Source organism: Pinus tabuliformis, chromosome 4_1, assembly GCF_031772625.1.
Source record: "Pinus tabuliformis cultivar Carrire ecotype Pingquan chromosome 4_1, CPIR1, whole genome shotgun sequence".
Classification (NCBI taxonomy): Eukaryota; Viridiplantae; Streptophyta; class Pinopsida; order Pinales; family Pinaceae; genus Pinus; species Pinus tabuliformis.
In genome coordinates this window covers 535,895,915-535,968,003 of record NC_142303.1, presented here as the reverse complement: position 1 = coordinate 535,968,003, position 72,089 = coordinate 535,895,915, and the positions used below count along the sequence as shown (strand labels likewise).

General features: G+C 36.4%; 5 protein-coding genes and 1 long non-coding RNA gene across 9 annotated transcripts; 2 read left to right on the top strand and 4 right to left on the bottom strand.

Moving 5' to 3' along the window:
- Nucleotides 1-13,122: 13,122 nt before the first annotated feature.
- Nucleotides 13,123-22,556, bottom strand: LOC149176947 (uncharacterized). 2 transcript variants are annotated; one of them, XM_089420024.1, is made up of 5 exons: nt 22,439-22,556; nt 14,839-15,010; nt 14,133-14,676; nt 13,813-14,019; nt 13,123-13,676 (listed from the first exon to the last, which is right to left on the bottom strand). In XM_089420024.1, exons 2-5 carry the CDS (start codon nt 14,919-14,921, stop codon nt 13,308-13,310), a joined length of 1,203 nt encoding a protein of 400 aa, XP_089276150.1. In that variant the 5' UTR covers nt 14,922-15,010; nt 22,439-22,556; the 3' UTR covers nt 13,123-13,307. The 2 variants fall into 2 exon arrangements, with proteins under 2 accessions (XP_089276150.1, XP_089276151.1); XM_089420025.1 differs by having other exon boundaries at nt 14,839-14,949; nt 22,439-22,533.
- LOC149176948 (ATP-dependent DNA helicase PIF1-like) lies at nt 16,540-17,439 on the bottom strand. The gene has a single exon (XM_089421615.1). It carries the CDS (start codon nt 17,437-17,439, stop codon nt 16,540-16,542), a length of 900 nt encoding a protein of 299 aa, XP_089277741.1.
- A 5,312-nt stretch (nt 22,557-27,868) lies between the features above and the next one.
- On the bottom strand, nt 27,869-28,697 carry LOC149176946 (uncharacterized). The gene is made up of 2 exons (XM_089423243.1): nt 28,187-28,697; nt 27,869-28,061 (listed from the first exon to the last, which is right to left on the bottom strand). Exon 1 carries the CDS (start codon nt 28,653-28,655, stop codon nt 28,221-28,223), a length of 435 nt encoding a protein of 144 aa, XP_089279369.1. The 5' UTR covers nt 28,656-28,697; the 3' UTR covers nt 27,869-28,061; nt 28,187-28,220.
- Nucleotides 28,698-31,713: 3,016 nt separating this feature from the next.
- LOC149176945 (uncharacterized) lies at nt 31,714-38,221 on the top strand. Of its 3 annotated transcripts, XM_089420022.1 has the most exons (5): nt 31,714-31,925; nt 32,059-32,122; nt 32,213-32,288; nt 37,428-37,695; nt 37,829-38,221. In XM_089420022.1, exons 4-5 carry the CDS (start codon nt 37,563-37,565, stop codon nt 38,020-38,022), a joined length of 327 nt encoding a protein of 108 aa, XP_089276148.1. In that variant the 5' UTR covers nt 31,714-31,925; nt 32,059-32,122; nt 32,213-32,288; nt 37,428-37,562; the 3' UTR covers nt 38,023-38,221. The 3 variants fall into 3 exon arrangements, with proteins under 3 accessions (XP_089276148.1, XP_089276147.1, XP_089276149.1); XM_089420021.1 differs by having other exon boundaries at nt 32,059-32,288; XM_089420023.1 differs by lacking the exons at nt 31,714-31,925; nt 32,059-32,122; nt 32,213-32,288 and having other exon boundaries at nt 37,561-37,695; nt 37,835-38,221.
- A 2,353-nt stretch (nt 38,222-40,574) lies between these two features.
- On the bottom strand, nt 40,575-42,570 carry LOC149176944 (uncharacterized). Its single transcript, XM_089420020.1, has 4 exons — nt 42,277-42,570; nt 41,835-42,173; nt 40,942-41,423; nt 40,575-40,806 (listed from the first exon to the last, which is right to left on the bottom strand). Exons 3-4 carry the CDS (start codon nt 41,130-41,132, stop codon nt 40,575-40,577), a joined length of 423 nt encoding a protein of 140 aa, XP_089276146.1. The 5' UTR covers nt 41,133-41,423; nt 41,835-42,173; nt 42,277-42,570.
- On the top strand, nt 40,638-45,379 carry LOC149176943 (uncharacterized). The gene is made up of 3 exons (XR_016258083.1): nt 40,638-40,764; nt 43,871-44,334; nt 44,485-45,379. It is a non-coding gene; the product is annotated as an uncharacterized LOC149176943 (long non-coding RNA).
- The last annotated feature ends 26,710 nt before the right edge of the window (nt 45,380-72,089 follow it).

The following is a 72,089-nucleotide window of genomic DNA, read 5'->3' as shown; positions in this document are numbered from 1 at the left end:
ACAACCTACAAGGTTGACACCACAACAATTGGAAGAAAAAAGAGCAAAAGGGCTTTGTTACAATTGTGATAGCAAATACACAAAAGGTCATAAGTGTGCTGAGAAGAAATTATTCTACATAGATTGTGAAGAGGAAGAAGAAAAGGAGCAAGAAAGGTCAAAAGAAGAGGATATATTCCAGGAACAAAGCCTAGATGAAGAACAAATAAATCCGACCATATCTTGTAATGCATTGGCGGGAATTACCACTCCTCAAACCATCAAGATAGAAGGACAAATCAAGAAGAAAAAGGTAATAGTGTTGATTGATTCAGGAAGCACCCACAATTTTATTCATTGTAGGGTAGCAAAAGAATTGAATTGCTTCCTATATCCAGCACCAGAGTGTCAAGTGATGATTGCAAATGGAGGAACAATAAATTGTTCTGGAAAGTGCCATAATATCAAGCTATCCATGGGAGAATATGTATTGACTAGCCCAATGCTTTCCATTCCAATGGGAGGTGCTGATGTTGTACTAGGAGTCCAATGGCTACAATCCTTGGGTACAATAGCTTTTAATTTTCAAGAACTTTTCATGAAATTTTCTGTGGAAGGAAAGGAAGTTGAATTAAGGGGTATTGCAGGGAAACCAGGAAAGATAATCAGCTCTAATGGCATGACAAAGCTTCTAAAAAAAGAACAAAGAGGTGTAATTGCACAATTATGTTCGCTAGATGTTTCCACATTGGAATCATCTATTTCTCCAGATCTCCAAAAAGTCCTGGACAATCATTCCAAGGTATTTGAGACTCCAAAAGGTCTCCCACCTATGCGTGATCATGATCATGCTATTCATCTGATTCCAGGAAGTGTTCCTCCAAACATCAGGCCGTACAGATATCCATATGTCCAAAAAAGTGAAATTGAACGTATGGTTGCAGAAATGCTAGAGGCTGGTATAATTCAACCGAGTCAAAGTTCTTTCTCAGCTCCAGTAGTATTGGTGCACAAGAAGGATGGATCATGGCGCATGTGTCCAGATTATAGGGAGCTCAACAAGCTCACTATTAAAGATAAGTTCCCCATTCCTGTCATTGATGAATTACTGGATGAATTGCATGGATCAATTTACTTCACCAAGTTGGATCTTCGTTCGGGATATCATCAAATCAGAATGAAGATTGAAGACATTCCGAAAACGGCATTTAGAACTCATGAGGGTCATTATGAATTTTTGGTCATGCCTTTTGGCCTTACCAATGCACCTTCAACATTTCAAGGTTTGATGAATTCAATTTTCAAACCATTCCTTAGAAAATTTGTGTTAGTATTTTTTGATGATATACTAATCTACAGCAAGTCTTGGAAGGATCATGTTGAACATGTTGACAAGGTGCTACAACTATTGGAGGAGAAACAATTATATGCAAAAAGATCCAAATGTTTCTTTGGAGTCCAGGAGGTGGAATATTTGGGTCATATTGTATCTCATGAAGGAGTTAAGGTAGACCCTAGCAAAATTAAAGCCATTAAGGAATGGAAAATCCCCACATCCATAAAGCATCTGCGAGGATTTCTTGGGTTGACAGGGTATTATCGCAAGTTTGTTAAGAATTATGGGAGAATAGCAGCACCTCTAACAACATTATTGAAGAAAGATTCATTTTCATGGACTCCGGAAGCAACAAAGGCCTTTAACATCTTAAAGAGGCAATGTGCCAAGCACCGGTCTTAGCTACACCGGACTTCACAAAAACCTTTATTGTGGAATGTGATGCTTCAGGAAATGGAATTGGTGCTGTTTTAATGCAAGATGAAAGACCCATTGCTTTTGAAAGTCGTCCAATCAAGGGAAAGTTTTTAAGCAAAGCTATTTATGAGAAGGAAATGTTGGCAATACTCCATGCACTTAAGAAATGGCGACCCTACCTAATGGGAAGACACTTCAAGGTAAAAACGGATCATGATAGCCTTAAATACTTTTTAGAACAAAGATTATCCTCTGAAGAGCAACAAAAGTGGGTCACAAAGATGTTGGGTTATGACTTTGAAATCATCTACAAAAAAGGGAAGCAAAATGTGGTGGCAGATGCACTCTCAAGAAAGGATGAGGATGTGGAAGCATTGTTGTGTGCCATTTCTATTATCCAACCAGATTGGATAAACGAAGCAAAGGAGGAATGGAAGAATGACGAAGAAGTGTGGGCACTTATTCGAAAGCTACAACAAGATTCCAGTACTTCTGATACATTTAGCTGGCAAAATGATTCGTTATGGTACAAAGATCGCTTATACCTCTGTAAGAATTCCCAGCTAAAACAAAAGATTCTTATGGAATTGCACACTTCTCCCTTAGGAGGGCACTCAGGATTTTTAAAAACTTACCACAGGGTTAAGAAGGAATTTTTTTGGGATGGCCTTAAATCAGATATTCAAAAGTTTGTGGCGGAATGTTTGGTTTGCCAACAAAATAAAGTTGAAACAATTAAGACACCAGGTCTATTACAACCTTTATCCATTCCAAGCCAACGTTGGGAGGAGGTTTCAATGGATTTTATCACAGGTTTACCCAAGTCTGAGGGAAAGAGTGTCATCATGGTGGTAGTTGACAGACTTACCAAGTATGCACACTTTTGTGCATTATCACATCCATTTAAAGCCAGTACAGTTTCTACTGCATTTATGGAAACAGTTCAAAAGCTACATGGAAACCCAAAGATTATTGTAAGTGACAGAGATCCCATTTTCACTGGAAATTTTTGGACAGAATTATTTTCTTGTCTTGGTACTCAGTTAGCTCATAGCTCATCTTATCATCCTCAATCTGATGGGCAAACTGAGATAGTAAACAAATGTTTGGAAGGATATCTTCGTTGCTTTGTATCTGATAAACAGACACAATGGGTCAAATGGTTGCCTCTAGCTGAATGGTGGTATAACACTTCCTTCCATACAGCAACAAAAATGACCCCATTTATGGCACTTTATGGGTACCAACCACCATCAATCACATCATATTTAAGAGAAAATTCTAAGGTTCAGGCAGTGGAACATCACATCGAACATCAACAACAAGTCCTCCAACTCTTAAAGGATAACCTCGTGTTGGCACAAAATAGAATGAAACAACAGGCAGATCAACATCGCAGTGAAAGAAGTTTTGATGTAGGTGATTGGGTATTCCTACGGCTACAACCATATAAGCAAATGTCCCTAAAGCAAGCTAAGAAGGATAATAAATTATCACCAAAGTATTATGGTCCGTACAAGGTGTTGGAAAAGATTGGTACTATGGCATACAAATTGGAGCTTCCTGCAGCTTCTCGATTGCACCCAGTTTTCCATGTTTCATGTTTAAAGAAGGTTATAGGCAACAAGCTCCCAGTTCAAACAATATTTCCAGAACTTGACGAGGAAGGAAAAATTATATTGGAACCGGAAGCAGTCACAGAAACAAGAACTCGACAGCTACGAAATCGATCAATTTCAGAGTATCTTATCAAGTGGAAGAACTTATCCGATGAAGATTCCACATGGGAGGATGAGAATTTTATGCAGAAGTATCCAGAACTGCTCAAGCGTTGAGGACAACACTTTTTTGAAGGAGAGGGGCATGTTGGGTCCCTATAATACTAGTGATTACCCCATTATTATTGTAGTTATACCCCTTATTTATATTGTTGTGCCCCTATTACCCCCATATTGTTATTTTTGTGCCCCATAGAATCCCTCTATTGTTATTTTTGTGGCTTTATATTATTATTGTTAGGTCGACTGGATTATATTGTGACTCCTTAGACTCCTATATATAGAAAGGAGGTTTTGTCATTTGTATCATCCAAGAATTGTTCATTTATGTAATGTAAAGGAGGTTGCCCCCTCGAAGAGGCTGAATTCTAAGGCGTTGTTCTATCTTTTCTTGAGCTGGTTTCATAACAACCAGCTTAGTCAAGCCATGGTTAAACGAACAAAACTATATTGGAAAGTAGTAAATCATGTGTTGAGATACCTTAGAGGCATTACTCAGGTTGGTCTTTGGTACAGGCGAACAGAGGGAGTGAAGCTACAAGGCTTCACATATGCCGATTCGATGGGGATTCCATCAGACATGAAAAGCACTTTAGGAGGAATTTTCAGTGTTGGGTCAACAACAGATCTGTGGCACTTAACTCACTGGAAGCAAAGTACATGATTCAAGTCAAGCATCATGTGAGGCTATCTGGATGAGAAAGATTCGTGTTGGTTTATTTAGTCAGAAGATGGATCCTACAGTGATTTATTGTGACAATAAGTAGAATTTAGTATTTCATGATCGACCCAAGCATATCAACATCTGGTATCACCATCTACGAGATTGTGTGAAAAGGTGACTTATGTTGTTGCAGTATATTCCGATAGAGAAATAATAGGCATATATTTTGACAAAAGCTTTGTCAAGAGGCAAATTCAAATTCCATAAAAGAAGGATTGGGGTATCTGATAATCCCTTTCTTACTAAGAGGGAGTGTTGAAAATGCAGCAAGAAATTCCTAATTTAATTTTTCCTTGATTAAATTAGGAGAAATTCGAATTTCAATTTCAGCCTAATAATGGGAAGTAGTTAATTGAGGTGACATAACTCTTGTCACTCAGTTTACTTAGTAAATTCGAGTCGGATACACTTGAGTTCATTTCTACATTATTGATTGCTAATTTGTAGCAATCTATTTCAGTTAATTTTAGTTATTGTCAGTGTAACTAGTTCTCACTATTAGTAGAACTAGTAGAGGTTCATTCAAGGGTGTGTTATTTTTTTTCACATTGAGTGATCATCTAGTTAAACTGGCCAATCAGCCTAAATTAACTCATGCATGCAGAGAATTCGAGTTACCCAGTTGATGTTGGAGTTCAAGGGCAGTGTGTTATCAATTGTAGTATTTTCCAAGTTGTACAGGTGGTGCATGCAATCAAAGAAGGGCCTATAGGAATTGCACAATTGTCAATGAGTAATTTCCCTAATTAATAGGGAGTTAATTCCTCATCAAACAATGCAAGGAAATAGGAGCTTGGCAGGATGAGAAATTGGCTAAGTATTCGCTTGAGTCAGTCTATGAGGTAGTGAGATAGATTATACTAGTGCAGGGGTTGCTTAGGCTTGAGAAAGCATTATATTTCTTCTCTATTATTTGATTAATGCAAAACAGATAGTAAGGGGTTTTGATCAATTGCTTTATGTAGATATATCTCTGTGTATGTGTGTTGAATCTCAATGCATGTTAATAATTTGTGTTCTTGGACATGATTTGCTTTCGGCATATGAGTAGAGTAGCTTCAAGTCTTACGATCTAGTAAATTTCGTGAGCAGTTTTGAATCTACACATTAAATTTATACACTATCAATAATGGGCTAGTGCATTCATAAGGAACTAAATAAATGAGATAGCTAGTGCGTCACACACAACTACTTTGAGGTAGAGCATATGATAGAAGAACCTTGGTTACTATCTTCAACCAATTAGTAAATGAAGAAAATATTTGATACAATCATCTTTATGGTATATCCTTAAGGTAGAAAGGTCCTAATTTAATGCATTCAAACCTTGAGTATTTTTTGGAATGTGTTGCAAGAAACTCTTCTTGGAGGGAAAAGAATAACACTCATCAATCAAATTATAAATGTGTTGTTTTATGGTTGTAATGTGCTTTCAAATTGACTACTTAATCGATAGAATAAAAGAGAACAAGTGTAGAAATAAAACAACAAATAAATAAAAAAGGAAAACCTCCTCAAATTACTCTATTCCTAGATGAATAAAGTAATGGCTAAGCCTTTATAAAACAATGAAAATAAAAAGAATTCACAAACATCAAAGTGGATCAATACCTCAATATTCCATTAATATTCAATAATATTATTAAAAAGAAGCTCCATCAAGCTTTAATTTCTAAGCTTGATATTTCATCATTTCTTTAATTGCTAAATCTCCAAATTGCAAATCCCTCTTGAAATGGATAGAAGAACCTCTTTATATGGAGACAAATTAATTTATTTTGCAATAAAATACAATATTTGCAAACCATCTTCATGGCAAGTCAAAAATAATAAAATAATGTAGTAGTTAAACAACATCCTCTAAAAATAATATAAGAAGGTGAGGTGCTTCCTCTAAAGTGAGTGGTTGACCATGTCAAGTGCATCATCAAATGGTAAAATTATGCTTCATTAAGACACCTCGAAAAATACATACATGAAAATACAATAAAATATTCTTGAGATGGAAGAGTGTCTCATAATCATCATTCCAAATAATAGGTGTTTCACAAGATGCATGATCAAGTGTGTAAGATTCCAACTAGATGGAGTTCTTCCTAAGAAAGGTATAAGATGTCCTCCAACAACTTTCTCAAAAAATAAATATTCTTCATGGGATATTTCTCCAATGTTCAATTACATAAAAAAATAAATAAATAATCTCCAAGACAGTTACAACTTCTTAATAGTTGTGCAAAGAAAGAATCAACAATCAATGAGAATAAATTAACTAATCTCCAACCCACTACACATGAACATGAGTACATATTCCAAATGATGTAGGGTGCTTAAGATATTAAACTTAATTTAAACAAACAAGATTAATTTAACCATTAAACAATTTAATCAACCTCAACATGTATTCATAAAGGTTGATGCTCAAATATAACCATAGTCCCCCTCCAATTTGTCACGAACAAATTAAATATCCATGAATATAGGTGACAAATAGGGGTGCAATTTAATAAAGTGTTGTACCATCTAAATAAATTATTTTCTCCCTAGCAAGACCCCACCATGATAACATAAAAACATAAATTCCAACCTAAGGTGCAATAGTGTACATGGCCTATTCTCTCTTATTTTCATTTTTATATATTATTTAATTCTTGGTTTTCTCCTATTTTGTTTTATTTAACTTTACATTTTCATGGTCTTTAATAGTTTATTTAACATTCATTAATTACTAAATTACATTTGACCTTATAACCACTCATATTTGGATCCATTTCAAATTACTAAGCTCATCTCAAAGGTTTTATAATAATAAGTATTTATATTTTTTTTTCCCATTGAAAAAAATACACTTTATTTTAATTTAAATTAAATTACATTCTTTAAGTGCATAATGCAATACAAAACCTTTTCAAGTTACCATAATAGTTTAACAAGGAAAGCTGCGACGCAGCGAGTCCCTGCGTGAAGTTGAGCCTGTCTGACAGTAGCTGCACTGGATCTGTTGCTGGTTCTCTAGTAACTGTTTGATCCAGACCCATAACCATATCTAGGAGATTGGCCCCCCTCGCCAGGGCTTCACGAAATAATTCATGCTAATGCTGTCGTTAATGCCTCACCAGAGCTATGCGTCACCAGAGCTACTTGTGGAGGGATCAGCAATCGGAGAGCTAATAGCAGGTGGCCTAGAGGCTCCCCCATTAGTACATGAATCCAACTGCCTGGAAGAAACGCTGCCAGAAGTGGCTGGGACTGAGAAACTAACAAAAACTGTAATCTGATTTCAGTGTTTTTCTACGCTTTAGTCAGCTTATGCTGTAATCATTAGGACGTTGACAGCCGTTCGGTTTTTTTTCTTTTCCTGCAGGTTCAAATTACTGTGCATCCGAAAGTGAAGTGCTTGAAAATTTTAATGAATAAAACAAATTTCTAAGCAATGAGAATGACGTTGTTAATTATGTGAATAATTAAGAAAATTAACTATAACTTAATATTAATATAAACTTTTACAGTATTGGAAGGAACTGAGTTTTTAAGAAGCAAAATGCAGCTTCTGTATACCAGAAGTGTCACCCATTAACATTGATTTTTGTTGCATCGAGTTGCTTTCCTAAGAGCAAAAGGTAGGCAAAAGCCTTAATGACAAAACTATTACACACTGCAGTCGATCTGATTCAAGTTCTTATCTAACTTATGAAGTTATTAGGACACCCTGCGTGAAGTTGAGCCTGTCTGACAGTAGCTGCACTGGATCTGTTGCTGGTTCTCTAGTAACTGTTTGATCCAGACCCATAACCATATCTAGGAGATTGGCCCCCCTCGCCAGGGCTTCACGAAATAATTCATGCTAATGCTGCCGTTAATGCCTCACCAGAGCTATGCGTCACCAGAGCTACTTGTGGAGGGATCAGCAATCGGAGAGCTAATAGCAGGTGGCCTAGAGGCTCCCCCATTGATTTCAGTGTTTTTCTACGCTTTAGTCAGCTTATGCTGTAATCATTAGGACGTTGACAGCCGTTCGGTTTTTTTTCTTTTCCTGCAGGTTCAAATTACTGTGCATCCGAAAGTGAAGTGCTTGAAAATTTTAATGAATAAAACAAATTTCTAAGCAATGAGAATGACGTTGTTAATTATGTGAATAATTAAGAAAATTAACTATAACTTAATATTAATATAAACTTTTACGGTATTGGAAGGAACTGAGTTTTTAAGAAGCAAAATGCAGCTTCTGTATACCAGAAGTGTCACCCATTAACAAAAGCATCGTTGAAATCAGAGATAGCAAATTGACATTGATTTTTGTTGCATCGAGTTGCTTTCCTAAGAGCAAAAGGTAGGCAAAAGCCTTAATGACAAAACTATTACACACTGCAGTCGATCTGATTCAAGTTCTTATCTAACTTATGAAGTTATTAGGACACGGACATTCACTGTAGGCCGAGAGATACATGATGTCTGCAGTTGAGCAGAGACGGTGATGGCGGATCCAAATGCATATTTGAAGCATCCGTTGTACACCTGTAATAGAGAAAGAAGCGGGGAAATAAGACAATGCGTAAGATAATCCAAAAGAGATGTTAGTTTTTTTTTGGTTTCTTTTTCCTTTGTCTTTCGACTTTTACGATGTCAATGATCAGAAGAGTCGTGAGAATAAGTGCTAAGAGAAACAATGCTGTGAGTTCAGTAAGTTGGCTTATGCTAATGGATTCCATGTTATGTGAAGCGGGGAGGTGTATGTGAATATCCAGGTGCAGAGGAGGCCAATTTATACAAAAGTTCAACGTGTTTGTAAGGTGGTTTTAAGTGTGAATGGTGCTAAAATACTTGAGGTGCAATTAAGTGGTCGATAAGACATGGGGAGCGAATGGGATATGGAATGATGTATTTGGCGGTAGAAGTGATGTATCTGACATCGGGCAATCTATCTAGGTGCAGAAATAATCTTGAAGATCAGATTGGATCAGGGCAGTATTTAATGATGGGCATATCGATCTGACATGGGGTTGAGATGGCATATGGAATGATGGATGTGGCGGCAGTAGTAAATGCGAAATTAGGTGCCCCTTTGAGTCTGTGGCGGTAGATTAAATATGATCAGTATTTAATGATGGGCATATCGATCTGACATGGGGTGCAAATGGCATATGGAAGCGGCAGGGCATATCGATCTGACATGGGGAGCAAATGGTACTACTAAGATGAAACCGGACCCTGAAACCGGACCCTATGATGAGCAAGAAGCTGTTTGCACTACTACTGGATTAGGGTTTGTTGAAGAGATCAAAATAGATGCACTGTCCTTTTATGATCTCAACAAGATTAAACCCCGAATATGGAATAAATACAAAAATTTTAACAGCAAACCTTGTGACTGACCTTTGGAATTTTACCATTCAGCCGGTACAGAATGCTCTGATGCTGAACATCATTTATGAAGCCCATACGAACATGCATAAGAATAGATGGTCTTTACGATGGCATACAGAAGTAATCCACTTACTATTTGCCTAGGTCTGCCAAATAATAGCATTCTTTTTGCTTGTAATGTGTCAAGAATGAAGATTTTCAAGTAGTATAAGAAATCCTCCATTTGATTGCCGCATGATACTTGTACCTAATCAACTCAGGAACACACAAGATGATCTAGTGCCTGATGTTCAGCATGCACCATTCTGTATCATCTAGATTGGCATTCATGCTAGAAGCAATTGGAGAGCACTAACTGCATTATGGTAACAGATTCGTAGATCTAGCAGATCAGTATTTCCTGTTGACCTGAAGCTATTTTTATATCACGTTTAAAGCAAAGTAGTCAGCTCTGGATCTAAGCATCAGAAGAAAAGAATCATAACAACTTTATTATCATTTTAAATTCAGGACTTAAAACAAAGAAGCCCATGCCTACCTGTTGTTGCATGAACAGTGGTCATGAGGGCCTCAGCAATAGCAAATTCTTCATTCACCACCTGTAGCCAGTCCATGAGTATTCGTTTCAGTTTTTACGCTGAGCTAATTTTGACACAATATAGTTAATTTGCCTAGGTCTGCCAACTCAGGAACACACAAGATGATCTAGTGCCTGATGTTCAGCATGCACCATTCTGTATCATCTAGATTGGCATTCATGCTAGAAGCAATTGGAGAGCACTAACTGCATTATGGTAACAGATTCGTAGATCTAGCAGATCAGTATTTCCTCGATCTAGATGCCTTCCCTTTATAAATCAGACAGAATAAGACTGAAGCAATCATGAATTAGGATGTGTGACTAAGGACCAAAGCCTCTTCATCCCACACACTTTTTGGTTTCTCTTTAGCAGCAACTGGAACAGCCGGTACAAAATCCTCTGATTCTGAACATCATTTGTAAGCAATCATGAATTAGGATGTGTCTGACTAAGGACACAAAACAAGTTTAAAAAAGTATGATAGAAAACATACATCGAAAGAAAACAAAAACAAAATAAAATCAGTGAATAGGAAATAGCATTAATAATGAGAAAGGGATCCTCTCAGAAGTTTCAACAAGAAGAACTGTTAAACTAAACTCTATATGAAGCCCATACGAACATGCATAAGAATAGATGGTCTTTACGATGGCATACAGAAGTGATCCACTTACTATTTGCCTAGGTCTGCCAAATAATAGCATTCTTTTTGCTTGTAATGTGTCAAGAATGAAGATTTTCAAGTAGTATAAGAAATCCTCCATTTGATTGCCGCATGATACTTGTACCTAATCAACTCAGGAACACACAAGATGATCTAGTGCCTGATGTTCAGCATGCACCATTCTGTATCATCTAGATTGGCATTCATGCTAGAAGCAATTGGAGAGCACTAACTGCATTATGGTAAACATCAGTTATTATATGGCATTTGCCTTTATTGCATATCTGAAAACACCAACATATTTCTGCTTAGATGATTTACAAGAAATAAATCAATAAAGTTCTTTACTCCTGTTGACCTGAAGCTATTTTTATATCACGTTTAAAGCAAAGTAGTCAGCTCTGGATCTAAGCATCAGAAGAAAAGAATCATAACAACTTTATTATCATTTTAAATTCAGGACTTAAAACAAAGAGGCCCATGCCTACCTGTTGTTGCATGAACAGTGGTCATGAGGGCCTCAGCAATAGCAAATTCTTCATTCACCACCTGTAGCCAGTCCATGAGTATTCGTTTCAGTTTTTACGGTGAGCTAATTTTGACACAATATAGTTAATTTGCCTAGGTCTGCCAAATAATAGCATTCTTTTTGCTTGTAATGTGTCAAGAATGAAGATTTTCAAGTAGTATAAGAAATCCTCCATTTGATTGCCGCATGATACTTGTACCTAATCAACTCAGGAACACACAAGATGATCTAGTGCCTGATGTTCAGCATGCACCATTCTGTATCATCTAGATTGGCATTCATGCTAGAAGCAATTGGAGAGCACTAACTGCATTATGGTAACAGATTCGTAGATCTAGCAGATCAGTATTTCCTCGATCTAGATGCCTTTCCCTTTATAAATCAGACAGAATAAGACTGAAATATAGTTAGATTTGTCTTAAGTAAAAATCAGTAAATGCTTGACCAATGCGGCCCTGAGGCCATTGGTCAATTTAGAAGCCAACATCAGTTATTATATGGCATTTGCCTTTATTGCATATCTGAAAACACCAACATATTTCTGCTTAGATGATTTACAAGAAATAAATCAATAAAGTTCTTTACTCCTGTTGACCTGAAGCTATTTTTATATCACGTTTAAAGCAAAGTAGTCAGCTCTGGATCTAAGCATCAGAAGAAAAGAATCATAACAACTTTATTATCATTTTAAATTCAGGACTTAAAACAAAGAGGCCCATGCCTACCTGTTGTTGCATGAACAGTGGTCATGAGGGCCTCAGCAATAGCAAATTCTTCATTCACCACCTGTAGCCAGTCCATGAGTATTCGTTTCAGTTTTTACGGTGAGCTAATTTTGACACAATATAGTTAGATTTGTCTTAAGTAAAAATCAGTAAATGCTTGACCAATGCGGCCCTGAGGCCATTGGTCAATTTAGAAGCCAACATCAGTTATTATATGGCATTTGCCTTTATTGCATATCTGAAAACACCAACATATTTCTGCTTAGATGATTTACAAAAAATAAATCAATAAAGTTCTTTACTCCTGTTGACCTGAAGCTATTTTTATATCACGTTTAAAGCAAAGTAGTCAGCTCTGGATCTAAGTAGTCATTCAGACAGAATGAGACTGAAATATAGTTAGATTTGTCTTAAGTAAAAATCAGTAAATGCTTGACCAATGCGGCCCTGAGGCCATTGGTCAATTTAGAAGCCAACATCAGTTATTATATGGCATTTGCCTCTATTGCATATCTGAAAACAGCAACATATTTCTGCTTAGATGATTTACAAAAAATAAATCAATAAAGTTCTTTACTCCTGTTGACCTGAAGCTATTTTTATATCACGTTTAAAGCAAAGTAGTCAGCTCTGGATCTAAGCATCAGAAGAAAAGAATCATAACAACTTTATTATCATTTTAAATTCAGGACACATAGTTATGACTCAATGACAATGTAATTCTTCATTCACCACCTGTAGCCAGTCCATGAGTTTTGCAGGAAGAATCAGGCTTCTCCAAAATATTTGTTAGAAAGCAGTCAGCATAGTCATTCAGATCAAAGAGTAGTACAAAAAATGTTTCAAGTGGATATTAAGTGAATTCAACTGATACAAGAGTTCAAAACATTGAGTTGCCAATGGCATGACAAACTTCTGCCGTTAAACAATAAGGAGCTTTCTTTCTTTTCATTCCAGTAGAAAGTAAATGCCCAAAGGAAGAGTAACTACAGGTATAACAGTAGCAAGAAGATGGTAATCCGAAGCATCAAAACATTCATCAGAGTTGTTTATTTTCAGCCCAACAGAAACTAAAATGCCCAGAGGAAGAGTTCTTATGTTCAAATAATAATAAAGACAGATATAACAATTCTATGAAGATGGTATTCCAAGCTTCCAGCAAATATGAACTCGTAGACCAGAGAAAGTGACACCCTACAGAGGATAAAATGTGTCAATCTGTCCGGACAATGACATCCGAACTATCCAACAGGAAGTTGCTGTGTACATGGAAATCTCGCAAACTGTATGTAACGTCACCAACGTCTTCGAGATATTTTTCATACGTCAGTCCTGTTAAGGATGGACACAGTTCGAGCAGTAAACTGTCCTTTAGGATGCATTTGTATTGAACATTTCCCTCTGTTTGGATTGTGCAATTTAATTGCAAACTGCGTCGATATGTAGTTAGCTGTTTGCATGTAGAACAGTTAAGTTGGTCCATGATAACTGTTCCAAATGTATCGGCGGGCAGAGAGCAATTGTTACAGATTATAACAAAGGGTTCTGCGTGTATGTCTGCTATAGTCAGCATACCTTTAACCTGGTCCATGTTTCAGTACAAGCCTAGCATTAGATATTGTAATAAAAATGCTAAAAGGATGTTAAATGAACGTGCGTGATTTAGGAGAAGAGGAAATAAAGATTTATAATATATATTTTGTGGAGTATGAGAGGACCTTTGTTGTTGAGGCAAGTAGTTTTCTCAGGTCTCCAAGTACCCTGTCTGAAGTAACGGGTGTAATGAATGTAGATTTGCATGTCCGTAATGAGCCACGTTCTTTGCCTCGGGCAACATTTCGAAACAGGACCATTGGTGCTTCTTGTTTCGAAATTTGTTGTTGGATGGATTTGAAAATTGGCTTAAATGTATTGAAAAGATAGACCTGCGTTGCAAAATGTACTAGTGTTAAATGTAATTGCTTTTAAGTGAACGGTTACTTAAAATGTATAGATGATTTAAATGTTAAAAAGAATAAATGGTTGAATTCGTATATACCGTGGCTTTGTCTTTTTCAGCTGGGCCGTCCTTGATAGTTAGGACATATTGACCAGCTATTTCTTTCGCTGTTGTTACAAGACCGGCAACTGTGCCGATTGCAAACTCAGCTGTTGTGCGGGTGAGCTGGTTAATAGTTGTCGTGGGAACAAATCTGTATTCCATACAGATAGGTGGAATTGGTTCCAATATGCTCTTCCCATGCAAAACAAGTATACACGGACAGTCTCCATGGTCGTAGACTGTCTTAGCAGAGACCTTGAAATCTGTAACACAGATTCCCTGGCCAACTAGAAGCTTCGCTTCAGTAGCAGCAATGAGGCTGTGTGGCACATTTAGCGTAATTGTCATATGCCCTTTGCTGTCCACCAGGTCAGCACGTAACAATTCAATTCCGTGGGCTTTGTCGACCAGTGTTTTGTATATCACTAGAACCTGGCCGTGAAAAGTTGTTCCCATTTTCAGCCCTTTTAACTCCTGTATTGTGATTGTTCTACAAAGTTGATGCTTGGCTGCTATCTCAGAAGTACTTTCCTGTTTCTGCCTGTAGAACAATATTAAAGAATCTGAATTAACATTATGTTTGTACTACAAAACTTGATGTACTTTCCTGTTTCTGCTTGTAGAACAATATTGAAGAATCTGAATTAACATTGTGTTTGTACTACAAAACTTGTAAGAATAGATTTGAAGGTTTTTTAGTTACTTTTTAGCAGTTTCTGAGACGTCACAAGTCTCAGAGAGGGAGCATGTCTCTGGAGCAGGTATTTCTTCGTGCTGTCTTTTCATATTAATTATCTGTTTACCAATCTCTGATCTGAAAAGCAGCAAGGCTCTGGAGGAGTTACTTCTTCGTGCTGTGTTTTCTTATTAGTTATCTGTACAACACGAGTACAAGCTATGAGGTCTACAAGCAAAACTTGTTCCATGTAATAATAAATATGTATTCTATTAGGTCTACAAGCAAAATGTGTTCCATGTAATAATAAATCTGTGCATAACGTTATTCTATGTGTTACATACCTAGATCAGTTAACGCAGAGTGTTGCAAGGGAGCTACAAGAAATAGACTTTCAGTATGGCCATTGGAGATTGATATTGCTCGGGTAACACAGCGTTTGTTTGAACAGGGAAATATGAAGTTTCCTTGAATAAGAAGTTTAGCAAATTGTAGAGAAACTTGTGTATCAATGCTACTTTGATTTTGCTACAGGCTAAAATTGATTTGTTCCAAGGGTCACTAGAGCTGTAATAGCGCATAGAATATGCTGTGATCAGACCAATAAGCCCATGTTACATTTATCTCACACTGTTTCATAGGCAAAGTTGTCCAGATATGGTCTATTACTGTGTTTCGGTGCGGAGATAGTTTGCTTGTTATTTCATGTAAGTTTTCCATTTCCATAAATTGTACAAAGAGTTTGCTACGAGCTGTTTCTTGTTGTATGTCAATGTTCAAATCACCAATAACTAAAAAAACACAGTCAGTATATGTAGTTTGCGACTTTGCTTCCTGAATTATTTGCATTATTGTGGATACTTGTTCAAATGGTGCTGCATAAATGTTCATTAAACAAATTGGTCGTTGGAAGTACATGTCAATTAGGGTAAGCTCTGTTTTGTTTTTGCAAAATGTCTTTCTTGCTCTAATAGGTATTTTTTTGTTTATGCAAGTAAGAATTCCATGTGTACAATGTGCAGCCGCAAAATTGAATGATAAGAATTCTTTGACTACTGGTGGAGTGTACAAATGAGTTTCTTGAAAACATAGAATCATGTTGTCCATTAAGTCACTGTGATGAATCACGTCACTAAGATGTGCACGTAGACTACGTGTGTTCAGGCTTGCAATCGATAAAACATCCTTGTTAACAGATTTCTTCTTTGCGAATTCTAGTTTCCATGCACCAGTTGTTTCTAGCCGTGCCATCTCATTGATTATTTTGTTTTTGACATGGAAGTTTTGTTGTGTCAATTTGTTAATCAAGTATAGTGAGTCAATAGTTCGAACACGTGATAATGCAGTGTAGACTAGACCATGTTTTGTCACACCAGTTGGGTCAAATGCAAGCTGATCCAATGTCAACCCTTGTGTCCGGTGTATTGTCCGGGCACAGGCTAATTGGATGGGAAATTGTTTTCGAATTGTAATTTGTAATTTGTTCCGAGACATTGCTAGCGATTTTGCTATTCGAAAGATTGGTGTCCAATTTGGCATTATATTTATGTCGTATAGTTGTTTGAAGTTGCTTCTTTGTTGTTTCCCAATTTCTGGGTCTGAAAATTCTATCCAGACAATGTCAGGCCTGTTGTTATTAGATGAATAGGATTTGAAAATCCCTTCAGCACCATTTACTAATCCATCATTTGTATTGTAATTTCCTGCATATAGTTCAACTAGCATGTTCTATTTAACTGTAATTGTTGATGGCAGTGAGATTGTTTTATCAAAAGCAAAATAACTCGACCCAGGAAGCTCGTAGTTGTCAATTGCAATGAGCATTATTTGTTCCCCCTTTGTTAGGGAAAGCATTTTCACATTGTGAATATGGACATCTTTGTTGCGATAGAAAATGTGTGGGAAGACTGGGCTTGAAGGTGGGACCCTATAGCAGTTGTTGTTTACATAAGCGATATCTTCATCTGTTTGCATGTTTAATCTCATCCTATTTAGTACATCAATGAACAATGGGTCTTTTTGGCGCATGGCTGTGTGCAGTTGATAAGATTTTATTTTCTCTGGCCAGAAGGCATATGGAATTGTGTTTTTGTTGATTTTTGGGTTTTCAAAGATCAGGGAGTCTCTGACTCGGTTTGCCTGGTAAAGATCGCCGGAGAATATCGTGTCAACATTGCCAAAGTATGAAGTTGGTGTGTGTAAGATTTGTCGCAGGCGCTTATCAATTTGATATAGTGTTGTTGCACCAACGAGCGATGCCTCATTTATGAGGAGGACACACAATTGTTGGAAATGCTTTGATAATGTGTCCAATTTTTCATTGTTTAGTGAGGGGCAATCTGCTTTGTTAAAGGGCAAATAGAATGCAGAATGCAATGTGACACCACCAGCATTGAAGGCAGCTTTGCCCGTGTATGCAGCGATTATTCCTATTAGTTGTGATGGGTTATAAGGCAATGCCACATTGTGTATGCGTACTAAGGATTGGAAGATTGCCTTGGCTGTGTGTGTCTTGCCTGTTCCTGCACCTCCTGTTAATAATAGGTAGATTAGCTCGTCTGGTCTGTACAATTTCCTTGTTATAACATCAGTAACTATGCTTGCTTGTTCAGTGTTTAATTGTCGCATTAATTCATAGTACTCTACGTCTTCAAGTATACGTGGTTGTTTCACGATTTCATATGGCCTTGTAGATGGTAAAGCAAACTTTTTGCTATCTTGCAAATGTCCCAAGTCATTTTGGAAGTCGTAGTTTTCATATTTGTCATCTATCGATTTGTTAAATGTTATAGTTTCTATTTCATTTGATTTCAAACTATCTATGTCAAATCAGTTTCACTTCCTCGATAAGGATAGTATAACATCAATTGCTCTCTACAGTGATTTTCAATGTCCTTGTATTTGTTATATCTAACAGATCGAATGACACATGGTCTACTTGGTTTTCTGCGTTCTTGTCCTTTCTTTGTATAGCTAGATGCAAATTCTGCTAAGCAGACATGTTCAATAGCAGTAGGTCGGAGAGCATAGTAGTCAGTAATTGATGGGCACATTATGTCTTCTGAGTCATCTGCTTCCTTCTGCAGATCTTTTTGTCTTTTAAGAACAAATGCACGATCATCGACAGGAGATGTGTTAATAAATACACATTTCCGTGAACTAGAGTTTAGTGGGAGCGATAACACAATATGCACTGCTTGTTGTGCAGACATTTGTTGCAAGTTGACCAAAGCTTTCCCCAAAGAACTAATGGTATCTAGGATATCAGATTTTGTTTTCACATGATTGTCGCGTATGTTTTTAAATGTTCTTGTCAGTGTTTTATCTTCTTTGGTCATATAAGAACTGCAATACATTGCAGCTGCATATGAATCAAGTACAAATTGGGAATCAGTGTTTGCAATCCAAATTCCTGGAATATGTTTAGCGAAGTTGTTTGTCCAGGTGTCAACTGGGTTCCTTTGCAATAAGAGTGTTGTTCGCTTTAGTGTACATTGGATAGCATGTATGTATTCATTGTGTACTAGTCCAAGGTTGGCTAAAAAGCTATCAAATGTATCATTTTCACTGTATCTTGTGTTGTTTATTGCTTCAAAGATTAGCTTTGCATGTGCTTTTGTTTTATCACTATCGAATTCAAGAGGCTCAAGTATTTTTGTTACTTTCATTGGTGGTACTAGGAAATTAAATTTGCAATTAGAATTTGCACGCTTACTACAACTTTTTGTGTGACAATGGTGTTGTAGAACTCTAAGTTCACTTGCAAGTAATAGTGAATTAGTTGACAAGTAATTGTCAACGAATTCTTCGACTTCAATATTTGTATTTTGACCATAGATTGGTGCAGATTTTATCCATAGTAAGCCATGTTCATGTTCACTGCCCCGGTTTTGGAATTCAGTTACATAGAAGTGGTCAGTGAGCTCTCCATAATACTTGTGATCATGAGATATCAATTGATGTAATGCATCCCTCCTAGATCTATAGTAACGTACACAAGTAACAGGGTCATTTCTTATTAATGAGCTAGGTTCATTTTCATCAAGTTCGCCTGTGTTTGGTCTTCTAGTGTTTTGTTTTATGTGTCTCAATGCATGCATTAAAGGATCCCAAAGATGCTCCGCACTACTAAACGAAACAAAGAAAGTGGGCGGCCCTAGTTGTCGTATCATTGCATAGAGTTTGTTCCGTATTTGCTGGTGGTAGTCAGGTGAGGTACGAATTGTTTTTAGGTCCATGTACCCAATGTCAGAATTTAAAATACGATCTAGGTTTGGTTTTGACTTAACGTCTTTTGCAACTAGTTTTCTACCTTTCAACTGCCCCTTTCTAATTCTAATCCACATTGTATTCAACACCTGATTTATGATAATGCAAATTGCTTTATAGAACAGGTTTGTAGTATGATAAGCAAAATCGTGGCTTTTATGCAGCACTTCCCAGTGGCAAATCTTTTGATATGTAAAGTTTTTGGAGATGTCAGCTGGGCGTTTGTTGCCATAGAAAAGCGATGGGAAACTCATTTCTTCTGAGTACTTATCTTTGAAGATTCCTAATGGCATGTATCCAGCAGCAGGTGCAATGTTAATTTGTTTATTTACAAGGTCATGGACGGTGTGTGCATCAATGAATCCATGGACCAATGTTTTTGTCGTTGGTTCATCGTTGTCCTGGTTATCGTGTTCGCTATCTTCAGTGTCACTTGAACTTTCATAAGCTTCTTGGTTCTGTAGGAATGTCTCTTTCCAATTGTCATTTATGGTAGCGTTCTCGAGCTTGTAAAGCATCCTTTTGCATAATTGTTTTAGTGCTTTCATCACTTTGTGAACTCGAACTCGACCAAATGCATAAGCACTTTTGAATCTTAAACTCTTTTTGAGAACAACGGCAACCGTGTCAGTGTCTTTTATAGTTCGAGGCAATGCAGATTGGATTCTGGAAATGTTAGTAGGGACATTGATGACTCCTCCAGTTAAGCCCAGTTGCGACTTCTTATGTCGATGGCCCATTTCTTTTATTTGCAAGAAGGGCAATCTTAATGCGACTAGTCTTTCCTCTAGTTCAGTGAGATCTCTCAGTGTTCTAGTGCCATTGTTTCTTCTTATGTGTTCAGGGACTGCATATTTAGCAATTGTTTCATGTTCAATTGCTTTTTTGCAATGTTTACAAATGTAGCAATTTTCAACACGAGATTTAACATTCTCGAAACTAGTTGATAGTTTCCTAATCTTATTTTGTTTTGCTTGACATTCTTGTTTCACAAAGCAGATGTCTCTTTTGAAAAAAGTTGTTTCACATGATGAACAATTGAAAATAGGTGTGTCACTTACTTGCCTTTGATATACTTGATCAAATTCTGATAATTCTGGTAATTTGTTCATTGATCTTGATTGAATCGAGAGGTTGGATTCTCCTGGTTTCTTTGATTGTGCTGAACGATCCTTTGATGTTGTTGCAAATCGATTGTAGTCCATGTTTTCTATGACTATTTCTTGTTTCATTGTTGCTGTGTTGAACGCAAGTCTTATTTTCTCCGTTTTCGATTTTGTCCGGATAATGCCTTTAAGCAAATGCAAAGATAAGCTTTTTGTCTCTTTGCCTAATGAACAAGCGATTACAATTCCCGTTTGTGCGTTGTTTCTAATCTGTTTTTCCAAGTTTCTAAGTGATCGAATTCTCAGTGTCTCGAATTTTACTTGGTTCGTTGATCGCGCTGATAGATCCGTTGATCTTCCTGAACATGGGCTGTAGTCCATGTTTTCTATGACTATTTCTTGTTTCATTATTGTTGTGTTGAAGGCAAGTCTTATTTTCTGTGTTTTCAATTTTCCCCGAATGATGCCTTTAAGCAAACGCAAAGATAGACTTTTTGATTGTTTGTCTGATCGACAATTGCTTAAAGATAGACTTTTTGATTGTTTGTCTGATCGACAAGAAGTTACAACTTCTGTTCGTCTGTTGGTTCTAATATGTTCTTTCAAGTTTCTAAGTGACCGGAACCCCCGTGTGTCACTAACATCTTTTGTGTGCAGTGTGTCACAAATATCTTCTGTGTTGTTTAGAATTACTTGTTGTTCCATTGTACTTCTGTTATATTGAATGCCTATGTTTTGCCTTTTCGGATTTTCATGAGCAATCCCCTTAAGCACATGCTTGTTTAAGTGACAAGGTTTCTTTGAGGTATCGGCTTGTTGTTGGGAGGTACAACCAATTGTAGGCTGCCTATGAACCAAAGGCTCGAAGTGCCCATTCAAAGGATCTTCGTCATGGAACAGTATGTCACAAGTATTTGTTGTAATACCTGAATTGAAGTGCAAATACAGTCTCATCTTTGTTTTGGACCAAACCCTAATTGGAATTTTCAACCAGTTTGACAGCCAATGGATGCAGAAAATATCTCCCCATAGACCTCTAGATGCTGGGGGTATATTGTTTGAGGCAGATTTAGCCATTTTGTCTAAATAGATTTCACGGTTTCTAATGTTATGCATTTCTTTGAGTGAGGCTTCATGCAGTTCATGTTCATAAGACCAAATTGCCTCACTATCTTGTTTTTTGAGACAGTTTCTAAAATATTCTATTGTTCCTTTCCTTAGCTCCACTGATGTGTATCGGAAATCTAGCAAAAGTTCTAAACTATCGAATAAACAGTCTCCAATTAGATATGAGAAATTGTCCACACGAAATAAGTCATGCTTTTGCAATACCAATTGCAACTTGTGTTTATCAGACATAGGTGTGTCACAAACATCTTCTATGTTGTATAGAACTACTTGTTGTTCCATTGTACTTCTGTTGTATTGAATGCCTACGTTTTGCCTTTCCTGATTCTTCTGAGCAATGTCCTTAAGCACATGCTTGTTTAAGTGACAAGGTGCGTGTAATTTAGCTTTGATTGATTGACATTTTGTCTCAGGCTGTGGTTCGATATTGTTCTTTGAGGTATCGGCTTGTTGTTGGAAGGTAGAACGAATTGTAGGCTGCTTATGAACCAAAGGCTCGAAGTGCCCATTCAAAGGGTCCTCGTCATGGAACAGTATGTCACAAGTATTCGTTGTAATACTTGAATTGAAGTGCAAATACACTCGCATCTTTGTTTTGGACCAAAGCCTAATTGGAATTTTCAACCAGTTTGACAGCCAATGGACGCAGAAAATATCTCCCCACAGACCTCTAGATGCTAGGGGTATATTGTTTGAGGCAGATTTAGCCATTTTGTCTAAATAGACTTCACGGTTGCTAATGTTATGCATTTCTCTAAGTGAAGCTTCATGCAGTTCATGTTCATAAGACAAAATTGCCTCACTATCTTGTTTTTTGAGACAGGCTCTAAAATATTCTATTGTTCCTTTCCTTAGCTCCACTGATGTGTATCGGAAATCTAGCAAAAGTTCTAAACTATCGAATAGGCAGTCTCCAATTAGATATGAGAAATTGTCCACACGAAATAAGTGATGCTTTTGCAATACTAATTGCAACTTGTGTTTATCAGACATAGAAGACATGATGACGACTAAGTGTTCGATGCAATATTATGTTTACTGATGCAATGCAGTTACAACCAGAGAACCATAATAACAAGTTGAACAATGAAAATGATTATAGAACACGAAGTGATTGTGCGCACCTTTGGAACCGCAAATGTCTGCTAAGCTACGGAGACTCCTTATGTCCGGTAGCATCCACTGCGCAGCTCTGATACTGAAGTTCGAAATATGACTGCCAAGATAAAGAACAACGTAAACCCCTCTATACCAACACTTCATCAAAACATTACCTATTGATAACAACATTGAAACCCTAAACCAAAGCTCAAAAACAAAGTGTTGAAAGAGTGAGTCACCTCAGAGCATATGAAAGAATATTATTATAACTTCTGATCAGTGTTCACACAAAGAAGTATATAATGCTTCCCATAAAGATTTACCACACGGACAACCATCCGATTTCCAGAATTAAATATGAAACAAATTTAGTTGAGTTCTGTAAATCTTAGAGACAAAGCATAAAAATTATACACACAGGATCCTTAAATCAGAAGTCAAACCACAACAGTTATCACACTAGAATATGACATAACACACACCACTCAGCAGATTAGCAAACCACTCAAATAGATAAAGAAACAAGAGGGGTGACGTGCTGGATTGGTTGGCAGCTATATTACACTTAGGGAACATTGAATTTGCTCCAGGCAGACAACATGATTCCTCAACACTGAAGGACCAGACATCTGCTTTTCATCCAAAAAGCAGCAGAGCTTTTCATGTAAGTATTGTGTAAATTGAAAGCATCATAAAGTTAACGATTGATTGTGTATACCTTGCAAACAAATGTTTGAAGAAGCTACAGGGATATGGCATTAGAGATACCAATCAATACTCTGTAAACAACTAGTCAGAAAGGCTACAAATGTATGGTTTTAGAGATTAACTTTCCTTCATGCAATAGTCAATGTTTACCAAAAGTCACAAGTATCAATTAAGATCACTGTCTCAAAAGAGTGAGTGAATGTACAAGCTCTGTGAATCAAACAACAGAAGTTGAATATGCAAGTTTTGTAAATTAGGCAACCACAAAAATTAAATATGCATACTCTGTTTCACATCAATACAACAGGAATCAAATAATATTATCACAGTGTTTGCATTAAAGTTACATCCAACTAATGGTTCCAAATCTCTATTAGTTTGATGCAACTCGGGTCACTAGACATAAAGAAGCTTAAGGTCCAATAAGAGACATTCTAATATATGTGCTGACTCAGAGAAGGCATCCCTGGTGACTAAATGCGGAAGAAAGCACCACTATGGTACTCAATGCAATATATAGATGATTGAAGGCATTCCGCAATGGTACTTGCGGTACAATATAAATTAGAAGCAGATATGCAACCCAGAAGTGATGAGATGGGTGACGAAGAGCAATATCCATTGCTTAGAAGCATGTAATCAACCCAGATTGTGACACGCCCACTTGCAAGAAGTAACACGCTCGCTTGAAACAGCGACAAAACGAAGCAGTTATCTTGCCCAGGAAACTATCTTGAAGATGCAACCATACCATGCAGCCAAGAGCCGATGTAGAAATTGATGACCATGTCCATGTTCAATCCAGAAGTGAAAAGAATGCTTCGAAGTGCAACCGTACCATGTAATAAGTGCCAATCATATGTTCAATGAACATCGGAAGCAAGACGTGAGCAGAATACAGTACAGTGGAATACAGTACAGTGGACGCCAATGCAACAAATGAGAAAATATTAATAACATTTGTTGCAGCCTTGGGACTTAAAAAAAAGCTTCCCATAAAGATTTACCACACGGACAACCATCCGATTTCCAGATTTAAATATGAAACAAATTTAGTTGAGTTCTGTAAATCTTAGAGACAAAGCATAAAAATTATACACACAGGATCCTTAAATCAGAAGTCAAACCACAGCAGTTATCACACTAGAATATGACATAACACACACCACTCAGCAGATTAGCAAACCACTCAAATAGATAAAGAAACAAGAGGGGTGACGTGCTGGATTGGTTGGCAGCTATATTACACTTAGGGAACATTGAATTTGCTCCAGGCAAAGAACATGATTCCTCAACACTGAAGGACCAGACATCTGCTTTTCATCCAAAAAGCAGCAGAGCTTTTCATGTAAGTATTGTGTAAATTGAAAGCATCATAAAGTTAACGATTGATTGTGTATACCTTGCAAACAAATGTTTGAAGAAGCTACAGGGATATGGCATTAGAGATACCAATCAATACTCTGTAAACAACTAGTCAGAAAGGCTACAAATGTATGGTTTTAGAGATTAACTTTCCTTCATGCAATAGTCAATGTTTACCAAAAGTCACAAGTATGAATTAAGATCACTGTCTCAAAAGAGTGAGTGAATGTACAAGCTCTGTGAATCAAACAACAGAAGTTGAATATGCAAGTTTTGTAAATTAGGCAACCACAAAAATTAAATATGCATACTCTGTTTCACATCAATACAACAGGAATCAAATAATATTATCACAGTGTTTGCATTAAAGTTACATCCAACTAATGGTTCCAAATCTCTATTAGTTTGATGCAACTCGGGTCACTAGACATAAAGAAGCTTAAGGTCCAATAAGTGTAGGTTAAACCACAATACTCAACAGGCTTGTTAACTTATTCAACAAGAACTGAAGATCTCATTATGTGATTTACTAACCCCCAAGTTACAATTGAAGGGTCTCGAATATCCAAGGCTCTGTTATACATATAATGTGACAGAGGACACTGAGTTTTGAGAGATCTCCAGCTCTTGTGTCACTATTGACTCAAGAGCTGTAGATCTAGCTCTCGTTTTATGATATCTCTATACCAACACTTCATCAAAACATTACCTATTGATAACAACATTGAAACCCTAAACCAAAGCTCAGAAACAAAGTGTTGAAAGAGTGAGACACCTCAGAGCATATGAAAGAATATTATTATAACTTCTGATCAGTGTTCACACAAAGAAGTATATAATGCTTCCCATAAAGATTTACCACACGGACAACCATCGGATTTCCAGATTTAAATATGAAACAAATTTAGCTGAGTTCTGTAAATCTTAGAGACAAAGCATAAAAATTATACACACAGGATCCTTAAATCAGAAGTCAAACCACAGCAGTTATCACACTAGAATATGACATAACACACACCACTCAGCAGATTAGCAAACCACTCAAATAGATAAAGAAAGAAGAGGGGTGACGTGCTGGATTGGTTGGCAGCTATATTGCACTTAGGGAACATTGAATTTGCTCCAGGCAGAGAACATGATTCCTCAACACTGAAGGACCAGACATCTGCATTTCATCCAAAAAGCAGCAGAGCTTTTCATGTAAGTATTGTGTAAATTGAAAGCATCATAAAGCTAACGATTGATTGTGTATACCTTGCAAACAAATGTTTGAAGAAGCTACAGGGATATGGCATTAGAGATACCAATCAATACTCTGTAAACAACTAGTCAGAAAGGCTACAAATGTATGGTTTTAGAGATTAACTTTCCTTCATGCAATAGTCAATGTTTACCAAAAGTCACAAGTATCAATTAAGATCACTGTCTCAAAAGAGTGAGTGAATGTACAAGCTCTGTGAATCAAACAACAGAAGTTGAATATGCAAGTTTTGTAAATTTGGCAACCACAAAAATTAAATATGCATACTCTGTTTCACATCAATACAACAGGAATCAAATAATATTATCACAGTGTTTGCATTAAAGTTACATCCAACTAATGGTTCCAAATCTCTATTAGTTTGAGTGTCACTATTGACTCAAGAGCTGTAGATCTAGCTCTCGTTTTATGATATCTCTATACCAACACTTCATCAAAACATTACCTATTGATAACAACATTGAAACCCTAAACCAAAGCTCAGAAACAAAGTGTTGAAAGAGTGAGACACCTCAGAGCATATGAAAGAATATTATTATAACTTCTGATCAGTGTTCACACAAAGAAGTATATAATGCTTCCCATAAAGATTTACCACACGGACAACCATCGGATTTGCAGATTTAAATATGAAACAAATTTAGCTGAGTTCTGTAAACCTTAGAGACAAAGCATAAAAATTATACACACAGGATCCTTAAATCAGAAGTCAAACCACAGCAGTTATCACACTAGAATATGACATAACACACACCACTCAGCAGATTAGCAAACCACTCAAATAGATAAAGAAACAAGAGAGGTGACGTGCTGGACTGGTTGGCAGCTATATTACACTTAGGGAACATTGAATTTGCTCCAGGCAGAGAACATGATTCCTCAACACTGAAGGACCAGACATCTGCTTTTCATCCAAAAAGCAGCAGAGCTTTTCATGTAAGTATTGTGTAAATTGAAAGCATCCAAAAAGGATATGGCATTAGAGATACCAATCAATCTATTCATCAATTCAATTAATGGGTTACTTAGCATGTATAATCACCACTCAACCCTCTGTAAAATCAAGAAAATAAAAGAATGGACTCAGATCTGCTTAACGTGCTATTAATTCAACCAAATGCATTAATTTTCTGAAGAGGCACTGCACGCATAAATGAAAATATCCTCTCTCTGATCTAATATCGTGACAAACTCATATGCACACTCCAAAAAATATCCTAGTTCTTGAACCTAATATCAAGACTGGAAATACTATGCTATCAATAGCAATGCAAGAAGGAAACCAAAGGCAAAGCACTCTATGACCCTAGGAATACAATCAATACCTTGCAAACAAATGTTTGACGAAGCTACAGGGATACCAAGCCAATATTTCCTTCGAAATTTAGAGATGACAGAACAAACAAAGACGAAGAGAAGCCCCATATAGCAAACCCAATTCAGAGCACTAGTCCATTGTCTGTCTTGGACACTAGCTCTAGCTCATGGAAAACCCCATTGAATTTGCTCCAGGCAGAGAACATGATTCCTCAACACTCAAGGACCAGACATCTGCTTTTCATCCAAAAAGCAGCAGAGCTTTTCATGTAAGTATTGTGTAAATTGAAAGCATCCAAAAAGGATATGGCATTAGAGATACCAATCAATCTATTCATCAATTCAATTAATGGGTTACTTAGCATGTATAATCACCACTCAACCCTCTGTAAAATCAAGAAAATAAAAGAATGGACTCAGATCTGCTTAACGTGCTATTAATTCAACCAAATGCATTAATTTTCTGAAGAGGCACTGCACGCATAAATGAAAATATCCTCTCTCTGATCTAATATCCTCACAAACTCATATGCACACTCCAAAAAATATCCTAGTTCTTGAACCTAATATCAAGACTGGAAATACTATGCTATCAATAGCAATGCAAGAAGGAAACCAAAGGCAAAGCACTCTATGACCCTAGGAATACAATCAATACCTTGCAAACAAATGTTTAACGAAGCTACAGGGATATGGCATTAGAGATACCAATCAATCTATTCATCAATTCAATTAATGGGTTACTTAGCATGTATATGTGATATGTGCGAGAGCAAAGTAAAGAAATACAAGCATGCAATTGTAAAAGAATTCAGAACTTACAGGCCAAAAAACTGTAAATAAAGCAATGTTCAGTAGCATATCCTAGAACCCTGGAGCGGAAGCGCGAAATAACAAGCCGTAACGACGAAATCATGTATAAGCTTCTTATATAAGAAGAAAATTACGTTACACGTAGCCCCACGCTGCATGCACAATGTCACCTGGAATGAAATCTGTACACAAGACATGTAACCCCCATCAAATCAGTCTATGTGAGGGCGCAACAGATGTTAAGCATATCCCCTGAATCACCCTAACCCACGTCAAATCAGCTAAGCTGATGGTCCAATGAAAATACCTTCCGAATTTCTTATAACGCTAGGTCTTCCTTCTCAACCGCATTTGCCAACCTCATCCTTCGACTCCAACCATCTGCTTCTCAACGCGCACTCCCATTTCTCGTTCTGCGCCACACCGATCCTGTTCCCGTCTCTTACACGTGAAATACGAAATTCCCAATCCTCTGTAGCATACGTTTCAATCTCTGTATACCCGATGTACACAACCAGAAACCTGCCTGGCCCCGGAAAAAAAAGTAACTGATCAGGCGTTCGATCCCTCCATGCTTGCTCGACCCATTCAACTATTTCCGGGGGAATGTTATTGAAGTCCGCTTCGTGACTCACAACTCCCAGCCTGAAATCCATCGTTGTCTGCCCTTCTCTACAGAAGGTCACGAACCCATGTCTCTTTGCTCGACTTCGAATTCTCGTAATTACTGGCCTTTCTTCGGAACTGGTTAGGGGTTCTGGTTCGCTCGTCCCCATGCCTTTCTGTAGGTATCGATCTCGTCTTGCAAACCTCAAGTCCTGGGTGGTCTTTTTTTCCAGAAAGGAAATCAGTGCCTTGCAATTCGTTTTCGATTTGCTATCCACCCTCGTGCTGGATTTTCCCCCGGCATCTGTAGCTCGCTCGCTTGATGGGCATCGTCATACGATGCAAACTGTCGATAGTTTCCAAAATTGTCATCGAAGTCCCAGACTTCGCTAATAGATTTAAAATCAGCCTTCTCCTCAGGAGACTGGCGTGCTTCGTCCATCACATTCGTAAGAGGGCTCAAAGGAATGCCGAGCTCGTCATCTGAAGCCCCCAACAGATAAAACAGATCATCCCCCAAGTCCGAAGCTAGGGTTCCACCTTCTTGGCCGCTAGGAATATCGGACGACGCCAAATTATGCCCAGAATTTGATGGACAAGAAGTGAAAGGAGGCGTGCCCATCTCTTCCTCCAGGCTTTTCATGACCTCATTTATGACCTCCTCACTGGCAGCCCATTCGTCTTCTTCTTGTGACAGGGTTTTGTCTAATTGACAAAACCGCTCTGTTTCTTCGCCGTGGAAGCGTTTCGCCTCCTGCACGTCAGTGGAGACCGGCAGAGCTTCCGGCTCTCGGTCGCGTTTTCTGAGCGTCTGAGTCATCATCATAGAAAGATGATATTTGAACCCTGAACGCAGAAGTGGCGCAGGAACTATAAGGGGATGATAGCTCGGCTTTAGCGAATAATTGTTTATACTGCTATAGAAGCCGATATGGATAACTGAGCGGATACGAATATAGGAGCGGATTAAAGGATTACCGATATAAATCTATGCATAACATCATTTCACAAGTTACATGCAAAAGCTATGTTTGAGCTGCGCGGAAGTTGAACAGTCTGGCATGGGAAGGGGTCTTGTGACCTAGGGTTTTTGACCTCTGTATGTGGTTGGGCATGCGCCCCACTTTCCCAACCAAAAACCCCATTGCAGAACCAGAAACCCGTCGTTTTCAGCTATGAACCCGCCTGCTCTTCAAATGCTTCGCACAAAACCGCCCCTTCCAACTGACCTAGGGTTTTTGACCTCTGTATGTGGTTGGGCATGCGCCCCACTTTCCAAACCAAAAACCCCATTGCAGAACCAGGAACCCGTCGTTTTCAGCTATGAACCCGTTTTTCGCGGATGCCACAATGGAAAACGGAATGCAAAGAGTGACACTGGTTTACCAGTGAAAGATACTGAGGCAACACACCGCCTGCTCTTCAAATGCTTCGCACAAAACCGCCGAGCCGGTAGGCGGACACCTCCCGCCATGCAAACCTTGAGCATACGGCCGACACCTGCAAAAGAACAAGCAAACCTTAGCATATGTATGCCCATTCGCACTTAACATTAAACATTAAGGAATTAATGTTAGCATTAAAACGAAACCGCACACGGTCAGGGCCACTCGATTGTGCGTAAATACGAGTTTAAGCTATGCTCCGGCCTCTTCCGCCTCGGGAAGAGGCCAAATAAGATGGCGAAGGATCGCGAAAGAGTGAGTGCAAACGAAACTTAGCATATCCCCGCTCTAACCGCCGTATAACAGAGAAGGGCAGGGGTCAACTAATGCTAAGTCGGGGTCCTATCGATTACTATAGTCCCTGCCGGATGCCAGATGGCAGGGACTAAAAATAACAAATCCTAGCTTATAAAAAAACATTAATGATTTCTAGAACCAATTAACCAACAAAAGACCAAAACATTAAAATGATCATAGCGAACCAACTATATAAAACATTAAAATGATCATAGCGAACCAACTATATAAAGACATAATCACATCATGAATTGGGTTTTTGCGCTAGGATAACAATTTCCCAAAAATAATTTTTTGAGTGATCAACTTTTTAGTATTCTACACTAGGTCTCTTTAGAGAATGAATTTGCACGAGAGTTGTGAGTATCTAAGACGAGGGCCTCTTTAGACATGAATTTGCATAGGAGTTCAATTATTGTTAAATTTATGTTAGTCTTTGATTCTTGTACATCAAACACAAATTTATGGCTTGTAATCTATCATTCATCCAACAAACCATGACATATAAAGTTCCCATAAACATAAAGTTTGCAATGCTCATGTCACCATGCCCTTGAGAAATAAACACAAATTTATGACGTGTAAATTTATCCTTCATCCAACCAACCATGACATCTAACTTCCCATAAACATAAAGTTTGCAATGCTCATATCTACTATGCACTTGAGAAGGGGCAATAGAACATTAAATTTTCCATAATTATTCTAGTAGTTTCCTACATTATTGGTTTCCATAATATAATGTGAATTAGAAAAGAGAGAATATGATTAATTTTATAAAATTTGTAACTTATTTATCAAATTTGAAACAAATATATACAAATCTAAACCCAACTTAAATTTTTATAGAAAATATTTTAAAAAAATTCCTTAAATTACAAATATTTCTTTATCTGTATATTCTAAAAATACATTTACACTTAAAAAAATTAATCTACTCTATACATAATAAATTTAAAATTAGATTTTTTTTTATTTATTTATCGTCAATCTCTATATTGAAAATTCATTTTTAAAATTAAATTCACTAATTTATTTTTTTAATTTATCAATCTCTATATTTAATAAATTTAAAATTAAAATAACTTTTAAAAAATAAATAAACAAATTTTTTCTTTATTTCTCTTTTTTTTCCGCATAAGCTCAGGGTACATAAATATATTTTTCCCATAAACTCAGGCTACATAAATAATACTATGTTTGCTGGGTTAACACATCATTCAAGGTCTTTATTTGATTCTCTCTTCCTTTTTAGAGCATCGCTTTTATTTTAATTATTATTTGATCCTCTCTTTTCGTTTTTTAAAGTATTGTTAAACAAGTTGCCCCAAAATTTTCCTTTCTCTTTCTCTTAAATCAAGAAAGGAATAGTAACGAACGAGGGTCCACCGAAATAATTAAAGGTTTCTCGATTCCATTGAACTTCCTTTATGTCGTACCTTTTTTCCAAGAGAGAGCTTGCCTTTCCGCGAGATAATGGAAGCATGTTCCCAACAGATTATTCCTGTTTCCTTTCCGTCCCGTTCCTCCTTTATGAGAAAATCGAGAGAAAATGTAAAGAATGGATACTACTAATGCTATATATTTTGTGCATATATAGCTGTGGAGTGCAGTGGGAAAATTTCACAGAATTGTAATTTGATTTCTAATTAGATGGCAATCATGGCAGGCGCGGAGAGCAGCGGCTGTGTTTACAAGGTAGTTGACTCACGAATGACGTAAATTCATGTAAATCGATTATGTTGTTGTAATAGGATCTATATTTTGTACATTGTTGTTCAATGCAGTGCCCAATTTTCACAGAATTGTACTTTGATTTCTAATCACGCAGCAACCATGGCAGACGGGGAGCGCAACAAAAGGTGCGAGGGTTTACTCACATCCTACGAGAAATCGTAAGCTAGATGACTCAAGAATGACGTGAATTCATGTAAAGCAATTATGTTGCTGGAATGGATAAACATTTTCTTTGCTGTTCAATGCAGTGGGGAAATTTTACAGAATTGTAATTTGATTTCTAATTACGCAGCAGTCATGGCAGACGTGGAGAGCAGCAGCTGGGTAGACCACATTTATCGCTTTTAGTTGGATTTTTATTGATTTTGTATTTAACATCTCACCAATTTCTATTTCTGGACTTTTGGTGTTTGGAATCCATTTGCAAGAGTCTCACTCCCCTAGTGTAGGAAGATATAAGCAATATGAAAGCAAGTCCAATAACCAACTCGGACATTTGGAATTTTGGTGTTTGGAATAGATTTGCAAGAGTCCCACTTGTGTTCAAATTTCTGGAGGTGTCTTCCACTTCCACCCATACTCCCGTAGTGTAAGAAGATACAAGCAATATAAAAGCAAGTCCCATTACCAACTTCGACCTGTGGAGTTTAAATATCTGGAGGTGTCACCCACCCATAAGCCCCTAGTGTAGGAAGATACAAACAATATGAAAACAAGTACCATTACTAACTTTGGCCTCTGGAGTTTTGGTGTTTGGAATAGTTTTGCAAGCAGTTTAAATCTCTGGAGGTGTCACCCACCCATAAGCCCCTAGTGTAGGAAGATACAAACAATATGAAAGCAAGTACCATTACTAACTTTGGCCTCTGGAGTTTTGGTGTTTGGAATAGATTTGCAAGAATCCCACCCCTGTTCTCACCCAACAAAGCTAGGAGATTATTTTGACATTAAGTTGATAGTTATGTTTAATTTAATTATTATTAGGTGGATGATAAAGATCATAAATATTTTAAAATATTTTGTAGTAGCACTAATAAATTAAAGACTGAGATTTATATATTTTAGAATATTTTGTAGTAGTAGTGATAAATTAAAGGTTGAGATTTATATCGACAGTTGTTATACTTTTTTAGCATTTAAATTGAGTTGATTAATTAAAAGAATGTGATAGGAACATGTTTTATATAAACATGAGTTATAGTAGTATTATTAAACCATGACATTGGATTATGGTATTGTAACAAAGCCCCTATACAAATTAAGAATCTACATGATAAAATGAAAGTGAATCTCCACCATAAAAAAATATCATTGTATGTTTTTATATATATATAACTCATAAATAATAATAATAATAATAACTAATTTTTATGGCAATGTAAAATATATCATAAAATAAATATTTTAATATCTATGATTTTTTATTAACCATTTACTTTATTTACTTTGCCGTAATTATTGAGTATCTAAATATTATTAATTTATTTGTGGTCAATGTTGGAAATATATTAACTAATTTATTATTAATTGTGTATTACTTCAATATTAACATGTTGCAATGAAATTTGAAAAATAAATGTAATCTCAAATTATAATTAACAGAAATGTTTCAAACATCTCCATCTTTTCCAAGCCACTAATTCCTTGTAATATTGGCTTGAGGGTTGTAAACACTAGCTTCACCCATATATGTGTATTTTTTATAATATGTTTTAGTGACGGTTTCCTTTGCTTCTTAATTAGGATTTTAATCTTTTATGGTTTTCCTTGCTTCTTGATTTTACATCTGCAAAAACTAAGTTGCCATATAGCGTTTGTCTAATATTCATAAATGTATTTTTTTATTTATGAAATTTTATTTAAGTTTAAAATATTATATATATATATATATATATATATATATGATGATGATGATGATGATTGTTAACGTCCACTGAGACCAAATAATGATCTATCGGACCTAAAAAGACGAATTATTTATTTTGATTTATGATTTTATTCCGATGCTCAAAAAGCTTGGAGAGAAGCCTCCCGAGTTCACTATAATTTTGGCATTGTAAAAGGCTAGAAAGGTCAGTATTATAACAAAGGTTGTGAAATTGAGATCTAATGTGGTTGTATGCAGGGCACTCTAAGAGGAAGTGGTTTTCATCCTCGATGCTCTTATTCTCACAGATATGGCAGATCCTTTCCATCCAAGGCGTTTTAGGAACTACCCAGCGGCCAGTCTCACTATGGAGCTCATGAGAATTCGTTCTAATCTTTGCTATATTAATTTTCTTTTTTGAGCTAGTTAGAATAGAGAGATACTTTTGATCCTCAAGGGTGGGGTTGATGACCTTCTTATAATAACTTAATTTTCTTTTAGACGCTAAATCTTTCTCACACCACAATTTTTCTTTGAACTTAGAAGTAACAATATCTTTAATGTTATTTATGTTTTGCAAAGCATCATTCTCATTGATCTTCCAATAGTTTAACCAGGCCCTTGTGTCCTTATGCCATCCTCGGTTAAGCCTCAGGTGATTTTGGCTGGAAATTAAAGCTAGCTTAGGAAGTCTATGATTGTCTATGTTATTGAGCTTGTGCTTGTATATCAGAAACCTGAGCATAGCTAGGCTCTCAATAGAGGAAAGACCTGCTTCTATAAGGAGAATAGGGTAGGGTGTATTACTTTTAATTTTCAGGTTATAAGTTATAAAACGCTTCTGGATTTGCTCAATCTTCCTCCATGATTCTCTGGAGATGCTGCAGCCCCAAACTTCACAGCCATATAAGATAACCGGAGTGACTAAGGTTTCAAAGAGGAACTTCTTTTTATCCCACATTACGAGGTTTGCTGTTTTACAATTATTTTCAAGACCAAAATAAGTTTTCCATCCCCCATTGATCCTTTTCTCAATGCTATGGTTCCAGTTGAGCTTGTGATGGATATCAATTCCTAGGTACTTGTAAGAATACACTTCCTCCAAGTTATTATTGTCATACGTAAAATTAGCGCAAGTGTCCTTTTTAGATTTGATAATCATAACTTTTGTTTTGTCTGTGTTAACAGTCATACCCATGGTAGAGCAGAAATCCTTAAGAAGCTTGGGTTGCTTATATATACCGTATAATTTTTTAATAATAAATTCCGAGAAATTTTAAAATTGGCTTGTTGAATTGATGGTTTATCTCTTACTTTTTCATTGACAATATTATCTATCATCAGAATATCTCATCAAATGCGCCTCTGGCTGACGGCCGGCAAATTTGACCCACTTGTAACGGTGTCCAATGGTTTATGAACTGGAATTTTAAATCCATTGGGTGGTTCACTGTCACGGGTTGTTTGCTGAAAGGAAAGGAAATTAATTAATTTGAGTAATTGTTTTGATCTAAAAGCTAAATATTTACTATTCATTTAATATTTATTGATAATTAAATTAATAATATTTTAAGTTTTATTTTATTTTCGTTATAATTTTTAAATATTTTTATATATATTTTTAAAAATTAAATATTTATTATTTATATTAATATATTTATTGATAATTAAATTAATATTATTTTAAATTTTAATTTATTTTCATTATAAGTGATTATTCATACCTTTAAGCATAGACAAGTAGATCCAAAAATTCATTAATCTTAAACTTCTTCTATTTTCATGAATTTTTTCTCACATAATTTCACCCTCCTCACCAATTAAACTACCCAAAAAAAAAAACTTTAATAAAAATAATAAAACTTAATATTTTATTTAAAATATTAAAAATTAAAATATATATACAAAAATATAACGCCAATTCTTTTGTCACATCTCATCCCACCCCTCTTGGCCATATCCCTTATAGCTCAATAAGTTACGGGAAGACAGATGATGGTGGCGTTTGAAAGTACGGTGGTTGCGTGATGGCAGTCGATATGGGTATTTTAAGTTTTATTTTATTTTGGTTATAAGTGATTATGCTTGCCTTTTGAGTATATATATTTAAAGATATATGAATTTTAATTTTTTTATATAATATTTTATTTTCATGAATCTCAAATTTCTTCTCACATATACTTCATATTATCATTAGTAATTGAATTACTAAATTTCTTTTTTTTTTTTAAATATTAATATAGATATTACCATTTTTTTATCACATTCCACTCCTCTTTCCCTTTTCTTGGCCATATCCCTTGTAGCTCAATAGGTTACGGGAAGGCAGAGAATGGTGGCGTTTGAAAGAAAGGTGGTTTCGTGATGGGATTTTAAAAGGAGAAGGGAAGTTGAAAATATATTTATTATTTATTATTTAGTTTTGTTGTTGTTGTTTTTAAATTATATTTTAAAAAATCACTTTAAAATAAAAAAATTAAAATTTATAACATATGGTTTAAAAAAATAAAAATAAAATATTATTAACATATATATAAGTGTTTAACAACTAATATATATATATATATATATATATATATTAATTATAATTGTTGGTGAAATCATAATTTTGTATCATTTGTGAATATATAAATCTATTTAATGCTTTTAGAAATATTCAAAATATTTTCATTATGCAATAAGATTTTGGGTAAAATTGATCTAATGGAAAAAAGAAAGGGTGTTGTCTTTAGTGTGATTTTTTAGATTTTTTTACTTTTAGGTCGGAATTTGGCCGAAAAAAAATTGATGTGAAATCTTGATTTGTGTTATTTAAACTGATTTTTTGACTCTATATATGGATTCAACACCTTGAAAAACCCCTATGGCACTTTGATTGTGCAGGGGTTACCCATCAAGCTTGAGATTTCAATAAATTATTGGATTTTAGAAAAATTAGACCAGAAAAACCCACCAGAACAGCTTCCAAAAAATCTCACTAAAAACAACTAGAAAAAAAAGTGATAAAAAATGTTAAAAATATAAATTATTTAGATTATATTTATTTTATTTTTCATTTAAAATGTATTCATTGCAAACTAATTAATAATAAATAATTAGATATACCATAAATTATAATTATATATAATTTTATAAATTAAAAATAAATGACATAAATTTTTTTAGTAATATTAAAAGTTTTATTTATTTATTATTTTGTTTTAACATTGAAAATTAAAAAAAACAAACAAAAAAATCTTTAAAACCAATTAAATTTTAATGTAAAAATATAACATTAAAAATTAAAATGGTTACTTTACAATCAAGAAACTCCAATATATTAATAAATGGTCCGAAAATCCAATATATTAATAAATGGTTCGAAAAAATAGACGAGGGATAAAAAACAAGTACATTTTGAAAATCAAATCCTTGCAATTTTTTCAAAATAAGTTCGAACCCTTCGCAGTTTGGTTTGGAAAAAAGGAAATGAAGGGAATCTATTAAAATACGTAAAGAATAGGTTTAGCCGCCCCTGGGAAAAGCAAAAATCTGGGGTAACCTGATCAAATCCTTTTACTCGGATATATATATATATATATATATATATTTTGTAGGGTTGAGGAATCTATTTCACAGCAATCATAGTTGATACAGAGGAGCGACTCTCCAAGGGTTTATCCGCAGTCCACGAGAAATCAAAGACTGCTCCGGCCTTAAAATCTCTTCAATTTGGGTTTCCAGGGACGAATATGAATCCAAAGATTGCTCGTTGTCAAGAAATGACGCACCTGGTACGGGTATTCTATACAGTCTTCACTATCTGCTTGTTGATGAAAACTGCAATTGCATCTAGGGCTGTTGTTACCACTCTTAAGAACACTGGTAAGAATAAAGATTGGTAATTGGTAATTTGTGTGTGCTTGCAATTCATTGGAACATTTTCTTTTAGGTTTTTAAAGGTCTATGAATCATGCTATTTATTATGCTTGTTTCGATTCACTGACTGGAATGGCAGATACAGATTCTTTCGGCAGTAAGGACGTCCCCGTGGTGGATAAAATGAGTGGAATGGCAGGTATAGCTTCTTCTGACGGCGAGGACGTCCCCGTGGTGGACAAAATACCGCCAAATTGCCATCACGTTGATGACTGTGGACAATGTTTTCCTTGTAAGCAAATCAAAGGAGATTCCTTTTGCTGCGATGGATGATTGCAGTTGTGGAGAATGTGAACCTAACTATCTATATCATTTGTGGGTCTACTTTTAAGTGACTAGAAGCAGGGACCAGGAATGGTTCTGTACTATCCAGTTAGATTAGATTTGCAGAATTGATGTGTCTGGAATTTTTGTAAAATCCAATTTACTTTGGGTATTATCTATTGAAATAGATTAAAAAACGTTGATACTATGTTTTCCACTATTGATGAACCATTGTGAAAAACAACATATATGGATGAACCATGGTGAAAAACAATCAGAATTAAATTAGCAAAAAAATAAAAAAGCTTTCAAATTTCTCATTAGTATCTGTTATTTAGAGAAAAAGTATCTGTTAAAGTATTTTTTATTTGAATAAGAGTTCATTTTTCTAGGACTTAAAGAAGCAGGTTAATGTCGAAGCCCTGAGGTATTTGGTAGCAATTAAAGTTTATTTTTACATATTATAAAAAACTAATCAGCAAAAAAACAAAAATAATAAGTTTAAAAAAAATATTATAATTATAAAAACTAATAAACTCGAATTGATAAAATTGTTGTTAAATGTCATTGGATTAGTTTTCGAGAGTTTTAATTCCAATTTACTCATTGGTATAAATTTAATCACCTAATTCCTACTGGTAAATCACACCTATGTTAACAATAAAATAATATTACTATAAAAATAAAATAACTGCACATTTTTGTAAGTGTGTATTGTACGATGACAAGTGTTCTAAAATATATTTATAAAATTTATTTGGTCATATAGAGATGAGATGTTGTTTTAAAAAGACTATGTTTTGAATTTGATCGTCGAATGAAAACATTAAGGCCCCATGAAACAATATTTGCTGGCAAAGTACATAGTCCTGTGAAAAGCCGTTGAAAAAGAGTATTTTTTTGTTAGGTCGGTTATTGATAAGACATTGGGAGGAAATAAATTTATCTTTTTAAAGTTTAAATATTTCTTATTTCATGCCAAAATATTTGCCGGTAACGTACATAGTGTGAACAGAGCAGTGGTTGAACAAAGACAAAAATACTTTTGTTATGTCGGTTTGGGAAGATAATATACTGATAAGAAATTGTGAGGATAATATACTGTAATAAATACGTAGTTTCTTAATGGGTGTTAAATGATGAGAGGATAATATACTGTAACAAATATGTAGTTTGTTAATGGGTGTTGAATGAGTGCGTGTTTATTTTTAGATAATTAATTAATTAAAATTTAATAATAGATATATATATATATATAGTTTTAATTCATTTAATGCTTAATAATAAATTATCTATTCTTGTAGTAATATTATAAGTTAAACAAATTTATTTTTACAATTAATCACTCATTAAATTATCTCTCAAAAATTACAATTATATTTTATTATTATTTAAGTTATACTTTTAATATATAAATAACTTTAATATTTTAATATTTTTAACATTTAAATCATAAAAAAAATATTTTAAACACCTAAAATGAAGTACGCGTCTTTTAAAAGGATGAATTGCAAGAATATTTCAAAAGGAAGGATGGAAGGACTGTAATAAGCTTGGTCGGTGTGGCAGTTTGGGAATTGTGTATTTTATTGAATTATGTGTACTCTTTTTAATATTATAATATTTTATATGATATAATATATAATACTTTATATGATATATAAAATAATTTGGAAGGAGTTTGATAGGCGTGATCGGTGCGGGAGTTATGGAAATAATATTTTGTTTTTTTAATTATCGAAGTCGTTTATTTTTAACATTATAATAGTTTATATGATATGTAAATTATTTTCTATGTAAATTATTTATTTAATATTTGATTTGATTTTCTTAATAATCTTCAATTAAAATTCACTGGGTCAAGATATTGACTATGTTGGAGAGCAATTGATGATATTGAAAAATTAATAATATTTTATTAAATTAAATGAATTATTTTTAACATGATAATTATCTTTTATGTAACTTATTTTATTAGTCCCTGCCATCTGGCATTCGGCAGGGACTATTGTAATCGATCCGGTGCGAGATAGCATTAGTTTCACGTTTTATCACTGTGTTATACGCTGCTTATTACAAAGTTTTCAAACGCTCGATTAACGCGCTGTGCCGGATAACCAAAGTTTTATTTCAAACTTAACTTTTGCCATCTTATTTGGCCTCTTCCCGAGGCGGAAGAGGCCCGACCATGGCTTATATTAGTTTTACGCCTGCTGCATTTTGGCTAACCGTAAACGGTTTTGTTTTAATGTTAACATTAGTTTGAAACGTTAAATGTCTGAGATTGGCAGGTAGTTACAAGCAACATATCATAAGTTCATTAGCAATCGCAGGTAATTACAAGTGTCTTTGCATGTGTTACAGGTGGATGATGCAGCGCAGCTGTGCTTTGCTTTATATTCATTAGCTTCTATGCTGTATATTCATTAGCTTCTATGCTGTATGCCCTTTTCCAAATCAGAACCTAGTGTGGTCTGTTTGCAGTCCTGACGTTATCCCAACTGGAAGTCCTTTTTTTGGTACGCTCCTAAACCTAGTGTGGTCTGTTTGCAGTCCTGACGTTATCCCAACTGGAAGTCCTTTCTTTGGTACGCTCCTAAACCTGCTGGTAGATCTGGAGCGAGCAGGATACTAATCATCAGGTTCACAATCAGTCCCCGGAATGTGATTTGCTGCCGCCATCCAGGCACCTCCTTGTTGGCAAAAATTTGTTCAATGCTCAGCTCATCACCAATCCCATTTTCTTGCACGGTAATTTCATTATCCGGGATAGACTTGGAGACATTTTTCTGACTGCAAAAGACATTTATATTTGGGTTGGCTATATAGATCTACTTGTAGTATTAGGATAGTGAAATATGGATACTACTTTCATTGTGTTTGAAATTCCGAAACCAAAGTTTAAGAGCTGACATTACGATAACAAACCTGCTGAGTAAAGTGCTCCATCTTCTCTCGAATTTGCTGTATATTTGCTTCCATGGCCTCAGATGCAACAATTTCTTCTCCCTGACCGTCTTTTGCATTATCATCTTCGTTATGTCTATCTTCTTCTGTTGCTGTCTGAAACTGTTCACTGTCTCCACCACAATCCCCCTGCTCTGCTGTGTTGTCATCATCGCTTTTTTCTTTATCTGATATCAATTGAGAGTCTACTTCAAACTCATTGTTGGCAACCTAGGTCATTTTAAGGAGGAAAGTTATATTATAACTGTGAATGATTTAGATACAGAATATTGTATCAATATCAAACACTGGCTTAGATGACTCTAAGATACTATATCTCGGTACAATTTAAAATAACTCACTGGCCTCCTGCGCTTTCTTATTGTATCTACAACAGAACTTGGAGATTGACTCCCAGTATGCTTGTCATCTCCCATATCATAGAATCACGAGTTACAAAAGTCCTGCTTTGCAGAAACAGATGCATTATAAGAGTTTCTTTTAGGCTCTCTAAAGGTCAACAAAAGTCCAGTGAATTACGTAGGCAACATTTTCAATTTGAGTTTATTTTTATTTTTAAGGACTTTTTAGTATGACGCAACTTCAAGCAGACCAAATTAGGCCATATCTGCAATAGGAAATTAAAAGACTCATCAGGTTTCCCTATATTAGGTGGATGACCGAGTTTAATAAAATCTATTCACACAAATTTCCACTTTTCATTAATGCAATAAGAAGCAAGCAATCAGAGGATCGTGATACTAAATCAATCATGCTGAAGTGATTGAAGGATACATGCGGTATGCCGTATCCTACATTGATTCAAGTTTTCAATTTCAATAGCCCAATTCAATACATGCTTTCATGAATCATACCTTGATGACCAAATCCGTGCTTACAATATGCAAGTTTTTCATTCACACAGAAGCTGCTCAAGTTTTTCATTCACACAGAAGCTGCTCATTACGCCGTTGCCGTCCGCCAACAGTATCCTTCCTTCCTCCTGTATCTCGGCTGTTTGCTGCAACAAGTAAACACAAACTTATATATTCCTGTTCATTTCACAAAAATCTAAATATTCAAGCGATATAAATTATGCATAAAGTTCTGGAACAAACAACGCCTCTGCACGTTGGTTACTACTGTGTCCGATTCGGCAACGCCGACGCCTTGCATAGATATTCCTGTTGCGCTAGGGTTTTCTGGGCGAGATTCTGTAACAAAGAAAACAAAGAAAATAATATACCTTCTGAAACACAGAAAAACCAAGAACGAAAACCAGCACTGAATTCTCTTTTCAAGGTTACAGAAGGTTACAGAGACGGAGACAGAAGCAAAGGTAGCACAGAGAGCATATGCATTGCTGCCAGCCTGCATGGGCATTTGAATGCATATTGACTAAGTGTCAAGCCATATATGACATTTGTTGAAGGTGATTTCTTAAACGTGCTTTGAGCCACGCTCCAGGCGTTCCACTGATTAGAGCTTAGTTTCCTTTTGCATAGCTAAATCTGCCATATCCTCCACCCGCTTTAATTTTCAGTTGCACAGCTAAATCTGCGATGCCCTCCACCTGCTTTGACTATGGGAAGTCACCGGTTCGATCCAGCGTTATCGAAAATGACAGATTAAAAAGAGACGTGGTCGACTGTAATTCTCAGAGATCACACGTGGCCTTACAATTCGATTTTGACAGATGAAATTAGGTAGGGTGTGATTAGTAGAGATGCAAGGCGCTTAACTTCCAGAACAATTTAAGATTTCCGATGCGTGACAAGATCTCTGAAAACGGTGGTGGTGGCGCGTGAAGGAGCGTGGTAATCACAACAAATTGTGCAGTAGACTCTTCCCTTCCCAATAAAATAGTATATATAGTTTTGTTCAATATTAGTTTTATTCAAAATTGAATCACGAAAATGATGAAGGTTAAATTTTAATGATTTTATTTAAAATTGAATAAAAAATCATGTATACTATAAAACCAAATCTCACTTAATCGTTTTAAAATTAAATCACAAATCAATAACACTATAAAACCAAATCTCACGTAAACATTGAACCAAATCCTCTACGCCTCAAAACTATCTCAATGGTCTCTAAAAACAGCGACGGTGACGTGTTGGCCCAGTCTCACTTCTTCAGTCACGCGGGGCACCGTCAGCGTGTGGGATTTTGAGAAAGCTAAGGTGCTGGGCTTTGGATGCGTATCTGGGCAGGGTGCTGCCTTGCTATTATTGGAAGTAGCGGTTGACTTACAGAGGCCCCATATCCCTTCTAAACAAACTTCTGAATTTAGTAGTACCGAGGATTACTACCGATACAAGGCGCTTGACTCCCAGATATCCAGTGCAGTGGAACAATGAATTAACGGAGTGACAAGATTTCTGATCATGCGACAGAGTGGAACAATGAATTAACGGAGTGACAAGATTTCTGATCATGCGACAGAGGGTGGCGGTGGCGGTGGCGCATTAAGTAGCTTGGTAATCACAACAACAGACTGTACAGTCCCCAAAATCGGTGATGCCTGTAATATAACAGACAGGACTACCATCTTTTTTTGCATGAATTGCTCTCAATCCAAACTCGCCTAGAACATAAACTACGCTGTAAAACTAGTCCCGGGGTTTTCCTGTATACATTAATAATACAAATTTTAAAATAGTAAATAAAGCATAGACACTGGATCCTTTCTAAAAGTCGTATAATGTACAGAAACAACTAGCTAAACATTCTTGCAGACCTAATGAAGATTTAGAGCCCTCACAGTCATTACTTTCAATATATAACGTTAATAGGATCTGTATTGAGCACCTGAAAATTCACTGTATCTGCAGACTCACTGATTCTTTGGTATCATTTTATTTTTCAAAATGTCTGACTATGAGCTTGGTGCTTTTTTGTGTCGCAGGAAAATCCACTCTCACTGATTCTTTGGTAGCAGCAGCGGGTATCATTGCTCAAGAAGTTGCTGCTGGAGATGTCCGTTGGTATCATTGCTCAAGAAGTTGCTGGAGATGGCAGATGAAGCTGAACCGTTCCCTTCGTTTCTGCAAGAGTTTTTGCTATTTTTTGCTTTCGTTTCTGCAAGAGTATTTGCTATTTTTTGCATTCGCAGGGACTCGCTGCTTCGCAGCCGGTCTTGTTTAGTTATGGATTTGACTCGTTGAATCAATTTGTGATTAAGCTGTGAATACTTTTGTCAAATTCCAATAGGTTTAGTAGGTAATTCATTAATTACCGACTAACCTGCCTCTCTTTGAAAGCGGCTAACCCCGCCCTCCAAATGTGCTGCTCACTATCGTTCTGACTTGCCCTCCTGCTCTGCGGCGCTGCTCTGTTCGAAAGCTGTTCGTGAGACGGATAGTTATTCAGGTAAGGCGCTCGTGCCCAATTTGGAATCAGATTTTTTTAGAGTATTTAGCTCTCTAAATAAACCATGCCTCTGATATCTTTGTGTTCGTTCTGTTTTATCAAATGCTGCCCGTTAAATCATATGCCCTGTCTCCATATCTGAGTGTGCAGATTTGAATACAGGGCCGATCTGCATTACCTACTCAGTGCTGATCGCTAGGTTTTCCTTTTCTACTCTTTTTCCTCGTATCATCCTATCTCTCTCACAATTTGAACATCAATCACAGGGTTTGAGAGCCTTGGATAATTTTGAAACTCCAGTTTTCACATTTTCCTGTATCTGTGTACTATTACGGCGGATTTTATAGCTTCAGTTTTCACATTTTCCTTATCTCGGTGTATAATGTTGGTGGATTTTTCTATCTATTTGTATTATGCTGTGGCTTTGCTTCCCATATTCTTCCTTTACGGATGTACAGAAATTGGGGTTTGAAAATTTTCGTTTCTTTCTTAGGTAATTATCTATAACCCTCCTCCTCTACTGGAATTGGGGTTTGAAAATTTTCTTTTCTTTCTTAGACAACTTAGGTAATTATCTATAAGCCTCCCCCTCTACTGGAATTGGGGTTTGAATATTTTCTTTTCTTTCTTAGACAACTTATGTAATTATCTATAACCCTGCCACTCTACTGGAATTGGGGTTTGAATATTTTCTTTTCTTTCTTAGACAACTTAGGTGATTATCTATAACCCTCCCCCTCTACTGGAATTGGGGTTTGAATATTTTCTTTTCTTTCTTACACAAATTAGGGAATTATCTATGTCCCTCACCCTCCGTTCAGATTTGGGCCAGTTCTGAAGGCCGAAAACAACAGACACGAATCGCAAATCATCTGATTTCTCCCTGATCACCCGGTATTGATGCAATTGTGGCAGGCTCTGCATTGATTTGCTGGCCCCCTACCTTTATTTTAGCCTCCCCATGGCCAAGACCTTTACCAGCAAAGAGGGATTAGAAGTAGACGTCGCTGTTGTGAGGAGTACCTTCCGAACCAACCGCAGTAAATAGATGTTCCACTTTCCTTCCCGTGTTTGAGGCACTCTAAGAGGTCGTCAAAAAGCTCAAGTCTGTAGCAGTGCATTTTCCCCTTAAATATATGGGTAAGGATGGTTAGTTTATTTGGACGAATCTTAGTTTAAATTTTTATTTAGACGAATAATTACATTATTACGCAAGACATAGAATCTTAGTTTAAATTTTTAATTTGTTTAAATTTCTATGATAGAAATATTTTCGGAAATGCGTTTTGAATCAACTAGTGTGGTTTATTTTCAGAATGTTAAATAGGGATAGCAGAACTTCCAATGGCTAAGTTTGACTAGAAAACAGCTATATTAGACTAGACTGGACAACCGCTATAATCTATTATGAAACGGCTAGATTTGATTAGTGAAATGATTTAGTTAAAATAATATTATTAGAATAGTTAATATATGTATTAGTATTTAATATTAATATATTTTTCTAACCTTTGTCATTAAAATTAAATACTAATTTTACTCTAATATTTTTAGTTGGTTAAGTAAATGTTAACCAAATTTGATTTAAAAATAATAAAACTCCTGACTATAATAAAAAGTAACATGTAACATATATTAAAATATCTAGGGATAATAATAATGAGTAATGTTATGGATTTTAATAATATTAAATATTCTTATTATTATTAAAGTTTGGGTAACTTATTAATATAAAATTTTATTAGTTAAGCTATCTAAAGGGAACTTAAACTTACTGTTAAATTAAAATCATTATCTTATCATAGCTAACGTTAACCCATTTAGTTAGTCATAACAAGGACTATCTCCTAAACATAAAGAAAAGAACAAGAGGTAGATATCTAAAAGAGGACACACAACCTCAAAAAAGAATTAATGAGAAGAAAGAAAACAGGTTAGTTAGAAGCTTCACTTAAAAAAGGAAAAAATTAGATCAAGTCATTAATGGAGGGGGAAAGGAAGGGTAAAAAACGACTAGGAAGAGAGGGATGAGAGGGCAGGGATCCAACAACTACTAATTTTCCAACGGTCATCTCTATTGAGATTGCTTGGCCTTTTTTCAATCTCAATGGCTTCCCTAAATTTTCGGTGATGAAACTGTGCAACTTTAGCAATGACCCATGCTTCTTCAATACAAACATGATGTTTAGTTTTCTCAACATGCTCCGCTAGTGCAGAAGACTTGGTTCTCCCATGTTTTAGGTCTGCTGCGTGCTCATTAATCCTTTGATTAATAGAGCGTCTAGTGTCACCAATGTAGGGGGTCCCACAGGAACAAAGAATAATATAGACACCCTTCATGTTCTTAGAGTCGATAGGATCCTTCACATAAAATTTTGTTAGGATTTTGGTAAAGCTCGTTTAAAATTTGGTTAAATATGTACACAGATTAACTACTAAAAAATTAAAACAATTATACTTCTCCTGGTTCTTCTAATGTTTTTTTGCCTATCTCTGAAACGCACTTATTTAAGTTTCATGTCTTATCCTATTCACGGTTGATGAATATACTGAAACAACAATATTGGATACTCAATACTCAAGTAAAAGATGCCATTTTACATAATACAGATTGTGGTTCTGTGTCTAGCCAAGTTTACTAGTCAATCCTGTTTGTGGCCCGACTTACTAGCTAACAGTCACCCTGGCTTATACATTTAAGTTCTATGCAAAGTTGTAGTGTTCAATGTAGTTTTTAGATTTTATTTTTTCCAAACCTACTTGTAGGTTACATCAGACCTAAATACTTTTCAACTCATTTAAGTTCTATGCAAAGTTGTAGTGTTCAATGTAGTTTTTAGATTTTATTTTTTCCAAACCTACTTGTAGGTTACATCAGACCTAAATACTTTTCAACTAATTTATATGCATGGATGATTATTTATATATTTATGGAATCCATAACCAAAACTAACCGTGAGTATTTATGGAATCCATAACCAAAACTAACCAATACTTTTCAACTAATTTATATGCATGGATGAGTATTTATGTATTTATGGAATCCGTAACCAAAACTAACCGTGAGTATTTATGGAATCCATAACCAAAACTAACCATTTTTGAAGGGTGCAGTAGCAGAATATATGTATAGGGATTTGGGGAAGACTTTTGAATAAAAGGCACCAAAAATAAGGTGGTCAAATCCGATGTAATTTGGCCATTCTAGAACCTTTCGGCCATCCTCCTTCCTTCGGCCAAAACATGCTGGCGGACCTTTTGGGCATTCGTAGCTTAGTTAATGTCTTCTAATCTATAATTCTTGATAAATGTATTCTAATCTATTGTAACACTTTTTATTATTATTATCACGGGTAGCCTTACAGTGTTGTCAACTTGTCCCTCTGTAAATTTTAACCACCAAATTTTGGGATGGATACTATCCCTGGAACACCAGAATTTCAAATCACCTAAAGTGATATAAAACACACATAAAAGTGTACTGGCCGGTGAATGTGTGGATTTGATTTTGAAAAAGGCATTAATAACATTATTTGAATGTTAGAGGTAATAAGTGATTATTTGTATTATTTTTTTAAATTGCTAGTTAATACTTCTATTGACCAAAAACTTAACGTGACATGAATTCATAAAATTTGCGCTTAAAATTTTAACTGAGAGTCATAATTGTTTTGTCTCAAAGAGAGTAATATTCCAAATTGCGAATCGAGTTTCAGATTTGTCCCAGGTAAATGTCAAGATAAAAATAGTTTGGCAACATAAGTGGGTCCGGATGACATTTTTTTGAATGGATCAGAAGTATTTTTTTCTTTACCAAAAATAAATGCATTTTATGATGAGAATAAGTACATAACTTAGTTTTCCAAAGCGAATCTTCCTATGTATTTGGCCTAAGCATTAGCTTTATTTAACAGTCAAGGTTAGCACCTATTAAATGATAGAAAATAGAGAGAACAAAGAGCTATTACACACAACGCCAAAATACACACTTTGATCACAACATTACAAATATATAAGATATACTGACTTTCATACATCTAGATCACAACTACAACTCATATATAAAAAACAACATCTAAACTGACTCATAATAACAATTACACATAACATAAAAACATTGCTTCCAACAAATCACCTATAAATTTTGTCAAAATCACACCGCATTAATACAAAATTCAAACACCAATATGTAATTACCAAAATCACATATAAATCCTATCAACATCCACACATGTCAAAGCTAAGCATTCAATACAACATATAGCTACTAAATGACATGCAAACAGTTGGATATATATTTGTATAACCACAACCTTCATGTAACAATTTATGATAGGCATAGAGTTGGATGCATATTTTTAATAAATTCATTGTTTAAGGTAAGCTTTATAATTAGCAAATGGTGAGCATGTGACAAATTCATAAATGCTGCGGTAAAGTGCTGAGAAATCGTTGGATCCGACAGTAAAAATATTTTATATTCATTGACTCTCTACACCAGCATAACTTATATTTCAAGTATAACTTTTATCAATGAATTTGTTTGAGTTTTGATTAAAATTAAAATCTATTTTGTAGATTATTTGGTTGAAATGAAATTTCATGCTTATATTGGTCCAATGTGTATCAAGTTATACACTTATGTCTAAATGTATAGAAAAAGGAACTTAATTTTTATTTAAAATTAACTTCTTCAGAAATTGGTTGTCTGGGTAAAGCACATGTAGCATTATGAGATATAGTGATATAAATCGGCAAAAGAAATGTGTGATACTGATTTGGTACTTGAGTTTGAGTTTCTGTGTATCAAGTTACACACCTATGTCTAAATGTATAGACAAAAGAACTTAATTTTTATTTAAAATTAACTTTTTCAGAATTTGGTTGTCTGGGTAAAGCACATGCAGCATTATGAGATGTAGTGATGCCGAAAGAAATGTGTGATACTGATTTGGTACTTAAGTTTCTGAGCACATCTTTATCACAGTGATGGATGAGTCCTTTATTTGGAAAAGAGATGTTAAACTTCACTTTTATATCCGTTTGGATTATGACAGGGAGGTGGATTTCATTGAAAGTTTTCATTAATTTTTTAAATTAATTATGGTCTTATATTAATAATAAATTATTTAAAATTATAATTTAGTGAAACATTGAATATTTAAACAAAAATCTCTAGATGTTAAAAATTTATAAAGATTTAAGGCTGTAAATTCTTACAAGGAAACCAGCAATCACAACCAAATATAAGTTATATTTCAAATTACACCAAAATGAAAATCGACCAAAACATATATTTGTGTTGTCTTAAATAGATGTTATATAGAATACCACAGCCAGTTAAATCAAATGTCCTGTCTCCATATCTGACCATATGTGTGTGGGGGTAGGTGAATATAGTGCCAATCTGCATTGCCCGGTCAATGTTGATCACTGTCTTCATCATGCTTTTCCTTTTGTACTCTTTTTCCTCAGTCTATCTCTTTCAGAATTTTAACATCAATAACAAGGCCTGAGAGCCTCGGACAAGTTTGTAACTTCTGTTCTCACATTTTCTAATCTTTGTTTATTATTGCAGAGGATTTAGTAAGTTCAGTTTTCACATTTTCCTATCTCTGCGTCTTATTTCGAAGGATATTCTTATCTTTGTGTATCATGCTGTGGCTGGGGGTTTTCGGTCTGTACTTCCCCATATTCATCTTTTATCGATATGCAGGAATTTGGATTGGAATATTTTCTTTTCCTTTTTAACACTACAGGCTAGGCAGTCTTCTGTATCCCATCCTCTCCGTTCAGAATCTGGTCATTTTTGAATAAAGGGAGAGAACGACAATCACGAATCCTAATGATTTGGGTTTGGTTTTTTTTTACTTGATCACCAGGTATTAATGGAATTTTAGCGTGAAGATAACGTATCAGGACAAAAGTTGGTTCTAACGCGTGATATTTCCGGTCAAACAGATTAAGTTATGGGGTTTTCTTGGTAAAGCTATACAATTTATATTATTATAAGGAATAAGTACATAGCATCCAAATCAATTGTAGAGATTTAAAGTTTTCAGATTATCTTTAGATTATAAGTTAAAATGACTATTAATCGATTTGTCTCGACATAATTTAGATCATAGAAAAATGCCTCTTACTATGTATGGAAGACTGTTTTTAGTCAAATTGAGTAATTCGATTTTCCACATTAGCAGGACAATTTGGATGGCAGTTAATTTGTATGACATGACCTTGTCTCCTAGTTAGATAAGCTAATTTGATTTTGTAGGCTTGGAGTTCAGTTGTGCATGTGGTGATTGCTAAAATTTAGCAATCTAGTTTAGTTATTTTCAGTTGAACTCAGTTAACTGAGCTCCAATAATTAATTGAGTCAGTTAAAGGTTAGTTGAGTAGTTAGGACTGATGTCAACTTAGTGATATCTCAATTAAATGATCAATCAACCCAAAATAGCCAGACATGTATGGAATATGAATTTTCTAGTTGGAGTGGAGGAAAATGCAATAATGTAAAATTAATTGTATATTAGTTGAGTATACAAATTTTTCATTGGTTTAGGTAATCAATCTTTGGGAATTGCACAAGGAAATAGGGAATTTCCCTATTCTTTAGGAGCTCAATCTCGCCAGAATTGCGCAAGGAAATAGGAGATTAGTTGAGATTTCAATAAGCTAAGTGTTGGTTTGAGTTAGTCATTCAGCAGGGGAATATGTTTATAGTGCAGGGGAATATTATATCGACTAATATAAAATCATTGAAAATCTAAATATTTCTACAAAAATATCACCAAAAAATTTACAATTTGCATATTAAGGACTAGTAAGATTTGCCAAGGTTTCTAAACTTTAAGATAAACATCCATCCTTAAAATTTTCCCTGCATGTGTCTCTAAATTATGATTTCCATTTCGTAGAATTGTAGAGAAGAATTTGTGTCTCTTGTTTTCAGTTCAAATTCTTGAGTAGTTGCAATTTCCATTAATTTCCACATGGTATCAGAGCCCTGAAATCACAGTAGAAACCTCTTACATGAGCCTCTCCTTTAGAAATTTCAAATTGTAGGTTTTGTGAAAGAAAATGTTTTTCAACGGATTAAGATTAGAGTATGCCCTGAAGGGAAGCTCGAATTTCATAGCTTGGCCCATGATAGGATGGAAGTTGTTCTTGAAGATAATGGTGTGCTGGAATATATTAAAACTAATATTGCAAAACCTCCAGAGTCGGATGCACAAGAGTTAACCCAGTGGAAGAAGTGTAATCCCACCTCTCATGTCTACCCACTTTCATTGGCCTGCTCAGGGTAAACATGAGCTGAGGGCTACTATGACACGACTCAACCTCCTAGATAACCTTAAAGAAATGAGGTTGATAAAACAAGACTTCACTGACTTCCCTCAAGTCCTACAGGACCTCTAAGAGCTAACCAACCACTCCATGTGCCCAACCCCTAAGTTAACTTGCTTTTTCATTGACTTAGAACCTCAGTCGCTCCCATGATAAGGCCTCCATGTGACTGGAACCCTCCAGTCACTTGCACATCACTCCTTCCCAATGACTGCAATATTTTTTAGGCAGCTCTGGGCCAGTGACCGTGAATTCTAAGCCACTTTTTCAGGGCTAGGATCCAAACCTATGCCCATAACTTAATGAAACACTTTGAAAAAATAAATATCATAATGACAACGATTTTAACTCAAACTTGATCAGAGACTCGCCCTAGCCCATCCTAACCATGACAATCATTTTGTCAAACACATGATGAACATGCAACTTATAGGTCATGAATGCATATCTGAACATAGTTATTTGAAAGTTATCTGAGGTTTACCAAGGACTAATTCCCTCTCACAATAGCTAGAAAAACATCTATTAGGTTACGCATTCAATAATCATTCCTTTATCAATCAAACATGAGAAGAGCCATAACTTAGATCTGCCATAAAACCATGCTTATAACCAACATATAAACAGATAAATAACAATGATAGAACAACCATTAAAGCCACATAATAAAAAATACTTTTACTCATAAAATACAATGAGGGACTTTTATCTTATTGACATATGCAAAAGTCAACCAAGTGAGGGCTTCCACATACCACTCGACCATAGATTGGCCTGAACCAAATCTTTCTTTCAGCTAATCACTCATATGCCATATTCTGAGCATGAATGTGGGATCGCACGGGATGAATCAATCCATAAACAACTAGGAAAATCCATAGGTTAAACCAAGTCCACGTTGAAAATGGCAACAAGAAATGCTAAAAATAGAAGTGTTATAAATAACATTGCTATAGATAGCATTTCAGGTACCAGTGTGGAAAATAGCAACAAGAAATGATAAAATAAAAATGCTAAAAATAGCATTTCAGGATAGATTCCAATTTTAATTAGTCCCTGAATTAAAATTGAGAATTAAAATTCGAATTTGGTCTCAGAAGCTCTTTGAAAAATAATTAATTAATTCATCTTGAGTTAATTAGTTGGAGAAAATCAAACATGAAGTCTTTGTGAAGACATGCAACAGTTATCTTTTTGATTGAGGAAGTTATCCCTTAATTAAGGAGACAAGGATGTGTTGTATTTGAGTTGTAATTAGTTAGCTCAGTTAACTGAGTTAAGTCCAGTGAAATTAGTTTAAAACAGTTTGAGGAATTAATTGAGTTCAGTTAGTTAATGCATGCATGCAATTAGTGTTTTTCAGATAAATGAATATTCTCTCATAAATAACTCATGCATGTCAGTTCAGAGAAAGACTTAGTTAAAATTAAAGGAAGGGACAGTGTACTATCAGTTGCTAGAATATTCCCATGTGAATATCTCTTGCATGCAGAAGGAATTCATTTTTTCAGGATTGTGCAATTCATTTCAGAGGTCAGAGTAGTGTGTGAGGTGATTATTACACACAGGTGGCAGCTTGAGGACCCAGGAGAAACTGCGCAAGGAAATAGGAGGCTTGGAGGACTGAATGAAGACATGTGTTGTCTATTCTGTCTATGAGCAGCAGTGAGGAATTGTATTGAGAGCTGGATAGCTTGTGAGTTAAAGCTTTGTGTAATCTTGAGATATTTCCAATTGTATGATAATACAGATTGCGAGGGTTTTAGCTGAGGTTTTCCCCACAGTATTCTTCTGTGTTTTATGTGTGATTGAATCTTCTTCTCTGTTATATGTGTTCTATTTGATCTTGCTCGAAATCGATTAAACTTCCACAAGTTTGATTGTAGAGGTAAATTAAATATTTTGCTTTAGTACATTGCATAATCAGTTTAATCTATAGTGAAATTTCTACATGGTATCGGAGCAAAGGTGATCAAAGCGGAGAACAATATACAAAGAAGGGAGAAGTTCGAAGTTTGAAGTTCTTGATTGTAGGTACAAAATCGATTTCTTATCACATCTCAAAGTTCATCAATGGTGTTCAATGGCTTTAGACTCGAATGTGCCCTGGATGGCAGCTCGAGTTAAATAGCATGGAAGGATCACATGGAAACAGTATTAGAGGACAATGGTTTGAAGGATTTCATTGATCAATAATTCCCAAAGCTAGCAGCAGTTAATGCCCAAGAATTGGCGGAATGGAAGAAATGTGTGGCGAGAGCGAGGAGGATTCTTCTGGAAGGAGTTCGAGACCATATTGTCTCGAGTCTCCATGCGAAGGAGACTTCGTTTTCAATGTGGAAGACATTGAAGGATCTATATCAGAACAACAGTGACCAGAGGAAGCTGGCGCTAAAGGACAAGCTTTGGAAAATCAAGTGTGAAAAGGGCGACACGATCTCTACATATTTGAACAAGCTCACCACCTAAAGAGATGAGCTTGGAAGTGTATGAATCACGACAGTCGATGATGATATGGTGAATCTTACTCTCCTCGATTTTCCTAAGAGTTGGCATAGTTACCAAGACTCAGTGAATGGAAGAGAGAAACTGCCAGATTGGGAACGACTATGGTTGGATTTGATGTAGGAGGAGATCAGGAGGAGCACAAGAGATGGTTCTTCATCCAAGGAGGATGAAGAAAATTTTGCCTTAGTGAGTAAGGCAAGGAAAGGGAAGGAGAAGGATTCTCATCCCAAATTGAGTTTTTCTCATGGAGGGAATAAGATTGACAAATCTAAAGTGAGATGCTTTAATTGTCATGAGGTGGGCCATTATGCAACTAATTGTCCATTGAAGAAATCCAAGAAGGGATCATTAGAAGGATCTGAAGGTGAGGCATTGGCCTCTCAGTTCGAATTGGATTTTACCCTCATCGCATGCATGGTTTCATCGATAATGGGTTGTGGTTGATTTCTTGACAGTGGAGCCTCATTCCACATGACTGGTGATAAGAGTTTGTTCAGTGCCTTGGAGGAGAAATACCTCCAGATGTGCATAGAGATGGGTAATGATGAAAATTATAGTGTTTTAGGAGTGGGCACGGTTGCTTTCCAGAGGGAGCATGGAGCTCGCATCACCTTGACAGATGTGAAGTATGTGCCAGGACTGAAGAAGAACTTGGTATCGATCGCGATGTTGGAGGACAAAGGCTATGATGTAGTCTTCAATAAAGGAAAGGTTTTCCTTAGACACATCACCACAAGAAAAGTCAAGCAGATTGGTTCACGAGTCAAGAACCTATATGCTCTCGAGGTTCAAGATACATGCAAAGCCTTGAGGAGCAAGCCAAATGTTGGAGACTTGGTGTTTGAGAGGAAGAGTACATTACCTCTCAACATGCAGTGCCAGAAGAAGTCTCAGACAATTGAGGAGGAACACAATTGGTAAAGCAGCTTCAGGAGGTTTTGGAGTAGCCACAACTAGAGAAGCCAAGAGGAGATCGAGTGGAGGTATCCACTCATGCAGAGACCTCTAGTAGGGGGAAATTTCAAGCGAAGTGGGTAGAGGTATCACATGTAGCCATACCTCCAGGTGGGAGGTGGGGCGATGTGAAGTGATAGTCTCATGAAGGCTGAAATAGGGGTAGGATCCTTGAAGTACCCATCCTCTTTGATTATACCTTGCTACGAGAGCCCCAACGAAGAGTAGCAGGACTAGCTAAGTGGGTAGAGACATATGCGGATGGAGCAGCAGACGAAGCTTCAGCATCAGAGGGTGTTTCTAGCCCAACAGGGAGGTCAGTTGGGAGATTAGTTACTTACTTCTCAATTACTGAGTTGCAATGCAGTAGTGGGCAGCACGATGCAACATGATGAGAGGAGGTGGAGTGCAGATGCAGTGCTGGGAGAAAGGACCAACAACAGCACGGATGCAACAGGAGGAATCAGTGTGATTGATGCAGTCAGAGATCAAAGTGACAGAGGTTAGAGTAGTCAGATACTGAAGGGCACAAAGGCGCAGAGTTTTCAGTCGATAGAGGCAATAACAGTCAGAGACTTTGATGACATAGGCATCATTCTGATTCAGGTTGGATATTTTTGTTTCTGGAGTAGCTGGAGCAAAACACTTGAGAGAAGTGTTGCATGCAGAACATTCCAAAGGTTCGGGATTGGGTTCGAGTTGAATGCCTTTCTTGTTGAGAGGTAGTGTTGAAAATGGCAACAAGAAATGCTAAAAATAGAAATGTTATAAATAGCATTGCTATAGATAGCATTTCAGGTACCAATGTGGAAAATAGCAACAAGAAATGATAAAATAGAAATGCTAAAAATAGCATTGCTATAAACAACATTTTAGGATAGATTCCAATTTTAATTAGTCCCTGAATTAAAATTCGAATTTGGTCTCAGCAGCTATTTGAAAAATAAATAATTAATTCATCTTGAGTTAATTAGTTGGAGAAAATCAAACATGAAGTCTTTGTGAAGACATGCAACAGTTATCTCTTTGATTGACGAAGTTATCCTTTAATTAAGGAGATATGGATGAGTTGTATTTGAGTTGTAATTAGTCAGTTCAGTTAACTGAGTTAAGTCCAGTGAAATTAGTTCCAAACAGTTTGAGGAACTAATTGTGAGTTCAGTCAGTTAATGCATGCAACTAGTGTTCTCCAGATAACTGAATATAACTCATGCACGTCAATTTAGAGAAAGACTCAGTTGATATTAAAGGAAGGGATAATGTACTATCAGTTGCTAGAATATTTCCATGTGAATATCTCTTGCATGTAAAAGGAAGTCATTCCTTAAGGACTGCGTAGTTCATTTCTAAGGTCAGAGCAGTGTGTGAGGTGATTATTACACACAGGGGGTAGCTTGAGGACCCAGGAGAAACTACGTAAGGAAATAGGAGGCTTGGAGCACTGAAGGAAGGCATATGTGTTGTTGATTCTATCTATGAGCAGCAGTGAGGGATTGTACTGAGAGTTGGATAACTTGTGAGCTAAAGATTTGTGTAATCTTGAGATATTTCCATTTGTATGATAATACAGATAGCGGGGCTTTTAGCTAAGGCTTTCCCTAGAGTATTCTTCTGTGTTTCATGTGTGATTGAATCTTCTTCTTTGTTATATGTGTTCTATTTGATCTTGCTCAAAATCGATTAAGCTTCCGCAAGTTTGATTGTAGAAGTAGATTAAGTATTTTGCTTTAGTACATTGCATAATCAATTTAATCTACGGTGAAATTTCTACTTTCCACCCTCACACTATCGTGATTTCACATAAACTGGTCACGAGATCACAAAACCTAACTAAGCTTGGATGCTTTAGAATACCTTCACCATCCCTTGAGTAATTTTCCTCTCTCCATCCACTTGTTGAGGGCTTCCCAAAGAAAATCTTCTCCACCCCCAACCGTTGGGATTTTCTTGAGACCACCTCATCTGCATCCAAAACCCTCTAGTAATCCAAAGCTCGACTAAGAATGAATCCCATCATACCAAGACTATCCATAAATGGCAAGGCACGGCTGAAACCACTATTGAAACTCTACAAAACCCATGCCAATGACAACAATGAACCAAATACACACATGCATAAACCATGCATGCCAAAACCAACTAGGAAATCATACATGAAATATGTTATGTGCAAGTATTCTTGATGAAACTACCTGAACCAACCTTTCCTTGTTTGATCCGCTTTCATTTGCTTTCTTTTTCATTCCTTTGCTTGCTTGCTTTCTCCTCTTGGTGATATTATCCTCTCTGAAACCAATTTCAGAACTCAATTGATAAAAGCCCCACATGCAACTTGTGACCTTTCACCTTTCTTTTCTCCTATTTTCCATTATTTTCATAAAATATAATGTCAATAATGTTTTTTTTCCTTTTCAAATCCTTTGTTGTTGCCTTTGCCAATTTCCCCTTAGCCATAATAGACAACAAGTGATGTCCACTAGGATGTTTTTCCCAACATTCAACTTGGAATATGTGTGCCATGACCTTGGTCTTATTTTGTCTTTATCAATTTTATTATGTACTTTTAACCTGGGGTTGTTATAGACCCCTTCCCCTTAGGGAAACACCATCCTCAGTTTTCTATGACACCTATGACTAGTAGAACCGCTGAAAAACAAGACACACTGCCCATGGAGCTTTATAACCCAATTCGTTATAGTATTTATTATGCACAACCTACTCAAAAGCAAAGCCATCATGACAAACATGACAACATAATAACCATACCGCTTATTAGAGCTTTATAACATAGCTCATTGTGGTATTTATAATAAAATCCATACATAACTATGTACATACACCAAAAACTCTTTTGCCTCCACCTACAAATAATGAATGATACATAGCTTGCATTTCATCATCCATTTCCCATGTAGCTTCCTTGGCCCCAAAGTGTTTCCATTGCACTTTAACTTGCTTGATTGCTCCGTTTCAGAGCATGGGTTGTTTTCGCTGCAGTATACGTTGAGGTTCTAGCTGAAATTCTCCTTCCAGCTCTACATGTAATACAAACCAATCAATAAAATTATCAACATATTTTTCATATATTTTATTTAACGATTCATGGAAATGACTTTCCATTTCCACTTTGGAATCAGATTAGGTTGTAACAAACCAGTTAGGTGTTTACACTCAGCGTTCACCTACAAACAAACCAAGCATCTAGCAATACTCTCAGCCACTTCCCTCTTCAAATTTAGCCAATAGTAGAACTTCTTCACGGTTTTCAACGCCTTTTGATATCTTGTGTGTTTTGAATATGGATTTACATGAAACTCCCTCAAGATAAGCTTCTTGAGCTCACTGTCATCCGGCACATAAATCATGTCCCTAAATCTGACCAAGCCATTCGCTGTAAGACAATAGTCGACATCCTAGTCACTTTTACTCTGTTGTAACCTGTTCCTAAGTTGTTGATAGTTGTTATCCTGATGACCTACCTGTAAGATCTGATCATGTAAATCTGTCCCATAAGAGCTCACCATTGCAACAATGTTTACTTGCACTCTCCTACTCAGAGCATTTGCAACAATGTTCTCCTTTCCTTTAATGTATATGATCTCAAAGTCAAACTCACTAAGAGTGGAAAACCATCTAGCTTTCTTGGTATTCATATTCAGTTGGTAAAACAAGTACCTCATCCCACTGTGATCACTCATCAACACAAACCTTTTGCCAAGAAGATAGTGCCTCCACATATTCAATGCGTGAATGATCGTTGCGAATTCAATGTCATCAGTCAAATAGTTCTGCCTACGTTCATTCAATTTTTGTGAATCATAGCACACCACCTGTCCCTCCTGCATCAAGATTCCACCTCACTAAACTCACTAAGAGTGGAAAACCATCTAGCTTTCTTGGTATTCATATTCAGTTGGTAAAACAAGTACCTCATCCCACTGTGATCACTCATCAACACAAACCTTCTGCCAAGAAGATAGTGCCTCCGCATATTCAATGCATGAATGATCGTTGCCAATTCAATGTCATCAGTCAAATAGTTCTGCCTACGTTCATTCAATTTTTGTGAATCATAGCACACCACCTGTCCCTCCTGCATCAAGATTCCACCAAGTCCTCTATTGTATGCATATGTGCACACTACAAAATCTTTATCTAGATATGCAATCTTTAGAATTGAAGCGTTGGTAAGCAACTGCTTCAACTGCTCGAAACTAGATGCACACCCTTCAGTCCATTCAAATTTCTTTCCTTTCTTATGCAATGATGTAATATGATATGAAATCTATGAGAAGTTCTTGATGAACCTCTTGTAGTAACTTGCTAGCCCCATGAATGATTTGACCTCATCCACATTCTTAGGAGTTTTCCACTCCATGATAGCTCTTATGTTTTCTGGATCCATTGCTATGCCTTCCTTGGAAACGACATGTCCCAAGTAATGTACCTCCGTCTGAAAGAAACTTCACTTATTAAGCTTGGCATACAATTGATGTTCTCTTAGCAATCTCAATATTTTTGCTAAGTGTTTGGGATTATCTTCCTCATTCTTTAAATATATCAATATATCATCAATGAATACAATAACAAAGTTGTCCATATAAGGATGCAATACATTATTCATCAAGCACATAAAAATAGTTGGAGCATTAGTCAAACCAAAAGGAACTACAAAAAAATCATAATGCCCATACCTGGTCCAGAAAACAGTCTTGTAGATGTCCTCTTCTTTAATGTGTACCTGATGGTATCTTGATCTCAAATCAATCTTTGATAATGTTGCTTCTTTCAATTGGTCAAACAAGTCATCGATCCTTGACAATGGATACCTTTTCTTGATGGTCACCTTGTTCAGCTCCCTGTAATCAATGCACAATCTGAGAGTACCATCCTTCTTTACAAACAATAATGGTTCACCCCAAGGTGACACAGTTGGCCTAATGTACCCCTTGCTAATCATTTCCTTCAACTGCAACTTCAATTCCACTAACTCCGGAGAACTCATCCTGTAAGGATCCTTCAATGTTGGTGCTTCCCTTGGTACCAACTCAATAGAAAATTCCGCTTCCCTGTGAGGAGGAAACTTTGAAATCTTTGCTAGAAACACATCCTGAAACTGTTGTAATACAAGGTACCTCTAGAAGATTCTTGCATCGTCAACATCCTTACCATTGTCACTGGAAATATGGATTGCAAATATCACACACCACTTTCTGTCACTGCGATTGGCTTACATAGTTGTAATCATCCTCACTTATGTAGGCTTCTTCTTTTCCTGCAAGATTCTCTTTTCCCCGTTATCATCGAGGCACTCAATAGTATTGTCATAGAAATCTACTTTGGTCTTGTGGAGATACAATCAATCCATGCCCAAAAGCATACTATACGATCCCAATGGAAGCACATTTAGACGCACTGCTACATTAAGCTCAAATGCACAAGTTCTTACCCATTGATGAAATCTCTTCTTAGTATCTGTAGCCAACTACAACCACTGAGACTTCGCGTGAATTTCTTTCCCCAAACCACACTTATCCACCAGGTCAGGATTAACAAAACTATAATTATATCTAGGGTCGATCAAAATAGAAACAACTCGACCATAGAGCTTACCTTCCATCTCAATAATGGATGCCTAGTGATTAGCCTGCTTGTTTTCTACATGTGGATAAATTCGAGGAATGCTATGGCCCACATCCCCAACCGTCTGTGCCTCTTGAGCACTTTAGATTTGAGGCCTGCCATCCTGGTACAATGGACAATCCTTCTTGCATGATCTTTTCCACATATCTAACATTGTAGTGGTCCCCTACCATAACCTCTATTTGACTGCTGTCCAGGGTACGACCCATGTCCCTTGTTAATTGCATTAAACTTCTTGTAAGGAACCACATTCTTTTTCTCACCTGCATCCTGAGGTCTTCCCTGCTTTGGTGTCCACTTCCCTTTAACTTTCTCATTCCCCTTCAAATCACGCTTAAGCTAAGCTTTATACTTTGACTTCTCGTAACAATGCTTCAGTTTCTTGATCCCTTCCTCCAGTGACCGTGGCTCATCAAACTCAATCGAGTCTCTATATGTTTTTGGCAACCCACTGATGAAACCTTGAATCTTTTCTTTCTCTTCCTTGGGGTAAGACACATACCTCAATAACTCTAGGAACCTTCTAGTATATTCATCATCTTCCATAGAACACATATGCAACTCATAAAACTCAGCTTTGTCATCGTAATATCTCTCAGATAGGTACTTCTTCTGAAAGAGTCTCTCTAACTCATCCCAAATCATATCTTCTTCTCAAACGTCGTTGACAGTATTCACATCTTCGCACGACATACCTGCTTTACCTTTAAGACTGAAGGCTGATATTTTGGCTTTCATGTTCTCTGAATAGTTATACAATCTGAAGAATTTCTTCATTCCAAGCAATCGTGCCTTTTCATCCTCTGACTTCTTCATCTCTCCATAAAATGTAGGCGACTTGGCATTCTTGAACTCATCGGGCAAGTAATCACTTTTCCTATAAAGATGTTGGTTGTGATGATGATGATGTCTCCTAGACGAGGAACTAGAATGGAACTCATATATACCAGTCCTCCTGTTAGGTGTACCCAATGATCTGCCACCTCTCACTATATCCCCTCTATCCAATTTGTATTCTGACCAATACTTGCTACCATATGTCCCATTAGTCTTCTCTTCTTATTCTTGACTAATCCTCAATTGTCCCTATCTCTGCAAGTCTGACAAACTCTAAAGGATGATTGCATTAACCTCTACCTGCTTTTCTTGAGCCCTTGCAAGTCTTTCTTGAGCCTCAACCAACTTGTCATTTTCTACTTTGAAACTTTTGATCACTACCATCAGACTCCTCAATGTGTCTGCTATATCAGGAGAATACTCATCTCCGTGCTGCCCAACTAATCTATAGGGAGATTCACACGGATTGTAGTCCACCATTTTTCTCATCATCTTTGATTATCTTCTTCCTGCAAGTCTACCATGTCAGATAAACCAAATAGATACCATAACCAAAATCATACCTCAATGACGTTCAAAGGAGACTTATCTCATTTGAAAAATAAATCCACATTAGCACGATACATGTATAATCATAATCATATCAATATCTGAACATCATGCATGAAAATACCAACTACATACCCTGAACTCAAGCGTGACAACCATTACAATGCATGCATAACCACATTCGGGCCAAGCATTTGAACCATGCTCTGATACCACTCTGTAACGCCACCTCTCATATCTACCTTCTTTCACTTCCCTTCCCAGGGTAAACATGATTTGAGGGCTACTATGACAGGACTCAATGGCTTAGATAACCTTAAGAAAATGAATTTGACAAACAAGACCTTACTGACTTCCCTAAGGTGCTACAGGACACCAGGAGCTAACCAACCACTCTAGGTGCCCAACCCTTGAGTTAACTTGCTTTTTCACTGATCTAGAGCCTTAGTCGCTCCCATGATAAGGCCTCCATGTCGCTGGAACCCTCCAGTTGTTTCCATAGGCCTTCCCAATGACTGTAGTCTCTTTCAAGAAACTTTATGTCAATGACCACGAGATCTAATCACTTTTTTAGGGCTAGGATGCAAACCTCTTCCCAAAACTTAATTAAACACTCTAAAAAGATAAATATCATAATGACAAAGATTTTAACTCAAAACTTGATCAGGGACTCGCCCTAGCCCATCCTAACCATGAAAGACATTATGTCAAACACATGATGAACATGCAGCCTACAAGTCATGAATGCATCTCTGGAAATAGAGATCTGAAACTTATCTAAGGTTTACCAAAAAGGACTAACGCCCTCTCACAATAGTTGCAATAACATGTATTAGGTCATGCATTCAATAACCATTCTTTTATCAATCAAACATTATACATAGAGATCTCAAACTTATTTGAGGTTTACCAAGAAGGACTAATGCCCTCTCACAATAGCTGCAATAACATGTATTAGGTCATACATTCAATAACCATTCCTTTATCAATCAAACATTATAAGAGCTATAACATGGATCTATCATAAAACCGTGTTTATAGCAAGCATATAACTAGATAAATAAAAATGATAGAACAACCATTAAATTTGCATAATAACAAGTACTTTTACTCATAAAATATAATGAGGAACTTAGCTCTTATTGACATATGCGAAATCCAACCAAGTCAGGGACCTCCATGTACCACCTGACTATAGATTGGGCTGAACCAAATATTTCTTTCAGGTAATCACCCCCGTGCCATATTTAAAGCATGAATGTGGGATCTCATGGGATGAACCAATCCATAAAAAACTAAGGGAATCCATAGGTTAAACCAAGTCCACCCTCACACTACATCTAACCTAAAGTGGTCCTGAGATCACAAAACCTAAATGAGCTTAGATGCTTTAGAATTCCTTCACCAACCCTTGAAGAATTTTCCTATCTCCGCCCACTTGTTGAGGGCTTCCAGAAGAAAACCATTTCCACCCCCAACCATTGGGATTTTCCTGAGACCACTTCACTCGAATCCAAAACCTTATAGTAATCCAAATCTCAACCAAGAATGAATCCCATCACACCATGGCTATCTGGAAATGAAAAGTAAAGGTTGAAACCATTATCGAAAGCCAACAAAACCCATGTCAATGAAAGAAATGAACCAAATAAACACATGCATAAAACATGTATGCCAAAACCAGCTAGGAAATCATACATGCTTGATCCAAACTTTCCTTGCTTGATCCTTGCCTATCCTTCCTTTTCTTTCCTTGTCTTTCATTTTCTTTCTTGCTTGCTTTCTCCTCTTGGTGATCTTCTCCTCTCTCAAACCAATTCCAAAACTCAACTGACAAAAGCCCCAAACTGATGCTTTGATGTCTTTTTATTATTGATATATCTAATTTTTTCATTTTCCATATATTTTCTTTCAATTTCCTCCTCACATGAAACCTGCGACCTTTCACCTTCTTTTTATCCTATTTTCCATTATTTTCATAAAATAAAATGTCAATAATGTCTTTTTGCCTTTTCAAAGCATTTGTCATTGTCTTTGCCAATTTCCCCTTTACTATAGTAAACAACAAGCGATGCGAACTAAGACTTTTTTCCCAACATTTAGCTTGGAATATGTGTCCCAAGCCCTTGGTCTTATTCTAACTTTATTAATTTTATTACATGTACTTTTAAATCGGAGTTGTTACAAGAAGGATGCTACAAAATCTAGGTGGATCATCCTAGAGGGTGTAAGAGACCACATAGCCTTGAATTTACATGGCAAGGAAACTCGAATTTCTATGTGGAAGACTCACTGAATTATTCGAAAATATCAGTGTCCACGGGAAATTGGAACTGAAGGACAAGCTTAGAAACATCAGGATGCAGAAAAATGAATGAGTATTCCAATACCTTAAAATGTTCAATCAGGTTTGAGAAGAGCTTGGATGGGTTGGAGAAAATGTACCATCAAGTGTTTTGTTGAGCCTAGTTCTTCTAGGCCTTCCAAAATCTTGGCATGGCTGCCGGGACTTTATAAATGGAAGGTAAAACTTACCAAATTGGGAGAGATTGTGCTTTGATTTGGTACAACAAGAGATTATAAGGAACACTTGAGATGGAGTAACATCGAGAGCTGAAGAGGAGGATAATTTTTCCTTGGCTAGGAAGGAAAATAAGGCTAAGGGCAAGAAGGCCCAATGCAAACCAGAATCCAGTCAAAACAATGGCAAAAAGAAGGACCTACGCAAGATAAAGTGTTTTCACTGCCATGAATATGGACATTATGCAACAAAGTGTTTGCACAAGAAGTCTAAAAATAAGCCTTCAGGAGGAGCAGGGGGTGAAACATTAGCCTCAAAATTCAAATTAGACTTCACCTTAATTGCATGCATGGAAAACACTATAATGGGGAGTGTGGGGTACCTTGATTTAGGTGCCTTGTTCCATACGATAGGATACAAAGAATTACTTAGTATCCTATAAGAGAAGGATGTCCAGTTGCATATAGAACTTGCGGATGATGGGACGTACAATACTCAAGGAATTGATACCATCAACTTTAAGAGGGAGTCAAGCTCTCATTGTCGTCTGAAAAATGTTATGCATGCACCGGGTGATCTGTTATTGAATGTTAGTTTTTTTATGATAATTTCAACTTCAGATTTAAAAACAAATTCTTATCAATTGCTTCATATGCATATGTTTCCTTATGGTGTTTGTGAATGAAAACAGGTAAATTTGTCAAGTTTTATGTTAAGTTCATGAGCATAATAGAATGAAAGTAAAGTGTTGAAAACCAACAAACAAATGTACAACAAATCATCAAAAGAAACACTTAATACAGTGTTTTGATAAAGGAGTTCACCCCTCTTGGGCTACATCTCCTTGGTCCAGCTTCCATGGCTTGGACCTCTGTATTTGATCAAAATAGAAAAACATGTTGTTTACAACGCTCTACTGCTTCTGAAACCTACTTCAATGTGCTTAGAGCATCAAAATCATCTAGGAGCACTTTTTTCTGCTCCTAATTTGGTCGAATTTTGCGCACGCTATGGTCAAAACGGTTTCTACTAGTAAACCTCCACTAAAACTCGAGGAACTCCAGTTAGTCTCGCGAAAATTGGAGGAATATTCAGAGTTGGAGGGGCTGCCAAAAACTCTGCCGAATTAAACTAGAGGTTAATTAAGGATAAGTGCGATTTAATTACAATTAAGTGTGATTAGTGCTAATACTGTGCAGTTATGGATAACTGTTATCCTAAATGCTGACAGTCTCAAATGGTGGACACCTGTCGTGGTTTAAAGTTTGCGGTTTATGCTGGCATTTATGGTAACTCTAGCCGCTGGTTGGTTAACCGTAACCGTAGCTGGATGCAGTGTTCACATGGAGAGGGTTGGCTCCCTCCTAACCCCCAGCGGCAAACGTAATACTTAACAAATATATGTGAAGTCCAAAGTATGTTAAGACACAAATGGTAGCGGAGATGGTTATGTGCTTGGTCTGTGTAGAGGAGGTTGCAAAGTCGAACTCCAATGCCTCCATAAATATTGTAATTGACCTTTGAGAGGGCATGTGGCGGCCTCTAGGCTTGCCATGTGTCACCCTCTCATTGGTCCACCTCAACAGTGTCTGCCCAATATCGCTCTCACACTTGGCAACCTATAATTCGTTCACCTGTCAGAATATTCCAAGGAATATTCCTTGGAATATTTTTTTCGCTGACTGGGCTATGCGGATGCCTAGTCAGCATTGTACCAAAATTTACCTGTTTGGCAAAGAGGTTAGCGGGCTCTATCTTCTTCGTACGAACTCCGTTTTGAACGAAACAAATTGCGTTGGGATTGTCTTGCCAAGACGGACGCGGTTGTTCAAGTTTTGATCGATTCCGAGAAATTTGATTTTTGAGAAAAATTTTGCTCCTAATCCAGATTTCGATCACTCCTTCCCATTGACAGGCTTTTAGACCCACAAAATTTGGTTATGTGATGAGAGTTGAATACTATTCTCCTTCCCAAGTTCTATCAATTAATTCTACTTGGAAAAATCTCCATGACAATCACTTGGGTTCATTGACATGCCTTGCCTTGCAAATAGCTTGGCACTCAACCAATGTTCTCACTTTGTTGCTGACTCAATCCAACACTAGTTGGCTTCTTGTTGATTAAACATCTTGTTGTACCAAAGTGATCCCTTGTTGCTTGGAAAGCTGGTTGATGGCCTTCCCACTGAGAATCATGTTCTCCTTTTGCAACATGCATTCGATGCAAGCTTCTCCTTGGAAACCACTTTTTCAAGTTAAGTCCATCTGAGTGAACTAAAACAATGAGTGCCAATATCAGTAATAATAAGAAAATAAATTACCATTCTTTAACCTCCATGGTTCCAAATTCCACCACTGGAAGAATGCATTCGCCATCTCTTTTGCTTCTGAGCTTCCACACATCAAATCGCATTATAGACCATTTGATATTTTACAAGGGCTGCATATTTTTGGCATTTTTGTCCACTTTCTCTTCTTGATTCCATCATCCTCCAAAATTAACATGCTACTCATGTCATTATTTGAGAATGAATTCTAATCATGAGCCTCTAGTTCAAGCATGGACCTTCCAAAATCCTGCGACATCTTATCACAAAAAACACACTCATGTTGTTTTTCAAAGTTAATGGTGTTTGAAAAACACTCATGTAAGAATATATTTTGACAACCTCTTCCTTTTGCTTCTTCAAAGCAAAAAATGTCACATCATGTGAACATCGCCATGTACTCTTACATCTTGGTGTATAAATCATCGATTAAACACAAGTCGACAAGACATACTTCTTCAAAGCAACTGATCTAGGTCTGGGTGTGAAGAAGGACCCTTCCAAGACCTTTTACTTTCGTGATGTGTTAAAATTGCTTTTTAAAAGAACATTAATGAATACATATGCATGCGGAAAAGAAGAGGAACATAACAATCATCAACACATGAAAACATAAGCCGTTGATAATGGAGTTCGTCCAGGAGGGACGTCTTCGGGGCCCAGTGTCAAGATGGTGTAGGCTGCTGTCAATAAAGATGATGTACATAGAGATTATGTCTCGATCATACAAAGAAGAATGCCCTCACGTAGGAGTGGCTCTAAAAGATGTTCCACAGCTAGAACTCTCAATGAAAAGCCTCCTATTAGTATGACACAAAAACAAACATGGTGAGAATCCCACCAACATGGCACAAAAGGGATGTCTAAGCAAAACACATGCATTATGACAAAAAAAGTATTCCAACAACATACAACAAGGGATCTCAAAGCATAACATAAAGAGTTATGATAGAAAGTACATCACATAGAAAGATTCCGCATCAAATCAAGCAAGGAATCATGACAACATGTAATAAACAAGATCTTGCATCAACATCAATCATGGATATGTACAACATAATGCAGAAAGAAGAAGTACATGAACACATCATATACCTCACCACCAAGGGCCATCTGAAGCAAAGGCTATCAAAGCGCTGAAGCTTGTTGAAACATCGATCTCACAGCGTTAATCGCAAGAAGACTGTTCGCACATGAAGATGGACATCTGAACTCGCACTTAGAAAAGTGACTGAAAGAAGAAATGAGATAAAGACAGATCTGAATACACCATCAGATTTGTGGCGTCGAGTAGTGCTGAATTGACTGTCCAAAATCCGAATTCTGAGAATTTGAAAATTTGGAGCTCAAGGAATCTTTTAAATTCCCTCGGGATTCCTCAAAGATTTTGTTTCAGGGATGAGCTGAAAATCCACTGATCAGATGTCAAATCTGATTTCACCATTGAATCCCCGTGGAAAACCATGAAAAATAAGTATAAACTTGACCATATTATGACAAAGTGAAATTTTACCTCCTTGGGAAAATTTCATGGCTCATGGTTCTGCGTCTTGTTTTTGCTGAAATCATGGTTCCACATGCATTCTGGAAATTACTGGAAGATGCAAAACTCAGATTGAAAAACAGATAGTGCCATCATGTTCGTGGCGACGAGAGGTGTAAAATCCATATAAAATTTGTCAATTTCTGAGAAGTTGAAAATTTTGCCTTCTTGCAAAATTCATGGTTCCTGCATTAAAAAATTATTACACTGCCTTGATTTGCATGCTTGCCTTCTACTTCAAAAACCGTGCAGTCCTTCTCCCCCCAGCTCTGGCAAAAACTGAGTTCTTAAATAATATCCTGGGTGGACATACCAAGAAATCTATTGTAGTTCATTGGTAAATAGTAAAAATAGTGTGGAAGTGGTTGTGTTCAAATTTGTTTGGCATATAATTTTTTTTTGAACAAAATTGTTTTTTTTTTTTTTAAACCAATTCATGTTTTTCTATAACTCAAAATCGAATTATAAGGGGGGGTCGGGTCTGCATTGGGCGGCCCGCCCCTGTACCCTCCTCCGCGATCTCCGGTCGTACCATGATAGGTTGGTGCATATGTTTTTTTGGGTTTCAGTTTGGGTGTGGTTAATGGAAGGGGTCGTTCGGTGCGCTTGCCCACGTGGCCGGGCGGGTTCAACTCCCACCGGCGTCACCATTTTTGGTGCATAGGTTGGTTACATGGGGGGCTGGTGGCTCCCACCTTCCTATTATTATATATATGTTTTTGTTTTAATTAACAATAAAGTCACATTTTTGAAATTTCAATTTTAAGCCGTAGGAGTCAAATTAACGACCCCATAATTTCGCCCGGAATCCAGCCTAGGTTGGCCGGAATCCGGTGGCCGGAAAATGTCCAATTTGTGGCCTCCTTAAGCTTGCCCAGCGATCAAAAAGCCAACCCAACTTTGACTACTTCTAACTTTCTCATCCGGACTCGGATTGACGAACTGTTTGCACCGCTGCGATCAGGAAGATGAGATCTACGCTTTGGCCCTGGTTCGAGCATAATCCAAACTCTTTGACTTTCGAGCTTCCCTGAGTCCTCCTTGTCCTGAGTGCATCTCTTGAGCCCCCTGATTCAGCAACTGACTTTCAAGTCAAGCAAAAGCATGTACAACAACTTGATGATTTACAACAAGAATTCCACATTCTCATGAAACAATTCATCACATCTCCCTTTCATATTTGGAGATAAAATCAAATCTTCTATGTCGATATAACATACATGTAATAACTAATTGACGACCAAGCAAACACTCATGCATGTGCAAATGATCAACATTCTCAAATTGACAACATACATGTTAACAAAGAAATCAACCAACACAAGTCAATCACTCATGCATGTTCAAGCACAATGAAACTATTACAAATTGCACTGTTCACACATACAAACTTTTATGCATGTATAACAATTCTCAACTCTCTCACAAGAACAATCACAAGTACAAAAATCCGATTGGTATGTATGAGTACTTAAAGAGCTGAAATGACCAAATTTGTTGCAATAAAGTGAGTCAACATACTCCACTTTCGAAAACCTTTTGGTGTAAACATACAAGTTCAAGAATGCAGCATGAATTCAAACTTGTAGTTGCAAATTTCCATCTTTGTTGCATCTAAGTGAGTCCAACATACTCTACTTTTCTAACATCTTGCTTCACGCAATATGCAGCATACTTTTAGGAGAAAATAAATGCATCCAAATAACAAGGAAATGCATCAATAAGGAAATGAAAATCTTGTCTTATTTACATCAATTATCAAAAGAAATGCAAGGCCTTAATTTGTGAAGAAATCTAACCATCTCTTTCCAAACCATTTCAGTGACACTTCTTTCAGCTGCAATTCATCATGTGTATCCTCCTGACCCACATAAATTATGGAATCCTTTTTTCCATTCTTGCCAAATTCTCTCTCCACCTTGTTCAACTGTTGTGGATCACTTATTGGATGCAAAGTCCAATACTTGTCTACAAGATGACCCTAATTATGGAAATAAGTGCAAAATAATTGCAACTTCTTTTCAACATAGCCTCCATTATCCAATGGACCTTTGGCTTTCTGTGTCTTTTGTTTTGGAAGTTTCCTATGTACGGCTATCCACTTCCAACACCTCGAAACAATGTGGTTATTCAAACCACAAAAAGAACATGTAATTTTCCTCCAAATCTTATGTGAAGATTTATCATGTTTATCATAATCAAAAGAAACTTGATTAAAGACAGATTTATACCTTGCACATTCACCTTTGTCGCCTTCTTGAGGAGGTGAATTTGATGAGGTAGTGGCTCTCTTTGGAATACCAAAAGTGGTTTCAATGACCTTAGAGCTTTCAACATCCTCTTGTTTTCCATTTCCATTAGTTGTATGCTTATGAACATTTTCTTGCAAAGTGGATATAAAACTTTGCATTCTTGATGAATACAAATTTCACAAGCTTGAGGTAATGAGAATGTAATGAAAGTCCTTCTTGGAACACCTTCATGTGGCTCCTTGGCTTTGGAGTTTTCTCCATCATTTTGTACATAGACAAGACCTAAATACCTAGGCCTTTCCTAAACAACAATTGGCTCAACTATGCCTTGTGCATGTTTGCCTAATCATTTACCTTCATAGCCCATATTCATCAATAATTTGGACCCTATTCCTCTAGTGTGTCTTTCAAAAGCACCAAAACATTCATTTTGAGAGGAAATGGAAGATAAACTTGAATTGCATACCTCATTTTTCATGCACATACTTGGCTAGGGTTTCCTTGGCATCATGGAGTTGAATCTCCATCTCATGCATTTTTTCAAGAAACTCTTTCTTCTCCTCCTTCATTGCCATCAATTTCTCTTGAAGTATAATGTTCTTCTTCCTATCTTCATACAACTCTTGCACCATATCTCTCGCCATGATAAGCTCTTGCAACATCTCTACATCAAAGAATCTTGCTAAGGAAGAGGGATTAGAAACATAACTTATTGAATCTGTGAGCACACTTGTAATGCATCAAAAAGCTTCACAAATATGCAACCTTAAAACCCTATTTGCACAAAAACACAAGAAATCAAGAAAATAACATGGCTCTGATGCCAACTTGATCTGTTATTGAATGTTAGTTTTGTTGTGCTAATTTCAACTTCAAATTTAAAAACAAATACTTATCAATTTCTTCATGTGCATAGGTTTCCTTATGGTGTTTGTGAATGAAAAAGGTAAATTTGCCAAGTTTTATGTTAAGTTCATGAGCATAATAGCATGAAAGTAAAGTGTTGAACAACGACAAACAAATGTAAAACAAACCATAAAAAATACACTTAACACAGTGCTTTGATAAAGGAGTTCACTCTTCCTGGGCTACATCTCCTTAGTCCAGTGTCCATGGCTTGAACCTTTGTATTTGTTCAAAATGGGAAAAAAAATGTTTATAATTCTCTACTGCTCCTGAAACATGCGTCAATGTGCTCAGAGCATCAAAATCACCTAGGAACACTTTTTTCTGCTCCCAATTTGGTCAAATTTTGCGCAAATTATGGTCAAAAC

What these genes read in the sequence shown, in the direction of transcription:
- LOC149176947 (XM_089420024.1), bottom strand. Translation starts at nt 14,921, where the DNA reads ATGAAAAGACAGCACGAAGAAATACCTGCTCCAGAGACATGCTCCCTC. An exon ending in GTCTCAGAAACTGCTAAAAA is followed by an intron (nt 14,677 to 14,838) that starts GTAACTAAAAAA and finishes ATTGTTCTACAG; the next exon opens with GCAGAAACAGGAAAGTACTT. An exon ending in TACTTGCCTCAACAACAAAG is followed by an intron (nt 13,677 to 13,812) that starts GTCCTCTCATAC and finishes AACATGGACCAG; the next exon opens with GTTAAAGGTATGCTGACTAT.
- LOC149176948 (XM_089421615.1), bottom strand. Translation starts at nt 17,439, where the DNA reads ATGCGACAATTAAACACTGAACAAGCAAGCATAGTTACTGATGTTATA.
- LOC149176946 (XM_089423243.1), bottom strand. Translation starts at nt 28,655, where the DNA reads ATGGGGACGAGCGAACCAGAACCCCTAACCAGTTCCGAAGAAAGGCCA.
- LOC149176945 (XM_089420022.1), top strand. Translation starts at nt 37,563, where the DNA reads ATGAATCCAAAGATTGCTCGTTGTCAAGAAATGACGCACCTGGTACGG. An exon ending in TACCACTCTTAAGAACACTG is followed by an intron (nt 37,696 to 37,828) that starts GTAAGAATAAAG and finishes CTGGAATGGCAG; the next exon opens with ATACAGATTCTTTCGGCAGT.
- LOC149176944 (XM_089420020.1), bottom strand. Translation starts at nt 41,132, where the DNA reads ATGATGACAACACAGCAGAGCAGGGGGATTGTGGTGGAGACAGTGAAC. An exon ending in TGGAGCACTTTACTCAGCAG is followed by an intron (nt 40,807 to 40,941) that starts GTTTGTTATCGT and finishes TGTCTTTTGCAG; the next exon opens with TCAGAAAAATGTCTCCAAGT.